This window comes from Triticum urartu, chromosome 1, assembly GCF_003073215.2.
Source record: "Triticum urartu cultivar G1812 chromosome 1, Tu2.1, whole genome shotgun sequence".
In the NCBI taxonomy this organism is placed as follows: Eukaryota; Viridiplantae; Streptophyta; class Magnoliopsida; order Poales; family Poaceae; genus Triticum; species Triticum urartu.
Genome location: NC_053022.1, coordinates 128676747 through 128748835, shown reverse-complemented (window position 1 = coordinate 128748835; position 72089 = coordinate 128676747). Strand labels below are relative to the sequence as shown.

Below are 72089 nucleotides of genomic sequence, written 5' to 3'. Positions count from 1 at the left end.
CAATCACGCTTTTCATTGAAGGAACTATCAAGTATGGGTGCAATAGCAACGATCTCATGTTTAACATAAGGAACTATAGCAAATTCATCTTCATAAATATTGGCATCATGGCCACAAGAATAGCAAGCATCATGTTCATCAAGGGATATTCCAATCAAATCATCAGAATCATAATTATCTATAGATTCATGCATATCATTATTTTCAACGGTCATTCTTTCAATAAATTCTTTGGCATACACATTATGAGCATAGTTTTCATAGCAATATTTAAGTATGTCAAAATTTCCAGATTCGTAGAGAGTAATATCATACTTTTCAATCAAAGAAGCAACTTCATAAGCACCCTTAAAAGAAACAAATTCTTCAATTTGTTCGATATCGTAGTAACTATAAACACCCTTTGCATAAGAGGATAATATTTCATTCTCATTAAACTCACATAGGTAGGGGAGGTGTTTTTTAGGGTTCTTAGAGCAACAAGTAAAATCGCAAATTTCACAAAGATTCCAAATATAACACAGCAATCTGTTTATTTGATCCCATAAGAGTCTCCCTTTTCAGACAAACGGTGACGCACAAAATGAGCATGCTCATCTAAAGATTTCCCATGAACCAGGCTAGTTGGGGTTTAAGCATGAGCGCATAAGGATCAAAGATGATCCAAGTAGAACACTTTAAGTGGATCCATATCAATAGATTTTTAGCAAGCAAAGATGCAAGCAAATGGAAGGCACATGGAAACACAAACAAAGATACATACAAGAAGAAGGCGAAGAAAAGGCAAAGGTTTTCGAAAATTGTTTTAGAAGTGGGGCAGAGGAAAACGAGAGGAAAATGGCAAATAATTGAATGCGAGGGATAAGAGTTTGTGATGGGTACTTGGTATGTCTTGACTTGTGTGTAGATCTCCTCGGCAACGGCGCCAGAAATCCTTCTTGCTACCTCTTGAGCACTGCGTTGGTTTTCCCTTGAAGAGGAAAGGGTGATGCAGCAAAGTAGAGTAAGTATTTTCCTCAGTTTTTGAGAACCAAGGTATCAATCTAGTAGGAGACTACACGCAAGTCCCTCGTACCTGCACAAACAAATAAGAACCTCGCAACCAACGCGGTATAGGGGTTGTCGATCCCTTCACGGTCACTTACGAGAGTGAGATCCGATAGAGATAATAAGATAAATAAATATTTTTGGTATTTTTATGATATAGATTGAAAGTAAAGATTGCAAAATAAAATAGATTGGAAACTTATATGATAAAAGATAGACCCGGGGGCCATAGGTTTCACTAGTGGCTTCTCTCAAGAGAGCATAAGTATTACGGCGGGTGAACGAATTACTGTCGAGCAATTGATAGAAAAGTGCATAATTATGAGAATATCTAGGCATGATCATGTATATAGGCATCACGTTCGCGACAAGTAGACCGAAACGATTCTGCATCTACTACTATTACTCCACACATCGATCGCTATCCAGCATGCATCTAGAGTATTAAGTTCATAAGAATATAGTAACACATTAGGCAAGATGACATGATGTAGAGGGATAAACTCAAGCAATATGATATAAACCCCATCCTTTTATCCTCGATGGCAACAATACAATACGTGCCTTGCTGCCCATGTAGTCACTAGGAAAGGACACCGCAAGATTGAACCCAAAGCTAAGCACTTCTCCCATTGCAAGAAAGATCAATCTAGTAGGCCAAACCAAACTGATAATTCGAAGAGACTTGCATAGATAACCAATCATACTTAAAATATTTTAGAGAAGAATAAAATATTGTTCATAGATAAACTTGATCATAAACCCACAATTCATCGGATCTCGACAAACACACCGCAAAAAGAGTTACATCGAATAGATATCCAAGAAGATCAAGGAGAACTTTGTATTGAGATCCAAAGAGAGAGAAGAAGCCATCTAGCTAATAACTATGGACCCGAAGGTCTGTGGTAAACTACTCACACATCATCGGAGAGTCTATGGTGTTGATGTAGAAGCCCTCCGTGATCGATTCCCCCTCCAGCAGAGCTCCGGAAAAGGCCCCAAGATGGGATCTCTTGGGTACAGAAGGTTGCGGCGGCGGAAATAGGGTTTTGTGGTGCTCCTGGATGTTTTCGGGGTATATGAACATATATAGGAGGAAGAAGTAGGTTGGTGGAGCCACGAGGGGCCCACGAGGGTGGGGGCTCGCCCAGGGGGGCAGGCGCGCCTCCCTACCTCGTGGCGTCCTCGTTGATTTCTTGACGTCCACTCCAAGTCCTCTGGATCATGTTTGTTCCAAAAATAACTCTCCTGAAGGTTTCATTCCGTTTGGATTCTGTTTGATATTCCTTTTCTGCGAAACACTGAAATAGGAAAAAAAATAGCAATTTGCACTTGGCCTTGGGTTAGTAGGTTAGTCCCAAAAATAATATATAAGTGTATAAATAAGCCCATTAACTTCCAAAAACAGATAATATAATAGCATGGAACAATCAAAAATTATAGATATGTTGGAGACTTATCACCCCTCTCGTAGTTATTTGCTCCAATATTCTTCATATATTCCAAAACAATTCTCCGTAAATTTTCAGCTCATTTGGAGATGTGCAGAATAGGTAACTCTGACGTAGCTTTTCCACGTCCAGAATTCTAGCTACCGGTATTCTCCCTCTTTGTGTAAACCTTACATATTATGAGAGAAAAGGCACTAGAATTACTCCCAAAAGTATTATTATGCATAAAAACATTATAAATAGTAGTAGGAAAACATGATGAAAAATTGTCGTATCATCAGGCGGTTATGGTCTTGGAAAAGAACTGTCACTTTCTCCCCCTTAAGAAGAAGCTCGGGCAGCTTAAGCATTATTGCATTGACATGGGCAAACTGGATAACACCAAAGACCCAAGATCTGATAACACCAAAGACCCTGGATCTGATGATGAGAAATCCAACAAGGGCGAGAAGAATGGTAATGGTAAGGGTCAGCAGCAGAATATGGCAGGGCATAATGGCAACAGCCAGGGCAACGGTGGTAAGCGTAGACACCCCAATGGCGGGTAAGATCTAGTAGCTAACACCAACACTAGGTACAAGAACCGGCGCCGCAATAGTAATGCTAATCCGCCCTTAGGTTGTGCAAAGCCTTTTAATCTTAAGGCGGCGCTTAATGACCCGTGCCCGAAACATAGTCTTCCCAACAATCCATCCACTCATGCCTGGAAGGATTGTTGGGTTATGCGAGAGTTCAGGAATTAAAGCCTCAGTCAGAATCATGGCAATAATAATGGGCCGCCCTACGGGTCAGGATCCGGCTATCAGGGGTCCGGCTTTGGTGGGGGCGACTCAAATTCGGGCTATCAACATCAAGGTAACCATGGTGGTCATAATTAATGATACGTCTCCAACGGATCTATAATTTTTTGTTATTCCAGGATATTATATTATCTGTTTTGGATGTTTTATATGAATTAATATGCTATTTTATACTCCCTTAGTTCCAAATTACTTCTCATGGTTTTAGTTCAAATTTGAACGAAAACCACGACGAGTAATTTGGAACGGAGGGAGTATTATTTTTGGGACTAACCTATTAACCTAGAGCCCATTGCCAGTTTAGGTTCTTTCCTTGTTTTTGAGTTTCGCAGAAAAGGAATACCAAATGGAGTCCAAACGGAATGAAACCTTTGTGATGATTTTTCTCGGACCAGAAGACACCCAGGAGACTTGGAGATCAAGTCAGAAGAGCCACGAGGCGGCCACAAGGAGGGAGGGCGCGCCCAGGGGGTAGGGTGCGCCCCCACCCTTGTGGGCCCCCTGTGACTCCCCTAACCTAATTCCTTCGCCTATATATTCACATATATTCCCAAACCACCAGAAGCAGCCACGAAAACAGTTTTTCACCGCCGCAACCTTATGTACTTGTGAGATCCCATCTAGGGACCTTATGCGGCACCCTGTCGGAGGGGGATTCAATCACGGAGGGCTTCTACATCAACTCTATTGCCCTTCTGATGAAGCGTTAGTAGTTTACCTCAGAGCTACAGGTCCATAGCTAGTAGCTAGATGGCTTCTTCTCTCTCTCTTTGATTCTCAATACCATGTTCTCCTCGATGTTATTGGACATCTATCCGATGTAATATTCTTTTGCGGTGTGTTTGCCGAGATCCGATGAATTGTGGATTTATGATCAACTTATCTATGAATATTATTTGAATCTTCTCTGAATTTTTATATGCATGATTTGGTATCTTTGTAATTCTCTTCGAACTATCAGTTTAGTTTGGCCAACTAGATTGGTTTTCTTGCAATGGGAGAAGTGCTTAGCTTTGGGTTCAATCTTGCGGTGTCCTTTCCCAATGACAGTAGGGGCAGCAAGGCGCGTATTGTATTGTTTCCATCGAGGATAAAAAGATGGGGTTGTCATCATATTGCTTGAGTTAATTCCTCTACATCATGTCATCTTACTTAATGCGTTACTCTATTCTTCATGAACTTAGTACTCTAGATGCAGGCAGGAGTCGGTCGATGTGTGGAGTAATAGTAGTAGATGCAGAATCGTTTTGGTCTACTTGACACAAACGTGATGCCTATATTCATGATCATTGCCTTAGATATCATCATAACTTTGCGCTTTTCTATCAATTGCTCGGCAGTAATTTGTTCACCCACCGTATTAGTTGCTATCATGAGAGAAGCCTCTAGTGAAACCTATGGCCCCCAGGTCTATTTTCCATCATATAAGTTTCTATTTTCCATCATATTAGTTTCCAATATACTATTTTGCAATCTTTTACTTTCCGATCTATAAACCAAAAATACCAAAAATATGCACTTTACTGTTTATTTAACTCTATCAGTTCTCACTTTTGCAAGTAACCGTGAAGGGATTGACAACCCCTTTATCGCGTTGGGTGCAAATTGTTTGATTGTTTGTCCAGGTATTAGGTGATTTGTGCGTTGTATCCTACTAGATTGATACCTTGGTTGTCAAACTGAGGGAAATACTTATCTCTACTTTGCTGCATCACCCTTTCCTCTTCAAGGGAAAAACCAATGCAAACTCAAGAAGTAGCAGGAATGTTTTTGGCACCGTTGCTGGGGAGATCTACGCCAAGTCAAGACATACCAAGTACGCATCAGAAACTCTCATCTCTTGCATTACATTATTCGCCATTCACCTCTCGTTTTCCTCTCCCCCACTTCTAAAATGATTTTCGAAAAGATTTGCCTTTTCTTTGCCCCTCTTCCATTCATCTTCTCCGTTCGCTTTTGACTTGCTTGTTTGCTAGATTGGGTTGTTGCCATAATCTCTGAAATTTGGGATGTTATCGCTAAAAAAGATAGTAGTAATGATGGGGGAAACTTTGATGCTTTTGCTAATACTAATCCTCATGAAGAATCTACTATTTTACACACTAAAAAACTTCGCATAGGTAGCGGCAATATTATTGGAAAAGGGGTTATTCAAGATTTCTTTACTTGTGCCGGTGCGCTTCCCTCTGTAGGTGGATCTATTCTCCATAAAACTTGTAGTCTTGTGGATGCTATATCTTTGCTCGTGGTTGAACTTGAAATACAATTTTTTTCATATACATCCATCCATCCAAAGGATTTTTCTAGAGTTTTCTAATATTGAGCATTCTTCTGTTAAGCGCGCCACCACTATATTTCTAGCCCATGAGTTTAGATTTATTATGAAGCTAGTGAAATTTTCGCGCATTATAAGGTAGATGGTGGTCTTCCTCCCATAGAGGGGGGTCTCTTTAACCAAGAGGACATAATGCGTTTACGATCTCTAGATCATGTTGCTTACACTGAAAATTTAAGAAAGCGGGTCCCTACCGATGTTTTAGTTGATAAGATTTCTGCACTTAATGATAACTTTTCTACACAAAACAATGGATTGGGTTTCTCTCTTGGACACAAGCTCATGAATTTTTGCCAAAAGAACACTTACAATGATGAGTTGGTCATACAATATGATGGAACAAAGGAGGAACCAATTCCTCCCGAGCTTGATCTTGGGGATCCTTATCCCATTAAATTTAGCCCTTTTGATTACTTTTGCTTACCACAAATAAAACTTGCTACTGAACGAAGGGAGTATGAGATGAGCTTTAGAGATTTGCCTTATCATTACTATGATTATACCTAGATCCATTCTTGTTTTTATGCCTAGCTAGGGGCGTTAAATAATAGTGCTTGTTGGGAGGCAACCCAAATTTATTTTTGTACTTGCTTATTAGGTCCTGTTTTGCAATAAATAATTCATCTAGCCTCTGGTTAGATGTGGTTTTGTGTTTTAATTAGTGTTTGTGACAAGTAAGACCTTTAGGATGGCTTACGGTGATAGTTGATTTGATCTCGCTAAAAAATAGAAACTTTTGCGCTCAGGAAAATAATTCTCATTTTTAGCAGAAGCACGATAAAATACTGATTCCTTTTGCATAAGATTAATAAAAAAAATCTTAGGTTGTCCTAAGTTTTCAGAATTTTTGTAGTTATAGAAGTATTCGAGAGTTACATATTACTACACACTGTTCTATTTTTGACAGATTCTGTTTTCTTTCTGTTGTTTGCTTATTTTGATGAATCTATGGGTAGTATCGGGGGGTATGAACCATGGAAAAGTTGGAATACAGTAGATATTACACCAATATAAATAAATAATGAGTTCATAACAGTACCAAAAGTGGTGATTTATTTTCTTATACTAACGGGGCTTATGAGATTTTCTGTTGAGTTTTGTGTTGTGAAGTTTTCAAGTTTTGGGTAAGGATTTGATGGACTATGGAATAAGGAGAAAGCTTGAGGATTCCCAAGGCACCCCAAGGTAATATTCAAGGACAACCAAGAGCCTAAGCTTGGGGATGCCCTGGAAGGCATCCCCTCTTTCATCTTCGTCTATCGGTAAATTTACTTGAGGCTATATTTTTTATTCACCACATGATATGTGTTTTGCTTGGAGCGTCTTGTATGATATGAGTCTTTGCTTTTTAGTTTGCCCCAATCATCCTTGTTGTACACACCTTTTGAGAGGTACACACATGAATCGTAATTTATTAGAATACTCTATGTGCTTCACTTATATCTTTTGAGCTAGGCAATTTTGCTCTAGTGCTTTACTTATATCTTTTTAGAGGACGACGGTGGCTTTATTTTGTAGAGATTATTGAACTCTCATGCTTCACGTATATTATTTTGAGAGTTTACAAACAGCATGGTAATTTGCTTTGGTTATCAATTCAGTCCTAATATGATAGGCATCCAAGAGGGATATAATAAAAACTTTCATATAAAGTGCATTGAATACTATGAGAAGTTTGATTCCTTATGGTTGTTTTGAGATATAAAGATGGTGATATTAGTGTCATGCTAGTGAGTAATTGTGAATTTGAGAAATACTTGTGTTAAGGTTTGTGAGTTCCATAGCATGCATGTATGGTGAACCGTTATGTAACGAAGTTGGAGCATGAGATATTTTTTGATTGTCTTCCTTATGAGTGGCGGTCGGGGACGAGCAATGGTCTTTTCCTACCAATCTACCCCCTAGGAGCATGCACGTAGTACTTTTTTTCTATGACTAATAGATTTTTGCAATAAGTATGTGAGTTCTTTATGACTAACGTTGAGTCCATGGATGATATGCACTCTCACCCTTCCACCATTGCTAGCCTCTCAAGTACCGCACAAATTTAGCCGGTACCTTAAACCCACCATATACCTTCCTCAAAACAGCCACCATACCTACCTATTATGGCATTTCCATAGCCATTCCGAGATATATTGCCATGCATTCTATTTATTATGACACGTTCCATCATTGTCGTATTGCTTTGCATGATCATGTATTTGACATCGTATTTGTGGCAAAGCAACCCTTCATCATTTTTTATACATGTCACTCTTGAGTCATTGCACATCCCTGTGGACCGCCGGAGGCATTCATATAGAGTCATATTCTTTTCTAGTATCGAGTTGTAAGTAAATAAAAGTGTGATGATCTTCATTATTAGAGCATTGTCCTACGAGAGTAAAAAAATAAAAGTGGCCAAAGAAGCCAACAAAAAAAGAGTCCAAAAGAAGCCTAACAAAAAAGAGAGAGAAAAGGAGAGAAGGGGCAATATTACTATCCTTATTCCACACTTGTGCTTCAAAGTAGAACCATGATCTTCATGATAGAGAGTCCCCTATGTTGTCACTTTCATTTGCTAGTGGGAATTTTTCATTATAGAACTTGTCTTGTATATTCCAATGATGAGCTTCCTCAAATGCCCTAGGTCTTCATGAGCAAGCAAGTTGGATGCACACCCACTTAGTTTTCTTTCTGAGCTTTCATACACGTATAGGTCTAGTTCATCCGTTGCATGGCAATCCCTACTCACTCACATTGATATCTATTGATGGTCATCTCCATAGCCCATTGATACGCCTAGTTGATGTGAGACTATCTCCATCTTTTTGTCTTCTCGACAACTGTCGGCGTCATGGGAACGGGGGTCCCCAGGCTTGCCTGCCTGCGGCCCGCGGCGTGGCTAAGCTAGCAGGCCGTATTGCCCACCTTCATCAACAAGCCATCCAAGACCCTCGCGAGGGGCCAAGCCTCGCGAGGGGAACGACCCAAGACCTCCTCTGGAGTGGCCTAGTCAGGCAGGCTCACGAGGAGCGGAGATATCAAGGCGAGGAGAACCTCACGAGGCTCTCGTGACGTGATCCATGATGATCAACACCAGGCAGGTGCCAGGCGGGCGCCAGCGCGCACATCATCCTTGTTTCCTCTTTGGTGCTAAGGGAACCAGCGCAGGTAAACAGTACCGAGGCATCAGGCAAAGGTTGCCATTTTGTTGCAACAAGACCAAGACCAGAAGGACATCAAGATGGAGGTCATCATGGAGCCCAAGACGACATCACCACCAGAGCCTTTGGCAGGCGAAGACCACTTTTGTCAGGATAGCTTGTACTAGCTGTCCCCCTTAAAATTTGCCCGCCATTGTTGGCTCCCTTCCCGCTCAAGATTTGGGAAGAGGACCAAGGCCTCTATAAGTAGAACTAGCCACCACCATAGGCAGGGGACGACGAGATCTTAGATCACTCTCACCCACACAAGTTAGCCAAGCACAAGAACACCTCAACCTCAGGAGGCTGTTCTTCCCATTGTATTGTTCATAATCAGCCCAAGAGGCAATCCACCACCACCACACTGGAGTAGGGTATTACACCACAATGGTGACCCGAACCAGTATAAATCTTGTGTCCGCGCGTGGTGTGAGTTCATCGAGTTCGTCCGCGAGATATTAGCTAGCTAGGGCGTGGATTGGTGGAAGGAAAAGACTTCGCATGCACCCCAGTGTTCGAACCTTAAGGGTTTGCCGGAACCCCACATTCGACAGTTGGTGCGCCAGGTAGGGGTGCGCTATAGCTTCCCCTCTGTCGATCTGCGCTCCGTCGCCACCGCGCTTAACCCACATGGCAGGCGCCCTGCTGCCAACTCCGACGGTCAGCGTTGACAACGGGGTCAGGGGGCTCCAAGCCCTGGCCCCCGCCCTGCGGCAGGTGCAGTGGTCGCCCAAGTTCTGGCCGGAGATGCCGCCGCGCTATGACGGTGCGGCGGACCTGTCAACTTTCCTGCTGGCGTACGAAGAGGCCGTCCTCAAAGCCGGGGGTGACGACAAGGTCATGGCCAACTGGCTTCCCGTGGCCCTCGCCGGCGAGCCACGTGCCTGGCTGCTCAACCTTCCCGGACCCACGGTGGCATCTTGGGAGGAGCTCCACGACCTCTTCACTGCTCGCTACGCGGTGCCGGTGCACCACGCAGTCGCGGCCCTGCTGGGCGGCTCTCAAGCACCGCCATCAGACTGCCACGCCAAGCCATTCCTTCGTCAGATCAGGGCCACCACCAGGCGCCCAGGGGCTCCGCCGGGCTGGGTTGCGCCAGAGGCCGGCCTTACCTTCGGCTCAGAAGACCACCCGACTCCACCGTCGGCTCCGGAATGCTCCCGATGCTCTGCACCCCCACCATCTGCAACATGTCCGTCACCAAGACCCTCATCGATGGTGGTGCTGGCCTCAACTTGCTCTCCATGGAAGCCTTTAGCCTTCTCCACGTGCCACTCGAGCGGCTCGGCCTCAGTAAGCCCTTCTCGGGAGTGGGTGGTGGAGCTGCCCACTCCCTGGGACAGATCCGCCTCCCTGTCACCTATGGCACACGCGACAACTACCGCGCCGAGCTGGTGGACTTCGACATCGCTCGCATCGGTCTCCCGTACAATGCCATCCTTGGGTACCCGGCTCTCGCTCAGTTCATGGCGGTGACTCACCCGGCTTACAACCTCATGAAGATGCCAGGGAGCAGGGGCATCCTCATCATCAAGGGGGATACTAAGGAGGCCGTAATGGCACTCAGGCTCGCCTCTAAGACCACGGCAGCAGCACAACCCGCCGACTCCGGCGCCCCCATGGCCGGGGAGGCCGCGCCCACCAAGAAGAAGCGGTTGTTCACCTAGGACAAGGAGGAAACCAAGCAGGTGTCAATCAGTGAGGACGGGTCTTCAGGAGCCACCTTTACCATAGGAGTCGGCCTTGACCCAGAACAAGAAGAAGCCCTGGTGAGGTTCTTGCCCGCGAACAAGGAGATATTCGCGTGGGAGCCCAATCAGCTGGTAGGGGTCCCGAGGGAGGTGATCCAGCATCATCTAAGGATATGCCCCAACATCCGCCTCGTGAAGCAGCGAGCAAGGCGACAGTCCACTGAGAAGCAGTCCTTCATCGTCCAAGAGACATGCAAGCTGGAAGCGGCAGGTGCCATCCGAGAGGTCCGATACCCCGAATGGCTGGCGAACCCTGTCGTGGTGCCGAAAAAAGGTGGGAAGGAACGGATGTGCGTCGACTTAACTAATCTTAACAAAGCCTGCCCTCAAGACCCGTTCCCACTCCCGCGCATCGACCAGATCGTTGACTCCACTGCCGAGTGTGACCTGTTGTGCTTCCTGGATGCGTTCTCAGGGTATCATCAAATCAAGATGGCGGTGGAAGATGTGGAGAAGACGGCCTTCCTGACACCATGTGGGGTGTACTGCTACACATGCATGCCCTTCGGGCTGTGCAACGCGGGCACGACCTTTTAGTGATTGATGCACATCACTCTGGGGCGACAGCTCGGGAGGAACGCAGAGTGTTACATTGATGACATAGTGGTCAAGTCTCACGAGGCAAGGACATTGATTCAAGACTTAGAGGAGACCTTCGAGAGCCTGCGCCAAGTGAAATTAAGGCTCAACCCGGAGAAGTGCGTGTTCGGTGTCCCCTCCGGCAAGCTGCTGGGATTCCTCGTATCTCATAGGGGGATCGAGGCGAACTGGAGAAGGTCAAGGCTATCGAGGACATGAGCCCGCCATAGACCCTCAAAGAGATGCAGAAGCTGGCAGGGCGGGTGACCACGTTAGGGCGTTTCATCTCCAAACTGGGAGAGCGCGCCTTACCATTCTTCAAGCTCATGAAGAGGAAGGGCCCGTTCGAGTGGAACCCGGAGGCCGACCGGGCCTTCCAAGACCTCAAGAAATACCTTACTAGCCCCCCTAGTGATGGTGGCACCACGGCCTCTCGAGCCTCTGGTACTCTACCTTGCTGCCACCCCGTACTCCGCCAGCGCGGCGTTGGTGGCGGTTCGGGAGGAGCACCAAGCCAATGGCACGCCCCGCCAGGCCAAGGCTGAAGCAGCGCGGGGTCAGGAAGGCGCATCAAAGGCATCAGCGGTGGAAGGCCAAGCTCGGCAGGGTGATGTCACAGAAGCTCCTGAGGATAGTCGGGTCTCAGGGACCCTTCCACCTCAGGATATGCCCCGATCTCCATAGGACCGAGCCTCGACAGCGTGCCAGCCCTCGTCGAACACCCGGTGTACTTTGTTAGCACCGTACTACAGGACGCAAGAGCGCGCTACCCCATGCCCCAGAAACTCCTGCTCGCCCTCCTGGTGGCCTCCCGCAAGCTGTGACACTACTTCCAGGGCCACCCCATCAAGGTCGTCTCAGCCTACCCACTTGAAAGAATACTTAGGAGCCCTAACTCAGCCGAAAGGGTTGTAGAGTGGAACATCAAGTTGCAAGCGTTCCAGTTGGAGTTCAGCACTACCAGGGTCATCAAGGGGGCCGCACTTGCTGACTTTGTGGCCGAATGGACGGATGCCCCGACACTTGAGGAAGGAGAAGACCGGTCCACCTCCCCAGGAAGTGAGGCTCCGGACGGTTGGATCATGTATTTCAATGGCGCCTTCGCACACCAGGGCGTGGGGGCTGGAGCAGTGCTCATCTCGCCCACCCAGGACAAGCTCTACTACGCCGTGCAACTCTGCTTTCAGCACGGCGAGAAGGTCTCCAACAACATCGCAGAATACGAAGGCCTCATAGCCGACCTGAAGGTTGCAGCGGCCCTAGGGGTGAAGCGCCTCACCGTCAGAGGTGACTCACAACTCCTCGTCAACTTCTCCAACAAGGTGTATGAGCCGAAGGACGAGCATATGGAGGCATACCTCGCGGAGGTGCGCTAGATGGAGAAACAGTTCTCGGTCCTGGAGCTGTAGCACGTGCCCCGAGGCACCAACAAGGAAGCCGACGACATCGCCAAGAGAGCATCCAAGCGGCAAACTCAGGAGCCAGGTGTCTTTGAGGACCGGCTCTTCGAGCCATCAGCTGTGCCACCTCTCTCAAGCATGACTCAGCCTTGGGAGGAGCTCCCCCAGCCTCCGGCCGCGGGAGCCCCGACATGTGGACCGACCTCCGGAGCTCGGCTGCTCTTGGCGCTCGAGCCCCAGGAGGAATGCTGGACAAAGGAATTCAAGGAGTACTTGACGCATGGGACGTTGCCACAAAAGGAAGAGGAGGTGGAGCGCATGGCCCGACAAGCCACGTCATACTGTATCCAAGACGGCGAGTTATATAGGAAGCGACCGAACGATGTCACACTGCGCTGCATATCTAGCGACCAAGGAAGGGAGTTGCTGATTGACATACAGGGCGGGGACTGCGGATACCACTCATCGTCACAGACCCTCGTCAGCAAGGTGTTCCATAGTGGATTCTACTGGCCTACAGCACTCAACGACGCAGCCGAGCTGGTGAAGTCTTGCGAAGCTTGCCAATTCCACGCCAAACAAATCCATCAACCAGCTCAGCACCTTCAAACTATCCCGCTCACATGGCCGTTCGCGGTCTGGGGGCTGGATATCCTAGGCCCGTTCGCTCGGGCGCCAGGGGGCTACCGTTACATCTACGTCGCCATCGATAAGTTCACCAAGTGGGCGGAAGTGGAAGCCGTCCGTACCATCCCAGCCGGCTCTGCTGTCAAGTTCATCAAGGGCCTCATGAGCCGCTTCGGGGTCCCCAACCGCATCATCATAGATAACGGTTCGCAGTTTACTAGCAACCTCTTCAAAACCTATTGTGCTAACCTTGGAACGCAGATCTGCTATGCTTCGGTGGCCCACCCCAGGAGCAACGGTCAGGCCGAACGTGCTAACGTGGACGTCCTGAGGGGCCTCAAGACCAGGACCTTCAAGAAGAAGCTGTAGGCCTGCGGCAGGGGCTGGCACGACGAGTTCCAGTCCATACCGTGGTCCATCCGGACCACCGCCACCAAGCCAATGGGAGAGACTCCATTCTTCCTCGTCTACGGAGCCGAAGCGGTCTTCCATCACGAGGTCATGCATCGCTCCGCACGGGTCCTGGCGTTCGACGAAACGCAGCAGGACGCCATGCGGGGGATGGACCTCGGGTTGGTGGAGGAACGTCGCCACGAAGCTGCGCTGCGGGCGGCGAGGTACGAGCAAGCACTGCGGCGATACCACTGCCGCAACATCGGCTCCAGGACACTCGAGATGGGAGACCTAGTCCTGAGGCGGGTCCTCTCCAGGGAAGGGCTTCATAAGCTTTCACCAATGTGGGAGGGCCCGTTCAAGGTCGTCCACCTCTCCGGGCCTGGCGCAGTGCGCCTGGAGACACAAGACAGAGTACCAGTCCAAAACGCCTGGAACATCCAACACCTCCGGAAGTTTTACCCATAAAGCAAGGCCCAGAGCCTGTGAAGCAAGGCCCAGAGCCTGTGAAGAAAGGCTAAGAGCCTGTGAAGAAGGCTCGGTGCCTGTGAAGAATCGCCGCCCATGACACTCTCACGTAATAATGAGTTGGGGCTGTACATGCCCCGGAGTCTCAGGGGTTAAGGTCTCAGGCCCTGGGGCTCCCGCCCACGCCTAGTGGCAGCACTTAGCTCTGCGCTGGTGAGAAGACTTGAAGACTAGATTAGGTGCCGGACGCGGCTTTTCATTTGCTTTCCGTATTTGGCTTCCTTTTCCTTAATCGAAATTTGCTTTTGGCATTCCTTGCTGAGTTAACTCCCTCACCTCTCGCTGCGTTTTTTCCGGCTTGGGTTAGCTCGTGTCCTCTCTCTCGCATGCCTCACGAGGGGGCTGGGAAGGTGCCCTCGCGAGCATTTTCTCCCTTCTCTGCCTTCTCGTGAGCCACCCTTGTTCGAGCCCAAAAGCTGGCGTGCCACTCCTAGTCCGTGCCCCTCGGGTACCGCGATACAAGGCGCCAGGTCGGGGCCAGGGAGAATGGTAAATCTTTTAACACACTTCCTAATGAGCTTTTGCAGTTCCCGAGCAAATGCAGGCCACCAAGGCAAGATGGACGCGAGGAAATGAGCACCTCGTGAGGAAGAGGGTGCCCCGGATATACCAGGTTAAGTTATCTTTGCACGAAGTGACGACACAACACACACGGTGCCACAACTGAGGAACCATAGTTTGATACACGCCCCTGGGCTCAAATTGGTTACATTCTTGATGCAGGAAAAAGAGTAAAACAAAAGCAGCATTGCGGCAATCTGCGGAGGAAGACCCCTAGCGGCACCCCGAGCCTAGCTGGATCCTTCTTCGCGCTTCACGGAGGCGCGGCGACGAGATGACCCACTGTCGCCTTCAAAGCGGGCGCGGCGGTGCGGTGGCTGTTCATGGCCACTGCTGCTGGAGCTGTCACCGGAGGAAGAGCCGCCATAGCTGGACAAGATATAGCCGCCCCCAAGGGCAGGCTCGCCCTCATCCTCGTCACAACCGTCCCCGAGATCAAGCACCTCCCCACCATTGTTCGCCTCGGGGCAGCACTCGGCGCGGCGACCATCTTCCCCAAACACCCTCATGGAGAGGGTTGATTCACCGTCGTACTTGAAGTGGAGGGCGCACCGCAAGCCCAAGCCGCACGCGCGGGCGAACGTCTGCCAACCGCGGGCCAGGGCTACGCTGCCCGCGGTGGAAGTCGCGACCGCAACCCAAGAGGCCTTGCTACAGCAACCATCCGCCTGCAGCCAGAGTCCACCTGGACCAAAGGCCGGCAGCTCGTCGACGAAGAAGCGCGGAAGTTGGAGCCAGTTGCCGGCCGGATTCTCCGACCAGACGACAAACACCGGTGACACCTCCACCGTGTGGAAACGCGGACGGGGGGGGGCACCAAAGCACACCTCCCCTCGTCAACTGGATCACCATGGCTGGGGCAACCCCCTCCGCGTGCTGTGGCGCCGCTCTGGCAATGGGCAGCGCCAAGGGACGTGGCGTGCTTGCGCGGATGGCCACGTCCGCGCTTGGGCGCCGGCGAGCCGGGCCCCTCGCGAGGGGCCTTTACCTTCTCAGCGGCGGATAACTTCCTTCGTGGCTCCATTGGTGGCACAAAGAGCAGTGGATCGAGGAAGAAGACGGGGGCAAGGCAGGAAGAGATGGGCAACGGGGGCTCCGCCCCCCTCCCCTTTTATAGCAAGAGAAGGCCAACCAGCACCTCCCACGATCGCAGGTAATGATGGTTTTCCTTGGATGTCGCAGGGACTCGTCAAGTCGTGTAGTTGCCAAGGCAGCACGGGGAAGTGGAGTTACCGCGTCCAATCAACCGCCACGCGTCAACCGAGGCTGCAGGCTTTTGGGCTCGTGGTGCTCCATACTTGACCCTTGGCTTCGCCGCGAAGCCAAGCCCGAGCGCACCTTGGGCCCGGGGGCTACTGTCGGCGTCCTGGGAATGGGGGTCCCTAGGCTTGCCTGCCTGCGGCCCGCGGCGTGGCTAAGCTAGCAGGCCGTACGGCCCACCTTCATCAACAAGGCATCAAAGACCCTCGCGAGGGGCCAGGCCTCGCGAGGGGAATGACACAAGACCTCCTTTGGAGCGGCCTAGTCAGGCAGGCTCACGAGGAGCAGAGATATCAAGGCGAGGCGAACCTCACGAGGCTCTCGTGATGTGAGCCATGACGATCAACACCAGGCGGGCGCCAGGCGAGCGCTAGCGTGCACAGCGTCCTTGTTTACTCTTTGGTGCTAAGGGAACCAGCGCAGGCGAGGAGTACCATGGCATCAGGCAAAGGTTGCCATTTTGGTGCAACAAGACCAAGACCAGAAGGACAGCAAGACGGAGGTCATCATGGAGCCCAAGACGGCGTCACCACCAGAGCCTTTGGCAGGCGAAGACTGCTTTTGTCAGGATAGCTTGTACTAGTTGTCCCCCTTAAAATTTGCCTGCCATTGTTGGCTCCCTTCCCGCTCAAGATTTGGGAAGAGGACCGGGGCCTCTATAAGTAGAACAAGCCACCACCTTAGACAGGGGACGACGAGATCTTAGATCACTCTCACCCACACAAGTTAGCCAAGCACAAGAACACCTTAACCTCAGGAGGCTGTTATTCCCATCGTATTGTTCATCATCAGCCCAAGAGGCAATCCACCACCACCACACTGGAGTAGGGTATTACACCACAATGGTGGCCCGAACCAGTATAAATCTTGTGTCTTTCCGTGTTGTGAGTTCGTCGAGTTCGTCTGCGAGATCTTAGCGAGCTAGGGCGTAGATCGGTGGAAGGAAAAGACTTTGCGCGCACCCTAGTGTTTGAACCTTAAGGGTTTGCCGGAACCCCACATCCGACAACAACCACCATATTCTATTCCACCTGTAGTGCTATGTCCATGGATCACGCTCATGTATTGCGTGAAAATTGAAAAGGTTTGAGAACACCAAAAGTATGAAACAATTGCTTGGCTTGTGATCGGGGTTGTGCATGAATTGAATATTTTCTGTGATGAAGATGGAGCATTGCCAGACTATATGATTTTGTAGGGATAAGCTTTCCTTCACCATGTTATTTTGAGAAGACATAGCCTTGGCAGTATGCTTGAAGTATTATTGCTTTTATGTCAATATTAAACTTTTGTTTTGAATCTTATGGATCTGAACATTCATGCCACAATAAAGAAAAAATACATGGATAAATACGTTAGGTAGCATTCCACATCAAAAATTCTGTTTTTATAATTTACCTACTCGAGGACGAGCAGGAATTAAGCTTGGGGATTCTTGATACATCTCCAACGTATCTATAATTTTTGATTTTTCCATGCTATTATATTATCTGTTTTGCACGTTTTATATGCATTAATATGCTATTTTGTATTGTTTTGGGACTAACCTATTAACCTAGAGCCCGGTGCCAGTTTTTGTTTTTTCCTTGTTTTTTAGTTTCGCAGAAAAGGAATACCAAATTGAGTCCAAACGGAATGAAACCTTCGCGATGATTTTTCTTGGACCAGAAGACACCCAGTAGACTTGGAGATCAAGTCGGAAGAGCCATGAGGCGGCCACAAGGACAGAAGGCGCGCCGAGGGGGGTAGGGCGCACCCCCCACCCTTGTGGGCCCCCCGTGACTCCCCTGACCTAATTCCTTCGCCTATATATTCACATATATTCCCAAACTACCAGAAGCATCCATGAAAACACTTTTCCACCGCCACAACCTTCTGTACCCATGAGATCCCATCTAGGGACCTTTTTCGGCGCCCTGCCGCTGGGGTATTCAATCACAGAGGGCTTCTACATCAACTCTATTTCCCTTCCGATGAAGCGTGAGTAGTTTACCTCAGACCTACGGGTTCATAGCTAGTAGCTAGATGGCTTCTCCTCTCTCTTTGATTCTCAATACCATGTTCTCCTCGATGTTATTGGAGATCTATCCGATGTAATATTCTTTTGCGGTGTGTTTGCCGAGATCCGATGAATTGTGGATTTATGATCAGCTTATCTATGAATATTATTTGAATCTTCTCTGAATTCTTATATGCATGATTTGGTATCTTTGTAATTCTCTTCGAACTATCGGTTTAGTTTGGCCAACTAGATTGGTTTTCTTGCAATGGGAGAAGTGCTCAGCATTGGGTTCAATCTTGCGGTGTCCTTTCCTAGTGACAGTAGAGGCAGCAAGGCGCGTATTGTATTGTTTCCATCGAGGATAAAAAGATGGGTTTTCATCATATTGCTTGAGTTAATTCCTCTACATCATGTCATCTTACTTAATGCGTTACTCTGTTCTTCATGAACTTAATACTCTAGATGCAGGCAGGAGTCAGTCGATGTGTGGAGTAATAGTAGTAGATGCAGAATCGTTTTGGTCTACTTGACACAGACGTGATGCCTATATTCATGATCATTGCCTTAGATATCATCATAACTTTGTGCTTTTCTATCAATTGCTCGGCAGTAATTTGTTCACCCACCGTATTAGTTGCTATCATGAGAGAAGCCTCTAGTGAAACCTATGCCCCCGGGTCTATTTTCCATCATATAAGTTTCTATTTTCCATCATATTAGTTTCCAATATACTATTTTGCAATCTTTTACTTTACGATCTATAAACCAAAAATACCAAAAATATTCACTTTACTGTTTATCTAACTCTATCAAATCTCACTTTTGCATGTAACTATGAAGGGATTGACAACCCCTTTATCGCGTTGGGTGCAAATTGTTTGATTGTTTGTCCAGGTATTAGGTGATTAGTGTGTTGTATCCTACTGGATTGATACCTTGGTTCTCAAACCGAGGGAAATACTTATCTCTACTTTGCTGCATGACCCTTTCCTCTTAAAGGGAAAAACCAATGCAAGCTCAAGAAGTAGCAATCAATAGTCTGGTCAGGGTAACCAGCGGCAAGGTAATTAGTCAGGGTATCAGAGTAATCCAATACAGCTTAACGGGGGTTAGTATCACGTCTTTACTACAAGCTCGTGTAAGCGTGACAGGAAGGTTCATAAGCGACTGGTCAACACTGTTGAGCCGGCAATACCTCCGTACTTACGATGGTCGGAGCATACGATCACATGGAGTTGGGAAGATCACCCGCCCCGGGTTGATAATCTGGGTCATCTGGCATTAGTAGTCGCCCCTCGGGTAGGTGGCTATAATTTCTCCAAAGTGCTGATGGACAATGGTTGTAGTAGCATCAATATTCTGTATTATGATATGTTTCACCGGATGAATTTAACTAACAAGGATCTTAAGCCGTCTTCCACGGTCTTCCATGGTCTGGTGCCTGGTAAGTCAGCGTATCCTGTAGGAAAACTTTCCCTGGAAGTAGCCTTTGGTGATGACTAGGATTACATAGCAGAGACATTGTGGCTTGAAGTGGTCAAAATCAAGAGTCCACATCATGCTTTATTCGGACGTCCGACTTATGCTAAGTTTATGGCTCGCCCTTGTTATGTCTATTTACAGCTCAATATGCCAGGGCGCAAAGGGACGATTACGGTCCATGGTGATCGGAAAGTCGCCTTGGAATGTGAGGAAGGAGATGCAACTTACGCAGAGTCAACTTGTGCTACTGAGGAGCTTAAGTTCTACAAAGATAATGCTGACCTGACTGATATGACCACTTTGGAAAAGCCAACTACTGAGTAGGACCCTCTGTTGAAGTTTAAGTCGGCTAATGATACCAAGCAAGTGGATTTCATTCCTGGTGAATCATCTTAGTAGTCCACAATGGGGGCTAACATGGATCCCAAATAGGAAAGCACGCTCATCGAGTTCATCCCTGAGAATCAGGACACATTTGCATGGAAACCTTCTGACATGCCGGGTGTACCGAGAGAATTCACTAAGCACACTCTTAATGTGGATCCTAAGTTTAAGCCAGTCAAACAGTTCCTTCGTTGTTTCAATGAAGAGCGATGTAAGGCTATTGGAGAAGAAGTAGCCCGGCTCTTAGCGGCTGGGTTTATCGTAGAGGTTTTTCACCCGGAGTGGTTGGCTAACCCTGTGCTTGTACGCAAGAAGAACGACACATGGCATATGTGTGTTGATTACACAGATCTCAACAAAGCTTGTCTGGTTGATCCGTTTGCTCTCCCCCGTATCGACCAGATCATTAATGCAACGGCAGGTTGTGAGATTTTATGCTTCCGGGATGCTTATTCTAGTTATCATTAGGTCAAGATGGCATTTAAAGGCCAAGAGAAGAAGGCTTTCATCACACCTTTTGGAGCTTTTTGCTATGTTTCTATGCCTTTTGGGATCAAGAGTGCTCAGGTGACTTATCAGCATTCTGTTCAGAATTGTTTTCACAGTCAGATTGGGTGCAACGTTCATGCTTATCTGGATGATATTGTGGTTAAGTCTAGGAAGAAGGAGACTCTCCTCAATGATTTGAAAGAAACTTTTGATAATCTCCTGGTCTACAAAATGATGCTTAACCTGGCCAAGTGTGTCTTTGGTGTGCCTACAGGTAAATTGCTAGGATTCCTGGTTTCAGAACGGGGAATCGAAGCTAACCCAGAGAAGATTAAGGCCATCACTTCGCTTTCTAAGCCGGTATGTGTCAATGACGTCCAGTGTTTGGCGGGTCACATTGTGGCTTTAAGTTGGTTCATAAGTCATCTGGGAGAGAAGGTAATTCCTTTATATTAGATGATGAAAAGGAGAGATCACTTTGTCTGCAGTGATGCTACCAATGAGGCATTTGAGGCACTCAAGAAAAAATTAGCTGAGCCGCTCATCCTTGCCGCTCTCATTGAAAAAGAGCCTTTGCTCCTGTACGTGGCGGCTAATAATAAGGTAGTCAACATAGCAATTGTTGCGGAGCGCAAGGAGGCGGGTAAGGAGTACCCAGTTCAGCAACTGGCTTATTATGTCAGTGAGGTATTAACTGAGTCCAAGGAATGATATCCACATTGGCAGAAGCTGGTGTTTGGGGTGTTCAAGGCAAGTCACAAGTTGAAGCATTAGTTTCTTAGTCATCCTATTACTGTGGTTAGCTCTGCTCCTTTTGGTGATATTATTCCAAACAGAGAAGCCACAAGCCGTGTTGCTAAGTGGGCAATTGAACTTGGACCTCATAATTTGAAATATGTGCCAAGAATAGCAATCAAGTCTCAAGCTTTGGTGGACTTCATAATGATTGGACAGAGTTGCAGACACATGAGGAGAAGCCTGACAACACATATTGGACAATCCACTTTGATGGATCCAGGCAGTTGGAAGGCTCGGGGGATGGAGTTATTCTAATGTCCCCATGAGGTGAAAAATTTAGTTATGTTTTAAGATTAATGTTTCCTTGTACTATTAATGACTTTAAGCCGGGTCAGGTGCCTGGGCGACTCAGATCTTGTGGTGTAGCAAGTCTCCGGCAAGTGGGAATCTAAAGACCCGCTCATGGCGGCTTATCGCCGGGCGGTTGAAAATATTGCTGGTCACTTTAAGGGTTATCAGATAGATCACCTTGATCGATGGAAAAATGAGGCGGCTGATGCACTGTCCCGACTTGGATCTCAACGTAAGTCGGTGCCCCCTAATATATTCCTCGACGTGTTACACAATCCTTTGGTCAAGTTACTGTCTGAGGAAGACATTGCTGTCCCTGACCCGGAGGCACAGTTGGTGGTGACTCTTCATGCTATTCCTGACTGGACGTTGTCTTATCTGGCTTATATGACTCGGGGCGAGTTACCCGAGGATGAAACTTTGACGTGACAGATCACCAGGAGGTCTAAGTCTATGACTATTATCAACAACATGTTACACCGATGTAGTGTGACAGGCGTGTTCCAACACTGTGTTTCTCCGAAGGAGGGCCATGAACTTTTACGAGAGATTCATGAAGGCGATTGTGGTCATCATGCCGACTCAAAATCCTTGGTGGCTAAAGCTTTTCGTCATGGGTTTTACTAGTTAACGGCTCATGCTGATGCAGAGGATATTGTTAGCAATTGTGATGGGTGTAAGAGATTCTCCATACAAGCTCATGTGCCGGCTCAGGAATTGAGGATGATCCCAATAACTTGGTCGTTTGTGGTCTGGGGGCTTGATATGGTTGGATTGTTCAAGAGATCTAAGGGATAAGAAGACCCACCTTCTGGTGGCGGTTGACAAGTTTACCAAGTGGGTTGAGGCGGAGCCAGTTAGCAATTGTGATGCGGTGACTACAGTTCAGTTTGTTAAAAAGCTGATCTTCCATTTTGGTTATCCCCATAGTATCATCACTGATAATGCATAGCACTAATCTGTATAAGGGTGCTATGAAAGAGTTATGTCAAAGAGAGCATACCACGTCTTGATGTTTCCTCAGTGGCTCATCCATAGTCTAATGGTCAAGCAGAACGGGATAACCAAGAAATTTTGAGAGGCATTAAGCCCCGGCTTATGGTTCCTTTGGAGCGAACGCCGGGTTGTTGGGTTGAAGAGCTCCCTCCAGTCCTTTGGAGTATCAGAGCCACCCCTAATAGATCAGCAGGCTATACACCTTTCTTCATGGTTTATGGCGCAGAGCCGGTTCTCCCAAGCGATATCCATCATGACTCACCCAGGGTGGCGGCTGATGTGGAAGCTGATAATGAGACGACACGCCAGAACGCACTTGATTCTTTGGATGAAGAGCATGATCTTGCGGTGGCTCGTTCAGCAATCTATCAGCAAGACCTACGTTGCTATCACAGTTGTAGGGTTCGAGGCCGGACTTTTCAAGTGGGAGACTTAGTGCTCCATTTGATTCAAGATTAGACATGGACGCATAAGCTTTCACCACCTTGGGAAGGACCTTTTGTGGTCTGCAAAAACCTCAACAACGGGTCCTACTGCATCATTGACATACGAGAGAACAAAGATTCCCGCACATCTGAGAAGGAGACCAACAGGCCGTGGAACATTGCTCATGTTCGGCCTTACTACACTTGAGTCCTTGGCTCTCATCATTGTATATACCTTCATGGATGTACTTACCTTTTTATGATCAGTACAATAAAGCCGGCATCCCCAAGTTTCGGGGCCTTTGTCGTTTCATCTCAATTTTTTTGAGCAAGAGTCATTATGGATTAGTCATAAGGTCATTTGGGGGGCTTCCTGCTCAATGAGCATAGCTTTTATAACCCTCTTGATCGGCTTTCATGCCATATTTTAGGTCATTTGGGGGCTTCCTACTCTATGAGCATAGCTTTTATAACCCTCTTGATCGGCTTTCATGCCATATTCTAGGTCATTTGGGGGCTTCCCGCTCTATGAGCATAGCTTTTATAACCCTCTTGATCGGCTTCCATGCCATATTCTAGGTCATTTGGGGGCTTCCTACTCTATGAGCATAGCTTTTATAACCCTCTTGATCGGTTTTCATGCCATAGGTCGCTTGGGGGCATCCTGCTCTATGAGCATAGCTTTTATAACCCACTTGACCGACTTTCATGCCATAACTGGGTTGAACCTGCCTGTTTGCAACTTGCTACTCCACTAGGTGACCCGCCGTACTCTTGATAGTCAATCTTTTAAATAATACCCTGAACTCGCCAAGGTTACAACGGCGGCTTATGTCACGTGAGAGCCGGCTTACAGTGAGCTAGGATAAACTCACTTGTCTGCTTTAGTCTCTCCGCTATGTGCCCCGTTCGTACTCTTAATAGTCAATCTTTTCAATAAGACCCTGAACTAGTTAAAGTTTGAAAGAAAGATTTATGTCACGTGAGAGCCGGCTTATGAGATGATAGGCTTTCATGCCAAGCTTCTTTGAAGCAAACAACTGAGTTTTTCAAAAACCAATATGTTTTGGTCATGCCCTAGAAGCCAGCTTAACATATATTTAAGTCATACATACTCTATGTTTCTGTTTTGCAGAAGTTTTTGCATATGAAAATTTTCTGGGTCATATATGATCCGGGTTATATTGCTCTACATTGGGCTTACCGAGGCTATAAGCTGCCACAGTGATCTTTTTAAAGACTGGATATGCCTATAAGTCGCCCTGGATTGCTGGGTTATTTAACTCGCCCTGGATTGTGACTATAAGTCGCCAGTACAAGACACTGTTGGATCTTTTACAGATTATATATCAAGCTTTCAAGAAATTTTGGCAAATTTGAAAGGCCAAATGTGCATATATAAGGCAAGATTAAAAAGATTACGTTGTTGAAGCATAGTTGGCAAAACATGGACGAAGGGATGGCAGAGCAGATAACTGTTTTTCAACTACCTATTACAAAGCTACAGTTGAGCCCAAAAGTTTTCTGATCAAGTGTTTCTGGAGTTACATCACTCCGTTGAGCCGGCCTCAGCGCCGTCCAGGTTCTGTCCTGGCGGGTTATTGTCATCATGGCGCCTTGAGGTAGAGGTCTCTGGGTCATCCCGTGCCGGCTCTTCATCGTCTACCATCTGGAGATCAGTCGATGTCCAGTTGATGCCAGTTAACGCTTCAAAGGTCACCTCAGTGTTAAGAATAAGGTAAGGGTCAATATCAGGAGCGAAGATATGCTTACGCCTTTGAGGGATCAAGTCCACAATATCATGCATTGGCATCTTAATACGAGTGTTGTCTCTGTCGTAAGCCGGCTGATAGTTGGTCAAATCCAGCTCCTGTGCAAGTTTACACGCCAAGGGCCGCATCTCTCGGACGCATCTATTGAAATCAGCCTCTTCAAAGATAGACCCATCATCATTGAACTCCGGACACCCGGCAGGCATCTCTTCCAGGTCTAACTCTGATTGCCAACTTCCTTCAACTTCAAAAGCATGTTTTGACCAAGGCTTGCACTTCTTGCACCTGTTCAGTACTTTGCACATGAGTTAACAGGTGGGTTAGAAATCACATATTATGAGTCACCAGGCAGGTTAAAGCACTTTAAAGCAGATGATGCGATGCACGTTAAACTTACCAAAGATGGTGGCTGTCATTTCAGAGATATGTTGTTTTAAGCCGGATAACTCTTCAGTCACCGGTTTAAGCTGAGCTTCAACATCTTCTGCTCTCTTCAGAAGATTGGCCTTCTCAGTTTCCAAGGCGGCTCTTTCTTCATCAAATTTGGCCTTGATCTTCTCAACATTTGCAAAGATGATTTTAGGCTTAATTCAGCGTTGGCGCATTCACTTTACTGCGTCTCCAGGTTTTTCTTCAACTCGGCGATGTTTGACTCGCTCACACTCAAAGCTTCCTGCCAAGGGTGACATGCAATGTTAAGATGGTTAAGTTCATATTCAACAATGGTATTTAAGTCCCAAGCACATTGCAAGCAATATACTTGGCACTTGGGGGCTAATGTAGGTCATTTCAATTTATATTATGGACCCATCTCAAGATAAGCCGGCCTTGGGGGCTGCATATTTGGTTCTCACAAGTGATTATAAGACCCGGTTCATCTTATCAAAATAAGTCGGCCCTTGGGGCTACATATTTGGTTCTTGGAAGTGATTACAAGACCCGGCTCGTTTTATCAAGATAAGCCGGCCCTTGGGGGCTATACTTTTGGAATTTTTCACAAGTCTCGAGCATACTCAATATTATTCCTATACTTAAGACTTGGGGGATAGTATGAACATATATATATGCAAGGCTAAAGAGGAGTTTGATATATTCATACCTCATATTTCTGCTTCCTCAAATGGACTAACCAGGCTTCCATGTCCTGGCTTGTGTGAAGGCGGCTTAAATAGCCTGCATATACCTCACCTGTGTTGAATGAGGAGTAGCTCTCCGGATCCAATTTGGCCTTGCCTTTCTCCAATGAAGCTGATTCATCTTTGGTGCTAAGCTTGGCTAGCATCATGGAGGCTCCTGGCACTACATAAGCTGTCCCAGTAATAGTAATATCATCAGAGTTCTTAGGAGGGATTTCTTCAGTTGATTGGGCAGGAGAAGTAGGCTTAGGACTTGGCGGGTCATGGCTAGGCGCCAGGTTAACATTGGTGTCCATGGGTTCAAGAGTTGCAGCGTCCGTTTGTGGAGGCGGGTCATTTTGCTGGCTGGCAGGGTCTTCAGGGTCTTGGATTGGGCCCTCAAGGGTTTCCAGTAGTTGCTTCTCTAGCTCAGAAGCTTGGGAGCCTTGGAAGAACCATCCACTTTCTGCTTCTTGCTAGTCTTGGCCTTGGCCCTGTGATAAAAGTATACAAGCTTATGAGTATATGGCAATAAGTTTTTATCAACAAATGAAAACACTTACCTGTGGACAACAACGAAAGCGGGAAGCTGTGTTCCAGTTGAGTCTTCGGATGATGGAGGCATTCCCTGATAGTTTGAATCAGAAGGATTAAGAGGTTGATGCATGAGACTAGATTGTGGAAGTTATATAGTCGGGCTATGAGGCACCTCATTGCGGCATTTTCGTGGAGCTGGTGTGTTGGATAAGTCGGCCACGAGATCTTCAGTGTTGCCACTCCGGGTCAGATGCCTAGACTCGTGATGCTGCTTCTTCAAAAGAAAGTTGGGGTCCAAATGAGCAAGAGGGTGGAAACTCTTATTTTTCGGATAACCCGCCGTGTTTTCTTTCTTGGCAAAGGTTCTGAGTCAGAGGAGATGGGAATTACCACTTCTATGTTGGCCTGGCTTGTTTCCACTTCTTCCTAAGAGGAATCAACATCAATAAGTTGCATAAAAAGAAGACCAAGGGAGTCAAGTTCTACCTCCGACTCATCTAGCTCGAGAAGCTCTTGTGTTGTTTGTTTTTTACGGCGACCCATGCCACAAGACTTCGTTTCTTTTGTATTTTTGGTGGGCGGGGTGGCAATCAACTTCTTCTTCCAGAAATAAGAGTCAGCCTATATACATATATGCGCAATAGTGTAAAGGAAATGAAGTACGGGAGATAGATAAACAAGATGAAGATTTATTCAGAACACTTACAGGAGGAGCCGGGTTAAGAGTCAGAAAGGATTCAATCCCACTTTACTGTAGTTTTCTAGAGACTCCCCAAGCGGTGTCTTAACTGTGTCATTGATTTCTTTATCAGTTAAACGTGTTTGATTGTAACGCTGTGAGTCCTTCATATCACCAGTGTATTGACATATTAAGCCGTTGCGTCGGCTCAGTGATAAAATCCTTCATGCGACCCAGCAGCGGGTCAAATCAACTCCAGTTATGTCGTTGGCTATTAAAGCCCTTATCTTTGAAAATGTGCGGGCATACTGGGTGCGTTCCGCGGCAGTCAGCCGACCCGGAAGCTCGCTGTTGGTGTTGAGCCGGTAGGGGCGATAACCCAACAAGGGATTTTCTCCAGCTGGAGAGGTGTCCCTGCAATAAAACTAGGTATAGTTCTAGTCCTTGGGGTGGCTAGGTAGTGTAGCTGAGGGGAAGGTTACATCTCTTCGCCTTTGGATGGAAACACCTCCAAGCTCTAAACTGGGCCCTTCAGTCATTTCAGTTTGGCGGTTGATATAAAATAAATCCTTGAAAAGGTCAAAAGTGGGCTCCACTTGAAGGTACACTTCACAGAATACTTGAAAGTGACATAGATTGGAGATGGAATTGGGTCTAATGTATTAGGGATGAAGGTTGTAAAAATGCAAGTCGTCCAGGAAGAATTTTGACCTGGGTGGTGAAAATCCACGAAGGAGGTGATCTGAGAAAATGACAACTTCACCCTCTGTAGGTTGAGGAGTAGTTTTAGGATCGGGAACCTGCCAGTGGATAACCTCTTTAGCTGGCAAGACCCCCATATCCACATACTCGTTTAACATAAGATATGAGACTCTGGAAGCAACCTTGTCGCAAGAAGTGGGAGTCTTAGTCATGATCGACCGGGTTAAAAAGCTATGACCAAGGAATAAAGGTATGGCAGGTTAAAATTGTAATGGTAAGCTGCCCAAGTAATTACATGACATTTCAGCAATAATGAGCTAGTTATGGTTAAAAGACTACAAATTGTGGTGAGCCATTAAGAAATTATAAGCCGCCCTGGCCATGGAGTGAAGTAACTATCAGGTTATGAGAATATCGCGGGTTAAGCTATGAAAGTATAAGCTGACAACATGTTGGCGGGTAAATTGAAAGAAGCAGTTTTGGGGCCTCTTGGCGGTTTACAAATTCAGTGTTAAGCCGCCCAAAAGGTGAAAGGCGGGTCAATTGTCTGTGGATCCAAGATTGCTGAAATTTTGCTAAGTATGGGACAAACAACTTTCACAAGTTTGCAGCTATGTTCACTTATCTACAAATAATACAAAAAGGTGAGTAATTGCTAAACCTAGAGCGCAGCAGTGGAAGAACTAGCAAGCTATGTATTGATTCGAAAAAGGAAGGGATCTATTCTAGATACAAGAGGAAAGCCAAACTACTACCGTGTCACTCTCATAGCATTTTTAGATTGAAATACGGGTTTTATACACAAGCGGGATGAACTCAAAAGAACACCGATGAACTCTATGAAAATGGATGAACTAATGTGGATCTGAGAGAGAAGGATGATACCTGAAGGCATTGAAGGAGAGAGGATGCTACTTCTTGGGCTTTCCTTGGTTTTTCCCTTGATGAGGAAAGGGTGATGCAGCACCGTAGAGGTAAGTATTTCCCTCAGTTAAGAACCAAGGTATCAATCCAGTAGGAGAAGAACGCGCAAATCACCAATACCTGCACAAACAATCAAACACTTGCACCCAACGCGATAAAGGCGTGTCAATCCCTTCACGGTCACTTGCAAAGGTGAGATATGAGAGAGATAAATAAAATTAAACAAAAGATAACTAAATATTTTTGCCTTTTTTGGTTTATAGATCTGAAAATAAAAGATTGCAAAAATAGTAGATTGGCAACTAATATGATGGAAAATAGACCCGTGGGCCATAGGTTTCACTAGAGGCTTCTCCCTTGAAGGCAAATAATACAGTGGGTGAACAAATTACAGTCAAGCAATTGATAGAAAAGCGCAAAGTTATGACGATATCCAAGACAATGATTATGTAATTGATCAGAAGTAATATAGCAGGGTTTTTGCGCCCAAACTACGGATGTCGAGTTATCCACAGGGATCTAGAACTTCGATGCACACATTCGAAACATTCAGAACAACTGAACAGATGAATCAAACTGTAGTGACAATAAGCAGCCACTAGAACAAGGTAAAACAAAATAATATGCAGCAAAGGTAAAGGGTTCAGAAATAAGACTGTCTGTTTTTAGTGATTTTCTTGTAATCAATCAGACAAGTAACACTAGCACATGGAAGATAGTTCAGACATCACACACAACTCATGTGACCAAATAAAGTGACAACAGCTCACAAGAGAATAACTACTAACTTAATATCCAGCAAAGGGTCACGACAATTCAGAAAGGATACATGAGGGTTCAGCAAAGATGCACATGTTACAGAGTAAATTTCAGACCCAATAGTGCATATATTCAGAGAACAGGAACAAGAGAAGAGAGAGGTTCAAGCTGTAGATGTTGCAGGCAAAGAAGAGTAGCAGTAGAGGATCCTTGGGGTAGAACTACAGCGTGGTGAAGAAGTCTTGGTGAAGATCAGCAGGGGAGGACCCGGCCTTGAGAAGTAATTGTGGCGGCCTTCGAAGGAGGTAAGCCAACCACCCAGAGTAGAGCACCACCAGGGTCCGGCGTCCCACTGTTGGTGTCGAGGAGATGCCGCAGCGACGGTCGTCGGAGTTGGAGCAGAGCAGCACGAACATCAGTGATGAAGAGAAGAAACAGAGGTTGAAGGTCAGGAAGGAGAGGCCTCGCGGTGGATCAATCACGCCGCAAGCCTCCCGAAAACCTCGATCTAGTTCTCCCTCTCGTTCCCCTCGATCCCTGTTTTCTGCGTTGCTGTAGATCTGGTGGTTGGTAAGCACCCTGGAGGGCAGCGAGGAGGAGGAGAGAAAAAGGCAGCCGGCCCTGGTGGTTTTCTTTCCTTCAACCCCCTCTACTCCTCTGCTCTCTCGTGGCCTCGCACGTAGGATCAGACATGTGTTTGGATGGTCGCGCCAGACCAGCTCTCACGCGCATGAGCAGACATCTCTTCTTCTCTGTCTGACTAGGTGCGCAAGTCCCTGGTTCTTTTCAGCTCGCCCCTTCTAGTTCTATCTTTTCGCACAAGATGATCCCTAGCTTGAAGGTTGTATACACTTTCAATGAAGTTTGGGTGCCTAAATGCACCAGTCCTGCAAGATATGAATAAGTGTTGTAAAAATATCATAATAGGAATATTTCTATAAGAATGAATACTTTATAAGTAAAAACTGTGGTCATAGGTTTGATTTGTTATGCAAAAAGGCTTGAAATACTATATGAATGAATGTGCTATCAATTTCCCCCACACCCAGATCTTTGGTTTCCCTCAAGTAAAGGAAAATGATGGTGACACAAACCACACTGCCTAGTAAAGATGCACTTTTGGATAGATAGTAATTCCGACAATACTAGAACTAGGAAATTGTACTCTACTAAAGCTAAATTGCGATAAGCAATAATTTATAACACACTGTAATGTTCCAAGTCAATGGTCTTGAGTGAAAGTGAATCCTATTAATCAAGAGCTAGCTGTGTCTTCAGCCCTAAGATAAGCTGGGACCCCAAAATCAATTAGAAAAACAAGTTACTTATTGAATTTAAAGCACAAGTGATGATATTATATCAGTCTCATCAAAGGAACATACCACCGAAACCTAGAACATGGTATACACCTGGCTCAGCCAATTATTAGATTTTTTTTGTTATTGTCTCCCCAAAGGAACATACCACCGATCCAGAGTACATGGTATACACCTGGTTCGACAATTATAGCATTTTTATATAAAATTTTACAGTCCAATCTACCAGATTTCACAAGCCACCGATCCAGGGAACATGACATGGTACTGTAGGTCGATCGGACTTAAATTACTATAAACATATTATATATTTATTTGAAAATTACTTAGCTTAAGTAAAATAGGAGTAATTGAAAGAGAAATCCATAGCTAATGGCACTAATTTTCACAGACTATAGATCCAGAGATCATAGTTACTACTTAAGTGCCACTAGTTACTTAGCTTAACTTGGGACAGTCAGACACAGCACGTCAATTCATCAGTAGGTTTCACTTAGACTCAAGGCATTCCCATTGAACATTTACACGGAGGTATAAAATATTCATTATGACAATTTACCATAAGAAGAATACAACTTCAAAGTTTTAGTATTAAGAGAATTGACAATCTTCTTGGGGTGAATCCTACTTTGAAGTGATGAGTAATGTGTCACAATGCAGAAAAAGAAAGATTTTCAATGCGGTTAAATGCCACATCTCATACTGAATTTTCTAAAGGTTGCTTCAAGTGGAACAGAATCACCTGGTGTTTGTATAATCTTCTCCCCTAGTTTCTTCTCTCCACTCTTCTTTGTTTGTGTTCCCTGTTTGTGCTCCCCTTGCCTTTATTCGCTGAAAAAGAAAGACATAGACAGATAAAAACTTTTCTATGAAAACTAAATAAGGAAAAGAACTTATTAAGCATTCATATTGCCTCCTGAAAAGTGCTTGTTTTAGGTCTTTAGCTCGACCATGTCTCTTCAGTGGGGTCAGGGTCCTGCAGGGATTGATACCACCTCTTGGCTCCCCTCGCCTTCTTGAATTTCCTTCTCCAGGTCTTGATCTTCGCTTGCATTCTCGTCTTCAGAAATCAGAGGTGTGTCTCCAGGGATGTAAGGCTTTAGTCTTTGACCATTTACAAGGAAGAGACCTCCAGAAGAACTTTGCACTTGGATAGCACCACTTTTCAGAATCTTCTTCACCTTGCAAGGGCCATACCATCTTGACTTGAATTTACAGGGAAATAAATGAAACCTAGTACCGTAGACCAATACCAACTGTCCAAGATGAAATTCTTTCCTCAATATATGCTTGTCATGCCAGATCTTGGTCTTTTCTTTGTAGATTCTTGCACTCTCGTAAGAGTCAGCTCTCAGTTCTTCCATTTCACAGAGTTGAAGTTTTCTATGTTTTCCTGCTGTATCAAGGTCCATACTGAGTTTCCTTAGTGCCCATTGAGCTTTATGTTCAAGTTCAACGGGTAGATGGCATGCTTTTCCATATATTAACCTAAATGGTGACATTCCAATTGGTCTTTTATAAGCTGTCTTATATGCCCACAGTGTGTCTGTGTAACGCCCCGAGGCCGATGTGCCAGGTGTCTTCCTGTTATTCGCTGTTGTTGCCATGTCATTTGCTTGCGTGTTGCATCTTATCATGTCATCATGTGCATTGCATCATCATGTTTTAAAACTTGCATTCGTCCGGGTTCTCCGATTTCTCTCCATTGTCCGTTCTGAGCCCAACCACACTTGCACGCGCCCGCGACATGTCCGAAATAGTATTTTATAAGTGGCTGGGAAATGTTCTCGGAATGGGATGAGAGTTGACTTGTGGTCTTATTATAGTGTAGATCGACCGCCTGTCAAGTTTCATCGCATTCGGAGATCGTTTGATGCCCCAACGGATAACTATAGCGACAATATAGCTGGTCTATCGTCGGACGTTTTCGGTCTCCGGAAACCATCGCCGGGCCTCTCTCTTTTCTTTTCTCTCAGCTCAAGACCGTCTGCAAAGTCCACTACCTACCGCCAGGCCTAGCCTAACCTCTCTCGTCAGCCCGCGGCCCTCCTCGCGCGCGCGTCCGAAACTGTCCCGGACCCGACCCGGACAGTCGTCACCGTTGGGTCCGGATCATCCCCAAACATCTACAAAATATCACCGTTTTATCATTTGGACTCCCTACCTATTCTTTTTCTCTCGACCATCCGATTTTGATCGGAGGGACAAGGTAGCCCCTTCCCAAATCCATCTGCTATAAATATCAGTCCAAAACCCTAGATTTTAGGAGAGTTGTCCCATCTTCCAAATCCTCCTAGTCACCGCCGCCAGTTCTCTCCACCTCGGGATTGCTCCCGATCCAAACCCACCAATCACCCCTAGTCTCCAGATCCGCCACCACCAACCTTCTCCTAGTCTTCCAAGCTAGCCACCTGGTGCTCAGCGCCGCCTCCCTCTTCTGCTCGAGCATGTTTGCTCGAGGAGGAGCCCCCGCTCACTCCTGGATCGACCCAACCGCCGCGCGGGTGACCCGCCGACGACCATCCCGGCCAGCCAGGCCACCAGAGGGCCACCTCACCCTCGTCGGTCCTCTCTTCTTTCTCCCTCCTTTTCTTTCTTCGCGGTCTCCCTCCTCTCATCTCTCGAGCTCTGTCGCTATTTGAGCAGGACCACCGCCGCCCGTCTTCGTCGCCACCACAGGAGCATGCCCTGCCATGGCCACCTCGTTTGGGAGCAAGCTCGCCGACGTCCTCCTCTTCCTAGCGCCGCCCCATCCCCGTGAGCCTGTTGTGCGCCTGCCCGAGGCCCCGAGCAGGAGAGCTCGGCCTCGCCTCCTCGCGTCGTCGCTCTGCTCCGAGCGTAGACCGCGCAGCCGACACTGCCCATCCATGGACAGCCACCCAGCAGCTCCACATCGACCTCTCCGCCCGGACCCGCTTCCTCTGCTTCGCCCCAAGCCGGCGTCCGTCGTCCTCGGTTTCACGCTGCCACCGCCGAGGAGAAGCCCGCGCCTACAGCCCATCCAGCTCGCTGCTCATCCCCGTTGACCGCATCGCCCGCCGGAGTCGCCGCCTCGCCAAGCTCCGTCGTCATGCCGGTGGTCTTCGCGTCGAGGAGCCGGAGTTCAGCCCCCTGCCCCGCATCACGCCCCGGCATCTTCAGCCTCGTGCCATCCAAGCCGGCGTCGTTGCTTGCCTCCTCTGGTGCGCCGCTCCGCCTCAAGACGTGTCCTCGCTGGACCTCACGAGCGCCGCCGCACCTCGACGCCAGCACGTCTCCACGGCCGAATTTCGACCGGTCGAAACCCTCCCTTGCTTCACCCGATCCTGCGCCCGCGAAGTCTCTGCATCGAGCGCCAAGTTCTGCCTCCTGCTCCGCTTCGCCCCTGTCTAAAGCCGATTGAATTGGTGCCAGCGCGTTGACCGCGTCGCTGCCCAAGCCGCCTGCCGTTTTCGCCGAGGCCGCGTCAGGCCCAGCCAACGCCCGCCGGCCTGCCTCTTCCACCGTCTGGGCTTGGCCCATGGTGAGAGAGCCGCAGTGCCCCTTTGTCTTTCTTTTGTTGGGCCTGCTCCAGTTTTAGTTTTGGCCCGTGTAGGTTTTTTTCCCAGTTCTGCGAATTTAGTATTTAACCAGGGATTTACAGATTTGCAGAATAACCCTTGCACTTCTTGCATATAAAAACTCATCAACTGTGCATCATATTAAAATGAATTATATATAAAAAATGCTTAGAATTATGTGTAGGTTAATTATATGCCACTTTCATCCATGTTTAAAATGTCTCAAATGATGTTTGTTTAAATTTGCTCCTATGCGATGTTAAAATGATTTATTCCATAACTAATTAACCGTACCTCGGTTTCTAATAATCTTTATATGTAAATGGGGTAGAAAAATGCCTAGTTTAACATGGTGACCTTTCTTTGCATGTTTAACAACCCTAAAATTGTGTTTAGGGCAGAACAGTACCAAACCTAAGCAATGCATATGAGGATTTTCCAGAATTGTTGTTCGTTGCTTCCGGCCTCATTTAAACTTGACCAGGTAGGTAGTTTTACTTTGCTTTTCCCTCTTGCCATGTTTAACAACATTTAATATTGTTGGGTACATAAACGAGATCGAACTAAATAACTTGTCGTGGTGTTTCGTCAATATGCAACTCGTTGCATATTGAGCTCCACTTAATTTGTAGTATTGCTTGTGCACTTTGCCATGCCATGCCTCATTAATCCGGACATGCATCATATTTAGTTGTGCATCATGCCATGTTTATGTGGTGGTTGTTTACTATGTTGTGTGCTTCTTTCCGGTGTTGCTTCTTCGGGTTGGTTCCGATAATGTCGCGTTTGTGAGGACCCATTCGACTACGTCCGTTTGTCTTCTTCATGGACTCGTTTCTTCTTCCTTGCGGGATTTCAGGCAAGATGACCATACCCTCGAAATCACTTCTATCTCTGCTTGCTAGTTGCTCGCTCTTTTGCTATGCCTATGCTGCGATACCTCCCACTTGCTTATCATGCCTCCCATATTGTTAAACCAAGCCTCTAACCCACCTTGTCCTAGCAAACCGTTGTCTGGCTATGTTACCGCTTTGATCAGCCCCTCTTATAGCGTTGTTAGTTGCAGGTGAAGATTAGAGTTTGTTCCATGTTTGGAACATGGATATTATGTTGGGATATCACAATATATCTTATCTAATTAATGCATCTATATACTTGGTAAAGGGTGGAAGGTGCGACCTTATGCCTGGTGTTTTGTTCCACTCTTGCCGCCCTAGTTTCCGTCATATCGGTGTTATGTTCCCAGATTTTGCGTTCCTTACGCGGTTGGGTTACAATGGGAACCCCTTGACAGTTCGCCTTGAATAAAACTCCTCCAGCAATGCCCAACATTGGTTTTACCATTCGCCACCTAGCCTTTTCTTTTCCCTTGGGAGTCACGCTCCTGAGGGTCATCATTATTTTACCCCCCCAGGCCAGTGCTCCTCTGAGTGTTGGTCCAAACTAGAGCCCTGTGCAGCACCCCCTCGGGGAAACTCGAGGTTTGGTTTTAGTTGTATGGAGAGCTCATCTGAGTGTGCCCTGAGAACGAGATATGTGCAGCTCCTATCGGGATTTGTCAGCACATTTGAGCGGTGTTGCTGGTCTTGTTTTACGATTGTCGAAATGTCTTGTAACCGAGATTCCGAGTCTGATCGGGTCTTCCCGCTAGAAGAAATATCCTTCGTTGACCGTGAGAGCTTGTGATGGGCTAAGTTGGGACACCCCTGCAGGGGTTTGAACTTTCGAAAGCCGTGCCCGCGGTTATGGGCAGATGAGAATTTGTTAATATCCGGTTGTAGAAAACCTGAAGTTGACCTTAATTAAAATACATCAACCGCGTGTGTAACCGTGATGGTCTCTTCTCGGCGGGGTCCGGGAAGTGAACACGGGGTTGGAGTTATGCTTGACGTAGGTTGCTCTAGGATCACTTCTTGATCACAGATTCTCGACCGTGCTTTTGCCTTCTCTTCTCGCTCTCATTTGCATATGTTAGCCACCATATATGCTAGTCGCTTGCAGCAGCTCCACCTCATACCTTTTTACCTTACCCATAAGCTTAAATAGTCTTGATCGCGAGGGTGTGAGATTGCTGAGTCCCCGTGACTCACATATACTTCCAAAACCAGTTTGCAGGTGCCGATGATACCGTGCAGGTGACACAACCAAGCTCAAGGAGGAGCTCGTTGAAGATCTTATCCTTTGTGTCATTTCCGTTTCCAGTTGATCAGTAGTGGAGCCCAGTTGGGGTCGATCGGGGATCTGTGTAGCATTTGGGGTAGTCTTATTTTAATTTGGTTCCGTAGTCGGACCTTGGTTGTATCTGGTTGTTGTAATGCTATATTCTTGTAATTGTGTGAAGTGGCGATTGTCAGCCAACTATGTATTTTTTTCCCCTTATGTATTACATGGGCCGTGTGAAGATTACCTCACTTGCGACATTGCTTTCAATGCGGTTATGCCTCTAAGTCATGCTTCGACACGTGGGAGATATGGCCGCATCGAGGGCATTACAAGTTGGTAATCAGAGCCTTCCCCGACCTTAGAAGCCCCCTGCTTGATCGAATCGCTGGCGTTATTGAGTCTAGAAATGTTTCGAGTCATTTAGGAATTATATATATCAGAGAGTTAGGACTTCTTTTTACTCCTCAGTCCCTTCGTCGCTCTGGTGAGGCATCCCGACGTAGAGTTTTGACTCTTCTCTTCTCAAATTTCACTAAAGAAAAATTTAGGATCACACGGGTATCTTGGAATCGTTCTGATGGTTTTGTGACGAGAACATTGTTCTTGGTGCCTCCTGTCATTTAGGGGTTGTGGCAGTGTCCCGGGGAGTTGAGCTGTGAGGTGTTGTGGTCACAATTTTATCGTTGCAGTTCTAGAATACCTGAGTTTAGTTTCGCCGACATCGAAAATCTCTTTTATGCAGTTGTTGGTGAGATAACCTCGACGCCACCTGTCGGATTTCGGGTTTCGGCAGACCCTTGAGGTTCGAACACTGGGGTGCGTGCGGAGATTTCGCCCCCTACCTACCTGCACCCCTCCGCCATGCTAGGATCTAAACTAAGGAAAGAACAACACAAGAGACACATGGTTTATACTGGTTCGGGCCACCGTTGTGGTCTAATACCCTACTCCAGTGTGTGGTGTGGTGGATTGCCTCTTGGGCTGATGATGATGAACAATACAAGGGAGAACAGCCTCGCGAGGGTCTGTTCTTGGCTGGGGCGATGAACTGCTCGGTGGAGTTCAGTCACCTTTTTCTCTCTCTCTCTCTACTTTCCTCCAACTGACCGACCCTGATTTCGACCCCAGTTTGTTTCTGGGTTGGCTGATTCTCGATCCTCCCTACCCTGGGGGTGGCTAGTCCTATTTATAGAGGCCCTGGTCCTCTCCCCAAATATTGAGCGGGAAGGGAGCCAACAATGGCGGGCTAATTTGAAGGGGGACAGCAAGTATCAGCTATCCTGACAAAAGCAGTCTTCGCCTGTGCAAAGCTCTGGTGATGACGCCGTCTTGGGCTCCATGGTGACCTCCATCTCGTAGTCCTCCTGGTCTTGGTCTCGTTGCACCGAAATGGCAACCTTTTCCTGATGCCTCGGTACTCCGCGGCTGCGCTTGCCCCCTTTGCACCAAAGAGGGAAGGAGGACGCTGCGCGGGCTGGCACCCGCCTGGTGCCCTGAGTCGTCATGGCTTGCGTCACGGGCACATCGTGAGGTACCCCTCCTTGATCTCTCCGCCTCCTCGTGAGCCAGCCTGACGAGGCCGTGCCTGAGGAAGCTCCGCGTCGTCCGCCCCGCAAGGCTTGGCCCCTCGCGAGGGTCTTGGGTTTGTGTTGGTGAAGACGGGCCATGCTGGGCCCCCCTTTGAGCCACGCCGCAGGCCGCAGGCAGGCAAGTCTGGGGACCCCCGTTCCCAGAACGCCGACAGTAGCCCCCGGGCCCAAGGCGCACCCGGGCTTGGCCGTGCAGGGAGGCGGAAGGGCAAGAGCAAAGCGCCGCGGGCCCTAACAGCCTGCGGCCTTGGGCGCCGCATGGCGGTTGACTGGACGTGGGCGCCTCCACTTCCCCACGACGCCTCGGCAACTGCACGGATGGGACAAGTCCTGCATGCAAAAACATGTCATGATTACCTGCGATCGTGGAGGCCGGCGGTTGGCCTTCGCCGGCCATAAGTATGGAAGGGCGCGCGCCCTTCCAGTCCACCCCTCCTTGCTTCTCCTTCTTCCCGATCCTTGCTCCGTCTTGCCGTGATGGCTTCGATCCACCGGTTCTCGACGGCAGAGAAGGGAAAGGCTCCCCGAGAGGGGCCAGACCCTCTCCCCCCAAAGAAACGGCTCATCCCCCATGGCCCGGACGAAGGGGCCCTTCAGGTGGTTCCGAGGCCTTGGGGCGAGCGGGCGCCTCCGGGGTTCCCACTTCCATTGTACGCCCACATCGAGGGCCCCGAAGGAGTTGTGGCTGACTGCCACGGGCGGCGCCGCCGTCGGCGGCGCCGGGTCACTAAGGTGTGGGTCGTCCCCCTGGGGTCCACAGCGAGGGCTCCTTCCAAGAGTTCGTGCTCCACGTCGCCATTCCTCTTCAGTCTTGGATCCGCCTTCCTTCCTTCTTCGCCTCCATCATCCCACAGGGGGAGCCCCTGGAGCTCTGGCTGTAGCACACCGGCAGCAGCACCCTCGCGACCGAGGTAGAGGTCGCGGTCGTCGCCCCGGGTGAGGTCTACATGACCCGGGGCTGGAGGGAGATCGCCCGAGTTTGCAGGACAAGGGGAGTCTTCGCGATCCACTTGGACTATGATGGTGCTTCGGTGATGCTCTTCAAGGTCTTCGATGCGAGCGGGCGCCGGCTGGAGTGCTGCCCCGGGGAAGGTGGCCAGGGCCCTGCTGTGATGAGGACTGGGCATGCCACCCACTCCCTTGGAGGCTCCTCAGGCGGTGGAGGCGGTGGAGGCGTCGGAGGTTCCAGCGACTCCGGGGAGCTCTTCGCGACTCCGGAGACGAGCGACGACAGCTACGAGCACCCGAGCCGGCGCCGCTCCTGGAGCAGGGTGGGCTCGTCAGGCCGTCGCCGACTCTGATCTGGATGGGGTTGGCATCGGCGCTTGACGGCCCACTGTTGATGATGGCGTCTTTTGCAGGGACGTGCGTAGTTTGTGTCCCTTTAGGATCCGTTCCCTGTGAGGAATCAAAAACGCGTCCCGTAGGGACTTGTAAGGTGCCTGTGATCTTGTCTTGTATATATAACCCTTGTCGTAGAATTGCGCGAGTTGCTCATTCCATCTTAGCTCAGTCCTCCCTTTTGAACCTCACGAGGGCTTGGTGCTCTGCGCCGACAGGTCCCAGTCCCAAGGCGGCTTCAGCCGTCGCTGGTATGCCAGGTCGCGATGCCGTGGTCAAGGCCAGGAGGTGAGCGACCCGGAGTCCGGTAAGAGCCCCTGAGTCGCGATGCTCAGAAGGTCCCCTTTGGCGCCCAAGCAGCCATCGTTCGGTGAGAAAGGAGAGCGGCTTCACTAACATGGGATAGCATTAGGTGCGGGGATGGCGCCACGGTAGCTGGCACTTCCGGGCGATGACTTATCTCGAGGATAAGGGGCCGCTCCCTGGTGTGTCGCCGGGTCCGTGCATCGGCAGGCGCGAGGTTGCTTGGCGACGTCCTCGTGTATCTCTCCCCTCTCGCTTTTGCTCCCCTTTATGCTCTACGTCCTCGGGTCCCGGCCCTCGAGCGAGTCTCAGCCGTCTCTGGTATGCCAGGTCGCGATGCCGTGGTCAAGGCCAGAGGGTGAGGGCTGGAGAGCCAGTAGGAGCCCCGAGTCGCGATGCTCAGGCACCCCCCCCTTTAACGTGCAAGCGGTTCGCACGGACGAGAGCGAAGGAGACACCGCAAGGGCCTCGCCTGACGCAGCTCCTTCGGAAGGTCCTGCAGGTCCATCATAGAAGAAGCAAAGGGTTGCCATGACAATTGACGGTCAGCCGTGGGTTGCTTCCGAGGGGTAGTGAGGCGCTGAAGGCTTGATGAGGTGACGCTATGCGGGGCTGCCGCAGCCAGAGCTCAGCCATCCAGGTTTGTCGGCATTGCAGGGACGGACCCATGCGCAAGCGTCATGCCATTTGGGAGCAGCTTCGTTAGTTGGCGTCAGCTGAGCAGGCAACTGGGTAAAACACATTAGCCGCGAAGGAGTGGATTCGTTCAAAGAGATGTTGGGAACGCGGACATCACTGGGTCAGGCCCGAGCGACTTGGGGGGGTCATGCAGCCCGAGGGGCGCCCCCAACAAGGTAAGCTAACAACATGGAATAAAGGGATACACGCCGCAAGGACGGACCCACACGGCCTGGGAATAATGCAGCCCTGGGGGCGCTCCCAGCTGGAAGTAAAACTCGAAAGATGTCACCTGATGATGTTGAGGATGAAGGGGTGTTGGTGTAGCAGGCTCGGTGGGCTGCGGGAGCCGATCCTCACGAGCCCCCAGGCCCAGGGGCCTCGGGAGGCTCCGGAGGCGCTGGCGGCTCCTCGCGGGTCATCTCCATCTCTGCCAGGGCTGCGGGATGCCTGGCCTCTCGTGCCTCTGTGATGCCCCTCATGAGGCGCTGGTATGCGTCAGCCGCGTTCGGCAAGCCGTAAGGCATGCGAACGTAGCTGTGGGGTGGACCTCCGCAGCGCCCCACTCGCGAGGGCTAGAGGCGCTCCAGAGAGGCGACCCGGTTGAGCCCTGGTATGTCGATGCAGACGCGCAGCCCACCATCCTCGCCTGTATGGGGGGCCACTGCTGGCAAGCGGCGGCCGCCTTTCATGACTCTTGCCTCCTGTAGCTCCTGAATGGCCTTGCTGACAAACTCCTGAGGATCTGGATCTCCTTGCCTTGCTCCTTCTCGAGGGAAACGTGCTTCAAAACATGCCTCCATGTGGTGCCCAAGCGCCTCCCTCATGACCCTAGCCAGGTCGGTGGCCCTCCAGGGGAGAGCCCCCAAGCCCTGCCTGAGGAGGGCGCCGGGCACGCTTTCCTATGCGATGGAGGGAGGCTCCCCCTGGGAAGGCGCGGGCCCAGAGGGGCCTGCCTCCTGAGTGGTCGGGCCGGACGATGTCTTCTTCTTCTTGGGGGTGGTCTCGGGAGGCCTCCTGCTTCCACGATCCGGGTCTTCCAGTGACGCGGCCTGAAAGGCTCGTTCCAGGGAACACACCGCGTCCTTCTCTTCACAGGGCACCGTGATGACTCCGCCACTTCCTGGCATCTTGAGGACGTTGTAGTCGTGGTGAGTTACGGCCATGAACTTGGCCAGCGCTGGGTACCCAAGGATGGCGTTGTATGGCAGGCGAATGTGAGCAACGTCGAAGTCGATGAGCTCGGTGCGGTAGTTGTCGCGTGCCCCAAAGGTGACAGGGAGGCGGACCTGCTCAATCGGGACCGTGGAGCCGTCAGTGATACCGGAGAATGGCTTGGTTGGCTGAAGCTGGCTGTAGGGCACTTGGAGGTTGTTGAACGTCTCCACGGACAGGACGTTCAGCCCTGCCCTCCATCGATGAGGGTCTTGGTGACCACCACGTTGCTGATAATTGGAGAACAAAGCATCGGGAGGACTCCGGCTGTAGCCGCACACTTGAGCTGATCTGCTGAGCTGAACGTGATGGCACATGCCGACCACCTGAGGGGGCGCGTGGCTTCGGGCCTGGGGAGGACTGCATTCACCTCGCAAGCCAACTGCTTGAAGATGCACTGAGAGGCTGGGGCTTGTGCTCCGCCCAAGATGCAGGCGATCGCGCGTGGCTCCTGGAAGCCCCCAGCCTCCTCGTCCTGGTGGCGGTCCTCGTTTCTCCTTGGCTGCGGCGGCAGCGGTGGGAGGCCTACGTTGCCTTGGGCTGATCCCTCCAGTCTCCCTCGCGAGGCTGATCCCTCCATCCTCTCTCGTGAGGCGGGTCTTGCCAGCGATCCTCGCGAGGTTGGTCGCGCCACCCTTGGCGCGGCCCACGGTCTTCGCAGCGTCCTGCGTTTCTTCCTCCTCCTCGGCCGTAGCCCCGGTCACTGCGGTCGGGGCGACGGCCGATCCTTCCTTCTCGCACGGCTCGGAGTTCTTGACATTCGTTGGTGTTGTGGGTGTGGAGGTCGTGGTACACACAGTACCGGCTGCCCTTGGAGGGTTCGGGCTGATCTCTGCCCCGCTTGGTGTCTGGTTCTGCCGCGAGCACGGCAGCCCCCTTGCGCTTCACGTCCTTGGCCTTGGGCTTCTTCGCTTCTGGGTCCGCGGCAGGCAGCTCGAGGAGGGAGAGACGCCCTTCCTCAGCCCTGGCGCACTTGTTTACCAAGTTGAACAGCTCCAAGGAAGTGCACAGGTCTTCATGCATCGCCAGCTCCTCCTTCATCTTGACGTCGCGCACGCCGTCGGAGAAGGCCGAGATGATGGCCTCCTTAGTCACCTTGGGAATCTTGAGGCGTGCGTTGTTGAAGCGCTGGATGTACTTCTGCAGGGTTTCCCTGGGCTGTTGCTTGATGCGGCGCATGTCGGTCACGGCGGGTGGCCGGTCGCGAGTGCCTTGGAAGTTGGCGATGAAGCGGGTGCGCATCTCCTCCCAGGAGGAGATTGTGCCTGGAGCCAGGTTCAGGAGCCAGGTGCGGGCCCCGTCCTTGAGTGCCATGGGGAACCAGTTCGCCATGATCTTCTCGTCTTCGTTGGCAGCTTCGATGCCTAGCTCGTAGAGCTGGAGGAACTCTGCAGGGTCAGCCGTGCTGTCGTAGCGAGGAGGCAGGTCTGGCTTGAACTTGCCGGGCCACGCTACGCTGCGTAGTTCGGTGGTGAAGGCGCGGCAGCCTGCTGTGGCCACGGGAGGCCTTGGGTGACGGAGAGCCTGGTCTTGCATGTCCCCACGCGCTGCAGCTGGGAGCAGCGCGGGGTCTTGATGTGCGGGAGCAGGAGCATGGTCGCGACGTGTTGGAGCAGGGAGCGCCCGGGCAGCTTCTTGCGGGCGAGGGACTTCCTGGCAGCTCTGCTCTTGCCGCGCTGGCGCCTGACGGAGCGGGTTCCGCCCAGGGGCCACGCATCTTGGGGCCATGGCGTCTTCTTGAGGAGGAGGCGGCCGGGGCGCTGCCGGAGCCTCGTCGCCCACGCGGGGCGGGGTGCGGTGCAGTGGAACGGACGACGCAGGAGAGCCCCCTGCGGCACGAACGAGCTCGGCAACGCGGTCGAGCCATTCTTCGTAGACGGGACGGTAGCGCAGGAGCTCGTTTGTGGCAATGAGTGCAGCTCGAGCCTCCATGGGCGCGCGGAGCGCGCGGGACGAAGAACCAGCTGGGGTGAGCGAGGGAGTTGCGGTGCGGCCGTCTTGCCGCATGGACGGATGCTGGGACGATGCTTGCTGCCCATCCCCCGCCGGGCCGGTGGCGGCGTTGACGGCAGGTGACGGGGAACAGCGTGGATGCCCGCCGACAGGGGCCGTCTGGGCGACGCGGGAAGCGAGTGCGGCCCGGCGCTCGGCGCGGGCCCGACGAGCGTCAGACATGGGCGTGATGGTCGGAGGAGAACGGGCGGTGGAAGACGAATTCCGGCGCACCCCTACCTGGCGCGCCAAATGTCGGATTTCGGGTTCCGGTAGACCCTTGAGGTTCGAACACTAGGGTGCGCGCGGAGATTTCGCCCCCTACCTACCTGCACCCCTCCGCCATTCTAGGATCTAAACTAAGGAAAGAACAACACAAGAGACACATGGTTTATACTGGTTCGGGCCACCGTTGTGGTGTAATACCCTACTCCAGTGTGTGGTGTGGTGGATTGCCTCTTGGGTTGATGATGATGAACAATACAAGGGAGAACAGCCTCGCGAGGGTCTGTTCTTGGCTGGGGCGATGAACTGCTCGGTGGAGTTCAGTCACCTTTTTCTCTCTCTCTGCTTTCCTCCAACTGACCGACCCTGATTTCGACCCCAGCTTGTTTCTGGGTTGGCTGATTCTCGATCCTCCCTACCCTGGGGGTGGCTAGTCCTATTTATAGAGGCCCTGGTCCTCTCCCCAAATATTGAGCGGGAAGGGAGCCAACAATGGCGGGCTAATTTGAAGGGGGACAGCAAGTATCAGCTATCCTGACAAAAGCAGTCTTCGCCTGTGCAAAGCTCTGGTGATGACGCCGTCTTGGGCTCCATGGTGACCTCCGTCTCGTAGTCCTCCTGGTCTTGGTCTCGTTGCACCGAAATGGCAACCTTTGCCTGATGCCTCGGTACTCCGCGACTGCGCTTGCCCCCTTTGCACCAAAGAGGGAAGGAGGACGCTGCGCGGGCTGGCACCCGCCTGGCGCCCTGAGTCGTCATGGCTTGCGTCACGGGCACCTCGTGAGGTACCCCGCCTTGATCTCTCTGCCTCCTCATGAGCCAGCATGACGAGGCCGTGCCTGAGGAAGCTCCACGTCGTCCGCCCCGCGAGGCTTGGCCCCTCACGAGGGTCTTGGGTTTGTGTTGGTGAAGACAGGCCGTGCTGGGCCCCCCTTTGAGCCACGCCACAGGCCGCAGGCAGGCAAGTCTGGGGACCCCCGTTCCCAGAACGCCGACACCACCCAGTACTAGGGCGGGAGTTTGGGAGTATTGCCATAACTTGTATAACAGATGCTTTTCGAAGGTTGAGGTAGATGATTTCCGAAGGTTTCTTGGTTATGTGTTGAAGGATGGATACAGCTGGATGTAGGATTTGCTAGTTTTGGGTGAGATATTATGCTTCCCCTATATCCCCAACACCTGATTGCATAACCGGAAAATTTCGGGAGTTTATAAGTGGGAAATCAAGTAGCTCTTAGGATATCTTTCCGACATATGTATGATATGAAATTGGGGTTCGACGTCTAGTGGTCCGCCTATTCATGGTTGGTTTTACAGTGGTCTTGTTGTGTCTTAAAGAGTCCTTGGCTTTGCCGACTTGGGGACGCTTCGTATGTCATGTGCACTGCCTTGTACATGATGGTGCTCTACGATCGAGCCCGTGTAGGCCCCACCACGAAAACTTCAGATGAAATCTCTATCATATGTTTGTTCCGGCTTATTCTGCAAGCCAATCCTTTGTTTTGTTTTGAGTTGTGGTATTCGAGTTGCTTCGAAGTAAAATGTTGATTCCATCCCTTGTCTAAGTGGTGTTCTCATATTCCTATGGGAATACTAATCCTTTTGAATCATCGAGTTTGTCATGTTAATTCTTTTTCAACTGGCGTGTCTCTCTTCAAGTGGATCCAATCTTGTCAACATTCGCAAGATCTATTATCAGTTCTTCTCAACGGTGTTTGTTTCATCCGTCCCAAGTTGTCTTTGTTTTCCCCACCCTCCCAACCCTTTTTCCTTCAAGGATTCGGATTTCTTATTCAACTATCATGTTATTGATGTGAAGCCTCTCCATTCTTTTCCGTCAATATTCTTATCCGGTGAATATCAGGAAAATAGTAGCGGAATGTCAAGTTCATCATTATTCATTCTCTTTTCTTCTCCCATGGACCAATTCAAGCTTTTGGTGTTGATCATATCCCTTTTTCCTCGTTAAAAATACCTCCTCTTGCTGGTGCTCCTCATATTCATTCATTTCTCGCTATTCTATTGTTCCGGAGAGCTAAAGATATCTCGAAGATTCATGTTTCCACTCTACATTCGTTCAAGATCTTTCGAGGATGTTCTCTCATTCAAGTATTTTAATTCAACCGGTGCAATCTATCTTCCAAGCGACCTTTTCAACGGTGTTTCTTTGAGTGGCCCCTAACCCACAGGTCTTTTTCCAGGATCTTACCTGACTCCTCTTATTTTACCGGAGCTATTCTCAAATCTTTTAAAGTTTGACGTAAGAATAAATTATCATCAGTCAAATGTCTTCTCCAAGATCTGTCAAATCTTTTCATCGTTGGCTCAACCTCTTCGTTTTTGATTCTTCCAAAATGTCTAAATAATTCATGGTGGTGTTTCTCGTCGTCATTCTTGGATTTTGAAGACCGAAGAAGATTCTTCTTTCAATCTTGCTCCATTCTCTTCAAGATTCGTCATTCGAGCTTGTTGCCATCCTCTCATAATTATTTTTGATTGTCAGAATTCTTTTTCACCCATCCGGAGTAATTCAGGAGTCTTCTCGGTTTGATTCTCTGAAGGCCATCATTTCGGGATTATTCATTCCAGTTTTCAGCTAACATTCTCCTAATCTTACCGGTCCATCACTCAAGTGTTCTCTAATCAGTTCATATTTTATTCGTTCATTTGTATCTAAATCCCCTCAAGTATCCTCATTTGTTCTCTAATTCTTACCGGTGGCTCGTTCAAGATTTCTCTTCCTTTGTTTTTGTATCGATTCATTCATTCTTTCATCCTACCGGTGGTTCGTCGAAGACCTTCTCAAATTTATGCAATATCTATATTAATCCTTTCTACGAGAATAAGTAGTATGCCAAATCCGTTGCTTGTCATCAATTAAATTGGTGAAAGATAAGCATAATGTAATTCTTATTTTTGTTTCATCGAGTAAACTCAATTCCGTATTCCGGAGGCTCATCAAGTTCTCGGTTTTCAATTGTGTCATATTTTTCTTTCCTGGAGTTCCAAGCTCTCTCAATTATGTCATCACGGAGATCCATCTAAATCATTACAAGGTTTCACCTTATGTTTTCAACTTCTCTTTCCTTTCGTTTGATCATTCTTTACCAGAGTTCTTCATGGAGGCTCTACATGATGGTTCAGCAAGGAGTTAATTCATTCTCGAAGTGTTCATCGAGATTCTTTTCAGAGGAGCTCAAACATTCTTCATCTTGCTATCTGGAGTGAAATTCTTTCTTCCGTGTCATTGGAGGTGGTATTATGTCATTCTTGATAATTTGAGTTCATGTTTCATGATTCACAGGTTGTTAAGAATGAGATATTTTAAATCCATCAACCTCTTCGTTGGATTTATCTTGGGTTATATTTCACCTAAAGCCTTCCCTAAGGATTGTTGCTATCTGTGGTGCTCATAAATGACCCAAGTTCTTCTTTTATCCTAGCGGTGAAATAAGTTTCTCGTCTCCTCGTTCATATCAATCCAATTCTTTTTCCCGTGAGTGGCAGGGGGGCACCTCATAATTTGAGATGTTTTCCATAAGCCCACAACAAGCATAATCTTTTCGTTGTTGGTTTTCCAAGAACTCCGTTTAACTTTCTTGGAAGGGTGATCTTCAAGCTCTTTTGTGGCAGAAGTTGGCATTTTCTTCTCCATTCTCCTATTTCAATTATTTATCGTCTATTCTTTTGTTCCGGAGGCAGTACGTTGTGATTTCGTCAAGTATCTCCTCTTCTTACCAAGTTCTTATTCAATTCCTTTTCTTTTCAATCGGAGTGCTGCCCGAAGTTGTTCTCCCTTGTTCCTCTTTTCTAACAGAGTGTTTTCAGCTTTGTCATCTCCATTGTATTCTTTTCCCGAATGGCTTAACCTTTTCAAGGTTCTTTGGTCTCACTCGTTTGTCAAAGAAGCAACTTAATTTTACCTCTTCTCTTTCTCTTCCGTTTGCCCTCCGGTACCATTCTAGATCTCGGGACAAGATCCTCTCGTAGTGGTGGAGTGTTGTAACGCCCCGAGGCCGATGTGCCAGGTGTCTTCCTGTTATTCGCTGTTGTTGCCATGTCATTTGCTTGCGTGTTGCATCTTATCATGTCATCATGTGCATTGCATCATCATGTTTTAAAACTTGCATTCGTCCGGGTTCTCTGAGTTCTCTCCGTTGTCCGTTATGTGCCCAACAACACTTGCACGCGCCCGCGGCATGTCCGAAATAGTATTTTATAAGTGGCTGGAAAATGTTCTCAGAATGGGATGAGAGTTGACGTGTGGTCTTATTATAGTGTAGATAGACCGCCTGTCAAGTTTCATCGCATTCGGAGATCGTTTGATGCCCCAACGGATAACTATAGCGGCAGTATAGCCGGTCTATCGTCGGACGTTTTCGGTCTCTGGAAAACGTCGCCGGGCCTCTCTCTTTTCTTTTCTCTCAGCTCGAGACCGTCTGCAAAGTCCACTACCTACCGCCAGGCCTAACCTAACCTCTCTCGTCAGCCCGCGGCCCTCCTCGCGCGCGCGTCCGAAACTTTCCCGGACCAGACCCGGACAGTCGTCACCGTTGGGTCCGGATCATCCCCAAACATCTACAAAATACCACCGTTTTATTATTTGGACTCCCTACCTATTCTTTTTCTCTCGAACATCCGATTTCGATCGGAGAGACAAGGTAGCCCCTTCCCAAATCCATCTGCTATAAATATCAGTCCAAATAGATTTTAGGAGAGTTGTCCCATCTTCCAAATCCTCCTAGTCGCCGCCGCCAGTCCTCTCCGCCTCGGGATTGCTCCCGATCCAAACCCACCAATCACCCCCAGTTTCCAGATCCGCCGCCACCAACCTTCTCCTAGTCTTCCGAGCTAGTCACCTGGTGCTTAGCGCCGCCTCCCTCTTCTGCTCGAGCACGTTTGCTCGAGGAGGAGCCCCCGCTCACTCCTGTATCGACCCAACCGCCGCGCCGGTGACCCGCCGACGACCATCCCGGCCAGGCAGGCCACCAGAGGGCCACCTCACCCTCGTCGGTCCTCTCTTCTTTCTCCCTCCTTTTCTTTCTTCGCGGTCCCCCTCCTCTCATCTCTCGGCCCCTGTTGCTATTTGAGCAGGAGCACCGCCGCCCATCTTCATCGCCACCATAGGAGCATGCCCCGCCATGGCCACCTCGTTCGGGAGCAAGCTCGCCGGCGTCCTCCTCTTCCTAGCGCCGCCCCATCCCAGTGAGCCCGTTGTGCGCCTGCCCGAGGCCCCGAGCAGGAGAGCTCGGCCTCGCCTCCTCGCGTCGTCGCTCTGCTCCGAGCGTAGACCGCGCAGCCGACACTGCCCGTCCATGGACAGCCACCCAGCAGCTCCACATCGACCTCTCGACCCGGACCCGCTTCCTCTGCTTCGCCCCAAGCCGGCGTCCATTGTCCTCGGTTTCACGCTGCCACCGCCAAGGAGAAGCCCGCGCCTGCAGCCCGTTGACCGCATCGCCCGCCGGAGTTGCCGCCTCGCCAAGCTCCGTTGTCATGCCGGTGGTCTTCGCGTCGAGGAGCCGGAGTTCAGCCCCTGCCCCGCATCGCGCCCCGCCATCTTCAGCCTCGTGCCGTCCAAGCCGGCGTCGTTGCTTGCCTCCTCTGGTGCCCCGCTCCGCCTCAAGACGTGTCCTCGCCGGACCTCGCGAGCGCCGCCGCACCTCGACGCCAACACGTCTCCACAGCCGGATTCCGACCGGCCGAAACCTCCCCTTGCTTCACCCGATCCTGCGCCCGCGAAGTCTCTGCATCGAGCGCCAAGTTCTGCCTCCTGCTCCGCTTCGCCCCTGTCTAAAGCCGATTGAATTGGTGCCAGTGCGTTGACCGCGTCGGTGCCCAAGCCGCCAGCCGTTTCCGCCGAGGCCGTGTCAGGCCCAGCCAACACCCACCGGCCTGCCTCTTCCACCGTCTGGGCTTGGCCCATGGTGAGAGAGCCCCAGTGCCCCTTTGTCTTTCTTTTGTTGGGACTGCTCCAGTTTTAGTTTCGGCCCGTGTAGGGTTTTTTCCCAGTTCTGCAAATTTAGCATTTAACCAGGGATTTACAGATTTGCAGAAAAACCCTTGCACTTCTTGCATATAAAAACTCATCAACCGTGCATCATACTAAAATGAATTATATATGAAAAATGCTTAGAATTATGTGTAGGTTAATTATATGCCACTTTCATCCATGTTTAAAATGTCTAAAATGATGTTTGTTTAAATTTGCTCCTATGCGATGTTAAAATGATTTATTCCATAACTAATTAACCGTAGCTCGGTTTCTAATAATCTTTATATGTAAATGGGGTAGAAAAATGCCTAGTTTAACATGGTGACCTTTCTTTGCATGTTTAACAACCCTAAAATTGTGTTTAGGGCAGAACAGTACCAAACCTAAGCAATGCATATGAGGATTTTCTGGAATTGTTGTTCGTTGCTTCCGGCCTCATTTAAACTTGACTAGATAGGTAGTTTTACTTTGCTTCTCCCTCTTTCCATGTTTAACAATATTTAATATTGTTGGGTACATAAACGAGATCGAACTAAATAACTTGTCGTGGTGTTTCGTCAATATGCAACTCGTTGCATATTGAGCACCACTTAATTTGTAGGATTGCTTGCGCACTTTGCCATGCCAAGCCTCATTAATCCGGACATGCATAATATTTGGTTGTGCATCATGCCATGTTTATGTGGTGGTTGTTTACTATGTTGTGTGCTTCTTTCTGGTGTTGCTTCTTCGGGTTGGTTCCGATAATGTCGCGTTTGTGAGGACCCATTCGACTACGTACGTTTGTCTTCTTCATGGACTCGTTTTTTCTTCCTTGCGGGATTTCAGGCAAGATGACCATACCCTCGAAATCACTTCTATCTTTGCTTGCTAGTTGCTCGCTCTTTTGCTATGCCTATGCTGCGATACCTACCACTTGCTTATCATGCCTCCCATATTGTTAAACCAAGCCTCTAACCCACCTTGTCCTAGCAAACCATTGTCTGGCTATGTTACCGCTTTGATCAGCCCCTCTTATAGCGTTGTTAGTTGCAGGTGAAGATTAGAGTTTGTTCCATGTTTCGAACATGGATATTATGTTGGGATATCACAATATATCTTATCTAATTAATGCATCTATATACTTGGTAAAGGGTGGAAGGCGCGACCTTATGCCTGGTGTTTTGTTCCACTCTTGCCGCCCTAGTTTCCGTCATATCGGTGTTATGTTCCCAGATTTTGCGTTCCTTACGCGGTTGGGTTACAATGGGAACCCCTTGACAGTTCGCCTTGAATAAAACTCCTCCAGCAATGCCCAACATTGGTTTTACCATTCGCCACCTAGCCTTTTCTTTTCCCTTGGGAGTCGCGCTCCTGAGGGTCATCATTATTTTACCCCCCGGGCCAGTGCTCCTCTGAGTGTTGGTCCAAACTAGAGCCCTGTGCAGCGCCCCCTCGGGGAAACTCGAGGTTTTGTTTTAGTTGTATGGGGAGCTCATCTGAGTGTGCCCTGAGAACGAGATATGTGCAGCTCCTATCGGGATTTGTCGGCACATTCGGGCGGTGTTGCTGGTCTTGTTTTACCATTGTTGAAATGTCTTGTAACCGGGATTCCGAGTCTGATCGGGTCTTCCCACTAGAAGGATTATCCTTCGTTGACCATGAGAGCTTGTGATGGGATAAGTTGGGACACCCCTGCAGGGATTTGAACTTTTGAAAGCCGTGCCCGCGGTTATGGGCAGATGGGAATTTGTGAATGTCCGGTTGTAGAAAACCTGAAGTTGACCTTAATTAAAATACATCAACCGTGTGTATAACCGTGATGGTCTCTTCTTGGCAGGATCCGGGAAGACGGTGTTGGAGTTATGCTTGACGTAGGTTGCTCTAGGATCACTTCTTGATCATAGATTCTCGACCGTGCTTTTGCCTTCTCTTCTCGCTCTCATTTGCGTATGTTAGCCACCATATATGCTAGTCGCTTGCTGCAGCTCCACCTCATACCTTTTTACCTTACCCATAAGCTTAAATAGTCTTGATCGCGAGGGTGTGAGATTGCTGAGTCCCCGTGACTCACATATACTTCCAAAACCAGTTTGCAGGTGCCGATGATACCGTGCAGGTGACACAACCAAGCTCAAGGAGGAGCTCGTTGAAGATCTTATCCTTTGTGTCATTTCCGTTTCTAGTTGATCAGTAGTGGAGCCCAGTTGGGGTCGATCGGGGATCTGTGTAGCATTTGGGGTAGTCTTCTTTTATTTTGGTTCCGTAGTAGGACCTTGATTGTATCTGGTTGTTGTAATGCTATATTCTTGTAATTGTGTGAAGTGGCGATTGTCAGCCAACTATGTATCTTTTTCCCTTATGTATTACATTGGTCGTGTGAATATTACCTCACTTGCGACATTGCTTTCAATGCGGTTATGCCTCTAAGTCATGCTTCGACATGTGGGAGATATAGCCGCATCGAGGGTGTTACAGTCTGGTAATTTCAGTACCCAATCAGACCTTGACTTTGATACTACCTTCTCGAGGATAGCCTTTATTTCTCTATTAGACAGCTCCACTTGTCTGTTTGCTTGTGGGTGATATGGAGTTGTAATTCTGTGATTACGAACTCCATATTTTGCTAAGAGAGATTCTAGTTGGGAGTTGTTGAAATGTGTTCCTCCATCACTGATAACAATCCGTGGCACACCAAATCTTGGAAAGATCACTTGCTTGAATAAATTGCAAACTGACTTGGAATCAGCATTGACGGTTGGCACAACCTCAACCATTTTGACACATCGTCCACTGCCACCAATATGTATTTGTACCCTTTTGATGATGGCAAGGGTCCAACATAATCAATTCCCCAAACATCAAAGAGCTCTACTTAAATAATTCCTTTTTGGGGCATCTCTTGCCTTTTTGAAATCTTTCCAGTTCTCTAACAAGGATCACAAGCTTCAATATAGGAATGTACATCCTTGAATAAAGTTGGCCAATAAAATCCTGCTTGCAAAATTTTTGCTTGAGTCTTTCGAGTACTTGCATGACCTCCATAAGGGGATGAATGGCAATGATAGATCACACTTTTAGTTTCACTTTCCGGCAAGGATCTTTGAACAATACCATTACCACAATGCTTGAATAAGTAAGGTTCATCCCAAAACAAGTGCTTCATATCTGATAGGAATTTCTTCTTCTTCTTTTGATAACCAAAATCTGTAGGAACTTTGTTACAAACTAGATAATTAACTATATCTTCATACCATGGTGTATAGTTTTGTATACTAGTCACTTGCATAAGATTCCTCCCTGGTGAAACATCATTGATAGGTAAGGAGTCTACTACATTGTTTTGCAATCTCGACAAGTGATCTGCCACAACATTTTCAGCTCCTTTCTTGTCCTTGATTTCCACATCAAATTCTTGAAGCAAGAGTATCCATCTAATTAATCTTGGCTTGGCTTCTTTCTTGCCGAGTAAATATCTTGTTGCAGCGTGGTCTATGTAAACTACACAATGAGATCCCACAAGATATTGCCTGAATTTGTCAGAGGCATACACTACTGCCAACAACTCCTTTTCGGTGGTTGTGTAATTAGCTTGAGCATCATCAAGTGTTTTGCTAGCATAGTATATTACATGCAAATCTTTTCCTTTTCTTTGTCTAAGTACTGCACCTACAGCAAAGTCGCTTGCATCACACATTATCTCAAATGGTAATTCCCAGTCAGGGGGTTGGACTACTGGAGCAGTGACCAATGCTTCCTTCAGCAAGTTGAAGGATTTTTCACATTCTACATCAAAGTTGAACTTGACATCATTGTTTAGGAGATTAGTGAGGGGTTTGGCTATCTTGGAGAAATCCTTTATGAATCTTCTATAGAACCTAGCATGTCCCAAAAAGATCCTCACTCCCTTCAGATTTACAGGTGGTGGAAGTTTTGATATTACTTCAACTTTTTCTTGATCAACCTCAATTCCTCTTTTAGATACCAAATGTACCAAAATAATTCCTTCCCTAACGAGAAACTGACACTTCTCCGAGTTTAGGACTAGATTGTGTTCTGAACACCTCTGAAGAACTGCTGCTAGATTATTCAAGCAATCTTCATAACTTTTTCCAACGACTGTAATATCATCTATGAACACCTCCACTTTGATTCCTATCATATCAGAGAATATAGAGAGTATAAACCATTGAGAAGTTGGGGGTGCATTACAAAGTCCATAAGCTAGTCTTTTGTAAGCAAATGTTCCGTATGGGCAAGTGAAAGTTGTTTTATCTTGATCATCCAGGTGAATTGGGATTTGCAAGAATCCTGAATACCCATCTAAGCAGCAGAAATATTCATGCCCAGCAAGCCTTTCCAGCATTTGGTCAATAAAGGTAAAGGAAAATGGTCCTTCCTTGTTACTTCATTTAACTTTCTGAAGTCATTGACCATTCTCCACCCTGTGACAGTCCTACTAGGAATTGTTTGCCCTTGTTCATTTTCAATAACAGTTATTCCTCCCTTTTTGGGCACCATGTGAATGGGGCTCACCCACTCGTTGTTCGAAATTGGGTATATGATATCAGTAGAGAGCAATTTAAGAATCTCCTTTTTGACAACCTCTTGCAAATGGGGATTTAACCTTCTTTGACTTTCTCTAATTTGCACACTACTTTCTTTCAAGTAAATCCTATGAGAGTAGACAGCAGGATTTATCCCTTTCATATCATCAATCAAATATCCAATAACATCCTTGTACTTTTGCAAAACTACTTGAAGCCCTTTTATTTGCATTTCCATCAACTTGTCGTTTACGATAATTGTCCACTGGTTTTCATTGTCTAAGCATGCATACTTCAAACTTTCTGGAAGTAGTTTCATTTCTATTTGCCTTGGTTGCATCTTCTCTAATGGTCTTGCACTACTTTCCAACATGCTCACAGGTCTGATTTCCTCATATCTAATTTCACTATTGTCCTCCTCAACTACTTCACAACAATTACTTCCATACCTCTCTTCATAACCTTCTTCCACACATTTCTGTAATGTATCAATTTTGTAGCAGTGTTTTTCTCTTTGCGGAACATGTGTTGCATGCTTCATGTCAAACTCCACCTTTTCATTTCCAAACCTCAAGCTCAATTTAGCTTCTTGGACATCAATAAGTGCACCAGCTGTGGCCAAAAATGGTCTTCCAAGAATCACAACCTCACTCTTGTCCTCCATATCTAGCACTACAAAGTCAACCGGATAAGCAAACTTCCCAAATTTGATTGGAACATCCTCAAGAATTCCAACATGTCTCCTATATGTTCTGTCGGCTAACTGAAGAGTTTTGGATGTTGGATTTAATTCTCCCAAGAACATCCTTTTGCTAACTGAATGTGGTAACACACTAACACTTGATCCCAAGTCACACAGAGCACTGTAAGTTTTGTTTCCAATCACACATGGTACACAAATACTTCCTGGATCATCCAATTTTTCAGGCATGGAATTCTGAATTATTAAACTGTATTCCTTTGATAGAGTTACAACTTCTGGCTCAGACATGCTTCTTTTCTTTGTTAATAATTCCTTGAAATATTTAGCATACATCGGAACATGCAAGACAGCTTCAAGAATAGGAATAGTAATCTGAACTCCTTTCATAGTTCCCAAAAATTTGGCAAATTGCTTGTCATCTTTGGGTTTGCTGAACCTCTCAGGAAAGGGAATGTTATTGGTTGTTATTGCTTCCTCTAGCAAAGGCTCAGCTCTTGTTTGAAAACCAGGAAATTCGACTTCAGTTTCAATTCGGTAATCAACTTCTTTCTCCTTTTTTTTCTCTGATGATGTTGAATGTGGAGTTCCAGATGAACTTGGCCTCATAGCAGGAGGCACATATGTCTTCGGAATATGAAGTAATGGTCCTATCATAACTCCACTCCTTGCAGTCACTGCATCAACTGAAGATATTGCCCCACAGTGAGCTTTCGGGTTTGGAATTGGTTGAGTAGGCAGCCTTGCTTCATTTTCTCCCACCATACTATCCATTTTGCTCACAAGCATCTTAACAGAATCTTTTAAGCCATTAACTTCATTTGTCATCTTGTTCATCAATTCCAACTGCATCTTCATGATTTCCTCCATTCCATTTGACTGAACATTTTGTTGTTCATTCTGCCTCGGCATTTGAAATTGACTTGGATGATTTGGTGGTCGATTTCCTTGTATTGTCGATCCACTTGCATATGACTGATTGTTCTTGTACGACAAGTTTGGATGGTTCCTCCAAGAAGGATTGTAGCTATTTGAGAATGGACCTTGACTTTGGGCATAAATTACTTCTGAAACCGATGATCCGATTGCTGAATAGAAGGTACATTATGTTGAAGGATGACCTGCTTGGCCACATACATCATACATTTGAGGCACACTTACTGAAGCTACAGATGTACCGATGCAATTTGACATGATACTATCCATCTTCTTTTTCAAGATGTCAATCTGAGTCGCCATGCTATCATTTGCAGACACATTATACACACCAGGATGTGGTGGTGCTATTGCTCTTTCACTTGACCATTGGAAATGATGAGACGCCATACTTCCAATCAATGCAAATGCTTCATCAAGGGTTTTGTTCATGATTCCTCCTCTAGTAGCAGAATTGACAAAAGCTCTGGTCTGAGTGGACAGTCCTTTGTAAAAGGTTTGTAACACCAACCATCTTTCGAAACCATGATGAGGACACATTCTGATTAAAGAGTTGAATCTTGGCCATGCGTCATACAAACTTTCTCCCTCATATTGAGTAAACCTTGTTAACTTGTCCCTGTATTCAGAAGTTTTTGTTGGTGGAAAGTATCTCTCAAGAAATGTCTGCAATAAAGTCTCCCAAGTATCCTTGAGATGTTTAGGCAATGAGTGAAGCCATACTCTTGCTCCATCTCTGAAGGAAAATGGGAATAGTGATAATCTGATAGCACTCGGTGAAACTCCATTTTGCTTGAGGGTGTTACAATACTCCAAGAAAGTCCTTATATGCTCATGTGGGTCTTCTAAAGCTGTTCCACCAAATCTGGACTGTTGTACCATGTTAATCAGAGTAGGCTTCAATTCAAAATTGTTTGCCTAAATAATTGGTTGCACCATTTCTCCTAGTATCCCATGATCTCTTGGGATCCACAAGTCCCTGAGCAAAGGTACTGGATCAGGCATCTTTTGTTCTTCTTGATCTTGCAAAGTTTCGGCAACTTGAAGCCATGTTTGATTCTCTCTTCTACTTCTCAATAAAGTCCTTTCAATTTCTGGATCAAATGGCTCTAGTGAACTTTCTTCAGATTGTAACATAAGGCAATTTCCTGTAAAGTTCCTGAAATTGACACATGCTAGTTTTCTCAAAACTGCAGCCAATGTTAGGCAATGGTTATATGCCAACAATACTACGGAATCGACCTAAAATAAATCCTGATCTGCTTCTACTAATGTGATAATGAAATTTAGATCCCCGGCAACGGCGCCAAAATTGATCAGAAGTAATATAGCAGGGTTTTTGCGCCCAAACTATGGATGTCGTTTTCTCCACAGGGATCTAGAACTTCGAAGCACACATTCGAAACATTCAGAACAACTGAACAGATGAATCAAACTGTAGTGACAACAAGCAGCCACTGGACAAGGTAAAACAAAATAATATGCAGCAAAGGTAAAGGGTTCATAAATAGGACTGTCACTTTTTAGTGATTTTCTTGTAATCAATCAGACAAGTAACACTAGCACATGGAAGATAGTTCAGACATCACACACAACTCATGCGACCAAATAAAGTGACAGCAGCTCACAGGAGAATAACTACTAACTTAATATCCAGCAAAGGGTCACAACAATTCAGCAAGGATACATGAGGGTTCAGCAAAGGTGCATAGGTAACAGAGTAAATTTCAGACCCAATAGTGCATATATTTAGAGAACATGAACAAGAGAAGAGGGAGGTTCAGGGCCTATGGGTCTTGATGATCTTCGATTTGAAGCTGTAGATGTTGCAGGCAAAGAAGAGTAGCAGCAGAGGATCCTTGGGGGTAGAACTACAACATGGTGAAGAAATCTTGGTGAAGATCAGCAGCGGAGGACCCGGCCTTGAGAAGTAATTGTGGAGGCCTTCGCAGGAGGTCAGCCGACCACACGGAGTAGAGCACCACCAGGGGTCCAGCGTCCCACTATTGGTGTCGAGGACATGCTGTAGCGACGGTCGTCGGAGTTGGAGCAGAGCAACGCGAACGTCGGTGATGAAGAGAAGCAGCAGAGGTTGAAGGTCAGGAAGGAGAGGCCTCGCGGTGGATTAGTCACACCGCAATCCTCCCGAAACCCTCAATTTGGTTCTCCCTCTCGTTCCCCTCAATCCCCTATTTTCTGCGTTGCTGTAGATCCGGTGGTTGGTGAGCACCCTGGAGGGCAGCGAGGAGGAGTAGAGGAAAAGGCAGTCGGCCCAGGTGGTTTTCTTTCCTTCGACCCCTCTACTCCTCTGCTCTCTTGTGGCCTTGCGCGTGGGATCAGACATGCGTCTGGCTGGTCGCGCAAGACTAGCTCTCATGCGCACGAGCAAACATCTCTTCTTCTTTGTCTGACTAGGTGCGCAAGTCCTTGGTTCTTTTCAGTTCGCCCCTTCTAGTTCTATTTTTTGCACAAGATGATCCCTAGCTTGAAGGTTGTAAACACTGTCGATGTAGTTTGGGTACCTAAACGCACCAGTCCTGCAATGAATAACTGTTGTAAAAATATCATAATAGGAATATTTCTATAAGAATGAATACTTTATAAGTAAAAACTGTGGTCATAGGTTTGATTTGTTATGCAAAAAGTCTTGAAATACTATATGAATGAATGTGCTATCAGTAATATAGTCATCACGTCCATGTCAAGTAGACCGACTCCTGCCTGCGTCTACTACTATTACTCCACATATCGACCGACTCCTACCTGCATCTAGAGTATTAAGTTCATAAAGAATAGTGTAAGGCTTTAAGTAAGATGACATGATGTAGAGGAATAAACTCAAGCAATATGATGTAAACCCCATCCTTTTATCTTTGATGGCAACAATACAATACGTGCCTTGCTACCACTACTTTGTCAAATGAGTGAGGACACCGCAAGATTGAACCCAAAGCTAAGCACCTCTCCCTTTGCAAGAAAAACCAATCTAGTTGGCCAAAGCAAACCGATAATTCGAAGAGAAATACAAAGATATCAAACCATGCATATAAGAATTCAGAGAAGATTCAAATAATATTCATAGATAAGCTGGTCCACAATTCATCGGATCTTGACAAACACACCACAAAAGAAGATTACATCGGATAGATCTCCAAGAACATCGAGGAGAACATGGTACTGAGAATCAAAGGGAGAGAAGAAGCCATCTAGCTACTAGCTATGGACCCGTAGGTCTGTGGTAAACTACTCACGCTTCATCAGAAGGGCAATAGGGTTGATGTAGATGCCCTCCGTGATCGAATCCCCCTCCGGAAGGACGCTAAAAACGGCCCCAAGATGGGATCTCACGGTAACAAAAGGTTGCGGCGGTGGAAAAGTGTTTTCATGGATGCTTCTGGTGGTTCTGGAATATATGTGAATATATAGGAGGAAGATCTAGTTTAGGGGGTCACCGAGGGGGCCACAAGGTAGGGGGCGTGCCCTAGCACCTGGGCGCGCTCTCCACCCTTGCCGCTGCCTCATGGCTCTTATGACTTGCACTCCAAGTCTCTTGGGTTTCTTCTGGTCCAAGAAAAATCATCACGGAAGTTTTATTCCGTACGGACTCCCTTTGATATTCCTTTTCCGTGAAGCTTAAAAACAAGGAAAAAACATAAACTGGCACTAGGCTCTAGGTTAATAGGTTAGTCCCAAAAACAATATAAAATAGCATATTAATGCATATAAAACATCCAAAATAGATAATATAATAGCATGGAATAATAAATAATTATAGATACGTTGGAGACGTATCAAGCATCCCAAAGCTTAATGATTGCTCATCCTCGAGTAGGTAAATGATAAAAGCAGAATTTTTGATGTGGAATGCTACCTAACATATTTATCCATGTAATTCTTATTTATTTTGGCATGAATGTTCAGATCCATAAGATTCAAAACACAAATTTAATATTGACATAAAAATGATAATACTTCAAGCATATTAATAAAGCAATCATGATTTCTCAAAATAACATAGCCAAAGAAAGTTATCCCTACAAAATCATATAGTCTGGTTGTGCTCCATCTTCATCACACAAAGTATTCAAATCATGCACAACCCCAATGACAAGCCAAACAATTGTTTCATACTTTTGATGTTCTCAAACCTTTTCAACTTTCATGCAATACATGAGCGTGAGCCATGGATATAGCACTATAGGTGGAATAGAATATGGTGGTTGTGGAGAAGACAAAAAGATGGAGATAGTCTCACATCAATTAGGCGTATCAACGGGCTTTGGAGATGCCCATCAATATATATCAATGTGAGTGAGTAGGGATTGCCATGCAACGGATGCACTAGTGCTATAAGTTCATGGAAGCTCAAAAAGGAAGTAAGTGGGTGTGCATCCAACTTGCTTGCTCACGAAGACCTAGGGAAATTTGTGGAAGCCCATCGTTGGAATATACAAGCCTAGTTCTATAATGAAAAATTCCCACTAGTATATGAAAGTGACAACATAGGAGACTCTCTATCATGAAGATCATGGTGCTACTTTGAAGCAAAAGTGTGTAAAAGGGATAGTAACATTGCCCCTTCTCTCTTTCCTCTCATTTTTTGGTGGGCTTCTTTGGCCTCTTTTATTTTTTGTAAAGTCCAGAGACTCATCCCGACTTGTGGGGGAATCATAGCTTCCATCATCCTTCCCTCACATGGCACAATGCCCTATTATGATCATCACACTTTTATTTACTTACAATTTGATACTAGAACAAAATATGACTCTATATGAATGCCTCCGGCGGTGTACTGGGATGTGCAATGACTCAAGAGCGACATGTATAAAAAATGATGAATGGTGGCTTTGCCACAAATACGATGTCAACTACATGATCATGCAAAGCAATATGACAATGATGAAGCGTGTCATAATAAATGGAACGGTGGAAGTTGCATGGCAATATATCTCGGAATGGCTATGGAAATGCCATAATATGTAGGTATCGTCACTATTTTGAGGAAGGTATATGGTGGGTGTATAGTACCGGCAAAAATCGTGCGGTACTTAAGAGGCTAGCAATGGTGGAAGGGTGAGAGTGTGTATAATCCATGGACTCAACATTAGTCATAAAGAACTCACATACTTATTGCAAAAATCTATTAGTCATCGAAACAAAGTACTGCGCGCATGCTCCTAGGGGGATAGATTGGTTGGAAAAGACCATTGCTCGTCCCCGACTACCACTCATAAGACAATCAATAAATAAATAATGCTCCGACTTCATCACATAACGGTTCACATATGTGCATGCTACGGGAATCACAAACTTTAACACAAGTATTTCTACAATCCACAATTACTCAGTAGCATGACTCCAATATCACCATCCTCATATCTCAAAACAATCATAAAGAATCAAACTTCTCATAGTATTCAATGCACTTTATATGAAAGTTTTATCCCTCTTGGATGTCTATCATATTAGGACTATATTCATAACCAAAGGAAATTACCATGCTATTTTGAGAGACTCTCAAAATAATATAAGTGAAGCATGACACCGTCGTGCTCTAAAAAGATATAAGTGAAGCACTAGAGCAAAATTGCATAGCTCAAAATATATAAGTGAAGCACATAGAGTATTCTAATAAATCACAAAACATGTGTGTCCCTCTCAAAAGGTGTGTAGAGGAAGGGTGATTGTGGCAAACTAAAAAGAATAGACTCATATCATATAAGACGCTCCAAGCAAAACACATATCATGTGGTGAATAAAAATATAGCCTCAAGTAAAGTTACCGATAGACGAAGACGAAAGAGGGGATGCCTTCCAGGCCAACCCCAAGCTTAGGCTCTTGGTTGTCCTTGAATATTACCTTGGGGTGCCTTGGGAATCCCCAAGCTTAGTCTCTTGCCACTCCTTATTCCATAGTCCATCAAATCTTTACCCAAAAATTGAAAATTTCATAACACAAAACTCAACAGAAAATCTCGTGAGATCCGTTAGTATAAGAAAATAAATCACCACTTATGGTACTATTGTGAACTCATTATTTATTTATATTGGTGTAATAGCTACTGTATTCCAACTTCTCCATGGTTCATACCCCCCGATACTACCCATAGATTTTTCAAAATAAGCAAAAACACATAGAAAATAGAATCTGTCAAAAATAGAACAGTCTGTAGTAATCTATAACTCTCGAACACTTCTGTAACTCCAAAAAATTCTGAAAAATAGGAAAACAGAGGCAATTTTTATATTGAACTTATACAAAAAGAATCAGAATTTTATCGTGCTTCTGGTAAAAATGAGTATTATTTTCCCTAGCGCAAAAGTTCTTGTTTTTCAGGAAGATCGAACCAACTATAACAGTAAGCCATCCCAAAGGTCTTACTTGTCACAAACACTAATTAAAACACAAAAACACATATAACCAGAGGCTATATGAATTATTTATTGAAAACAGCAAGGAAACTATTGGGTTGTCTCCCAACAAGCGCTTTTCTTTAAAGCCTTTTAGCTAGGCATTGATAATTTCGATGATGCTCACATGAAAGACAGCAATTGAAACACAAAGAGAGCATCATGTAGTATGTGAAAAACACATCTAAGTCTAAAATACTTCCTATGCATAGGCATCTTATAAGCAAACAAATTATCAAGGCAAGAAAAAACTAGCATATGCAAGGAAGAAGAAAGGAACAATAGCAATCTCAACATAAGGAGAGGTAATTTAGTAACATGAAAATTTCTACAACCATATTTTCCTCTCTCATAATAATTACATGTAGGATCATAATGAAATTCAACAATATAACTATCACATAAAATATTCTCAACATGATCCACATGCATGCAAAGTTGACACTCTTACAAAATAGTGGGATTATCATCAAATAAACTCATGACCTCTCCAAGCCCACTTTTATAAAAAAAATCATGAGATTGAACACTCTCCAAATATGTGGGATTACTTTTACTTAAAGTTGACACTCTTACAAACCCACTTTCAATATTATGCAAGGATATTCATCACGAGGCTTAAATAAACTTTCAAGATCATAAGAATACTTATCCCCCCAATCATGATCATTACAATAAGTAGTGAACATAGAAAAATTAGCATCCCCAAGCTTAGGGTTTTGCAAATTATTAGCATAGTTGACATTAATAGAATTCATAATAACATCATTGCAATCCTGCTTTTTATTCAAGGATATATCATGATTCACTTCATAAAGCACTTCATCACAATTTTTAGATTCACGGATTTCAAGCAAAACTTCATAAAGATAATCTAGTGCACTCAACTCACTAGCAATTGGTTCATCATAGTTGGATCTTTTAAAAAGATTAGCAAGTGGATGAGGATCCATAAACTATTTGCTTTGGATTTTCAATAAAGACACAATTATACCAAGCAAAGTATCAAACAAACCAAGTAAGACATAAGGGCAAACGAAAAGACGAACGAAAGAAGGTGAATAAAAAGGAAAATCTTTTCGAAAATCGTTTTAGAAGTGGGGAAGAGGAAAACGTGAGGAGAATAGCGAATAATATAATGCAAGAGATGAGATTTTATGATGGGTGCTTGGTCGGCTTGAGGTAGATCTCCCCGGCAATGTTACGCAAAATTGGCAAGTTGATAGGAGACTAATCTTGACTTGGCGTAGATCTCCCCGGCAACGGCGCCAGAAATTCTTCCTGCTACTTCTTGATCTTGCGTTGGTTTTCCCTTGAAGAGGAAAGGGTGCTGAAGCATGGTACAGATAAGTATTTCCCTCAGTTAAGAACCAAGGTATCAATCTAGTAGGAGAAGAACGCGCAAATCACTAATACATGCACAAACAATCAAACACTTGCACCCCAACACGATAAAGGGGTTGTCAATCCCTTCACGGTCACTTGCAAAGTTGAGATCTGATAGAGATAAATAAAACTAAACAAAAGATATAAATATTTTTGCATTTTTGGTTTATAGATCTGAAAATAAAAGAATGCAAAAATAGTAGATCAGAAACTAATATGATGGAAAATGGACCCGTGTGCCATAGGTTTCACTAGAGGCTTCTCTCTTCAAGGCAAATAATACGGTGGGTGAACAAATTATTGTCAAGCAATTGATTGAAAAGTGCAAAGTTATGATGATATCCAAGCCAATGATTATGTAATATAGGCATCACGTCTGTGTCAAGTAGACCGACTCATGCCTACGTCTACTACTATTAGTCCACACATCGACCGACTCCTACCTACATCTAGAGTATTAAGTTCATAAAGAACAGAGTAACGCTTTAAGTAAGATGACATGATGTAGAGGAATAAACTCAAGCAATAAGATGTAAACCCCATATTTTTATCCTCGATGGCAACAATACAATACGTGCCTCTCTACCCCTACTTTGTCACTGTGTGAGGACACCGCAAGATTAAACCGAAAGCTAAGCACCTCTCCCATTGCAAGAAAAACCAATCTAGTTGACCAAATCAAACATACAATTCGAAGAGAAATGTAAAGATATAAAATCATGCATATAAGAATTCAGAGAAGATTCAAATAATATTCATAGATAAGCTGATCATAAATCCACAATTCATCAGATCTCAACAAACACACCGCAAAAGAAGATTACATCGGATAGATCTCCAAGAACATCGAGGAGAACATGGTATTGAGAATCGAAGAGAGAGAAGAAGCCATCTAGCTACTAGCTATGGACCCGTAGGTCTGTGTTAAACTACTCATGCTTCACCGGAAGGGCAATAGGGTTGACGTAGATGCCCTCCATGATCGAATCCCCCTCTGGCAGGATGCCGGAAAAGGCCCCAAGATGGGATTTGATGGGAACAAAAGGTTGCGGTGGTGGAAAAGTATTTTATTGGATGCTTTTGGTGGTTCTGGAATATATGTGAATATATAGGAGGAAGATCTAGGTCTGGGGGTCACTGAGGGGCCCACAAGGTAGGGGCGCGCCCTCCACCCTTGCCGCCACATCGTGGCTCTTCTGACTTACACTCCAAGTCTCTTGGGTTTCTTCTGGTCCAAGAAAAATCATCGTGAAAGTTTTATTCCGTTTGGACTCCGTTTGATATTCCTTTTCTGCGAAGCTCAAAAACAAGGAAAATAACAAAAACTGACACTGGGCTCTAGGTTAATAGGTTAGTCCCAAAAATAATAAAAAACATATTAATGCATATAAAACATCCAAAATAGATAATATAATAGCATGGAACTATAAAAAAATTATAGATGCGTTGGAGACGTATTAGAGGACGTGTGCCGTTGGGTTCTGGTCACAACAGGGTGATGCAGCGGTCTCGAAGGAGCAGCTGGCGAAGACCGGTTGGGTCGGCGGAGCTCCGGTCGCGGTGGTCGCTATGAGGAAGAAGAAGAGGTGGAGGCAACGGGGGTAAAAACGTGAAAAGGGGCAACCCCCATGCCTATTTGTAAGGAAAAGTTGAAACAGTGAAAATGGCAGGCCCGAAGATCAAGGAGGCATTATAATTATCACAACAAGAGAGGCGCCTCGATTATCAGAATGGTAGATTAATGCAAAGATCCGTTGTGATGTCATGAGGTTTTTCTGAATTTATGAAGATGATGTCATCTTTTTTGTATGGCACGTCATGAAGATCTATTAAAGGTTGAAGTTAGAAGAACTAAACAAGACTCGCCAGCCGGAGAGTGAATATTGACATGAACAGGTTCAAATCAATCTATGGCCTAATGTTGGGGATATAACCCCACGGTGTGACCCGCCCAAGAGGGGTCGGGTTACACTGTTGGAAAACTCATTAATGAAGCTTAGGAAAGCCCAAGAAGCCAAGATCTAAGAGCCTAGAGGAGGCTTACGAGGTGAGCCAACTGAAGCCCCAAGACCCAGAGGTGACGCATGACCCGGAGGAGTAAGCCACCCAACGGCGACTTGTTTAGCAAGGCATGGAGATTTAGAACCAAGCTCGGTTACGGAGTATGACCCAACATGGACTCTTGTAAGCCCAGGGCCTCGACCTGTATGTATAAAGGCGAGACCCTGCGGCGGGTAAACTTAAGTTACAATCTGTCGATGGCTAGGTCAAGCGATTCCGCTCCCTTGTAAACAATACTCAAGCAATAAGCAACAAAAGCATGAGTAGGCTTCTACCTCCATCGTGAGGGGCCGAACCTGGGTAAAATCGTGTCTTTTGCCGCGCACAACCCCTTCAAGATAATCATCGTAGCGATGGCTCCACACCTAAGTCCTTTTGCTAGGACATCTGCCATGTTAAACCCACGACATTGGCCCTGCTGGAGGAAATGCTGGATGTGGAGCCGTATAAGGCGTCGAAGAAGAAAGAGAAGAAGAAGATCAAGATGAGGGAGGCCCGAGAAGGCCTCCATCCAAGAGGGCATCCGGACACCAAGTCCGGGGAAACCCAAGCCCACTCTGCTCACGAGTGGGAGCAGGAAGAGGACGGGGAGGAGAGCGACACCTCCCGAAAAAGGAAGAGGGCAGGATCGGACAACGCCGAGGAGGAACGACCTCCTCAAGCCCCAAAGAAGCAACGCAGAGCCAAGGTGGTCCTGTCTGATGACAGCTCGGAATCTGCCGAGGAGTTCGAGGCTTCTGAAGAGGTTCCCCAAAGGAACCCCAGGGTCAAACCCCCTGCCCAAAGGTACGAATCTGAAGACCCTCCCAGGCATTTTCTTTATGGTTTATTACTGGTCATATGTATGTCTTTCATATTGCAGCCCGCCACGTGACCTCCCCACTGATCAGGTCTCAGAGGGGAATTCTCCGTCAGCCGAGCTAGCGAAGAGTGGGACCGTGTCACACTCTACGCCTCCTCCGGTCATCGGGGAGACTGGGGAGATGTTGTCCCAGAAGACCCCTCCCGGCCTGAACACAGAGGGCGGAGGTGATGATGTGATGGCCGAGGCTAACACCTTGGTCATCGAAGACCAGGAGGGGGGATCCCTCCTGCTGAACAAAGAGGGGGAGTTCGGTCAATCTAAGCCCTCCTTGAAGACGGTTCTGGAGCCCCCGAGGCCCCCGGAGTCGTCCATCCCGTCCTCCACTGAAGGGGGACCTGGGGCCCCGCCACCAGCGCCAACCACCACAAAGCGGTCAAGACTGGGTGGTTGGACGTGCTAGAGGAGGCTTTGATAACTCCCCCAGCATTGTGGAACACCGCGCCCTGATGGGCGTGGTTTCACGAAGTATTCGGTCCATTAACAGCAGACTGAAGGAAGCTTTTGGCGGCCTCCTAACGGGCTTCGACGTAAGCCATGTAATACCATTTTTATGAAGATATTTTCTTAAGCAAGGTCATGCAATCCGCATATATAGCAACCCCGAGCCTTGGGTGAGCTTGAAAAACTCAAATGGTGATCGAATAGTCAAAGAGTGCTTGTGATAGCAAAAGTTTAATCGTAGCCCTCGAGACTTGTCAGGATTGAAGAACCGGGTGGAGGATCAAAAATCGTTAAATTGGGAGTCTATATTATGGAAGCTATTTTGCGGACCTCATCTTTGGCGGCGGCTACCAACACCGCGGAGCTGGCCGAGGTGAATAGGAAGCTCAAGAGCTCCAATGAGGAGCTCGACCTTCTCAACAAGCGGTTCAATGAAGCTTAAGGTTAGTCCGAACTACACTTGTTAGTAGTCTAGTTTGCCTTATCAGGTGACGTATTTGAAGTTGTCCCTGAGGAAGGAGTGCTTAATTATGACTGCAACTATCGCCGCGGAGGTCGAGAACCTCAAGGTCGAGTTGAAGAAGACGAAGGAGGAGGCCGCCAAACAGAAAGCAGCGACCGGGCGAGCGGCCGCCGAACTGTCGGTGGTAAAGACCATCAGTGACAAGCACGAAGCCAAAGTGGCCGAGGTGCAGCAGGAGCTCAAGGATGCGGTCACTAAATGTGAGTACCTTGAGCAGAAAAATAAGGGTCAAGCCACCGAGCTATCCTCCATAAAGCTAGGGATCTAGGAGGAGAGGACGGAAACACGAGGCGCCTGAGAAGAACTCCACCATGTGAAGCTTATTGCAGATGGTAAGCCCTACTCACTAGAAAGTGTCTTTGGCAGTCATAGGTTCGCTTTACAGCAGGAGGCGAGGACGGAAATGCGAGGCGCCACGTGATCGGGTCATCTGCCGCACGTCGCCCCTACCGTGTCCTGGCCTGCCCTGCCAGGGCAGCCAAATGGCCGTTGTCGGTGTCAAAACCGGTCGATCTCGGGTAGGGGTCCCGAACTGTGCGTCTGAGGATTGAAGGTAACAAGAGAGAAGGGGGACATGCTGTTTACCTAGGTTCGGGCCCTCTTAATGGAGGTAAAACCCTACGTCCAGCTTGATTGTATTTGATGAGTATAGGGGTTACAAGAGTTGATCTACCTCAAGATCGTAATGGCTAAACATTAGATGTCTAGCCTATGTGATTTGTGATAGCCTCTACGGACTAAACCCTCTGGTTTATATAGACACCGGAGGGGCCTAGGGTTCTACATAGTTGGTTTAAAGAGAGGATAAACTACACATCCGGGCGTTAAGCTTGCCATCCACGCAAAGGAGAGTCCCACCCGGACACAGGGGAAGACCTTCTATCTTGTATCTTCATGGACCATCAGTCTGGCCCATGCTACACAGCTCGGACACCCGAGGACCCCATAATCTAGGACCCCCTCAGTTTCCCCCGAACTTGCCTTCAGTGACGATGTAATATTCGGCCCATTTCTTCGGCTTTGCAAGGCGGGTTCTTCATTATAATCCGGACCAATGACAATCCGGCGATAACCTCGATATCTTTTACGATTCCTCCCCTGTCGACGCTTTGATTTTCGCACGCCAGGCGAATACGAATGGTCCATGCTTTTTTGCAAATAAGCCCTTCACCATGCTCAGATGGCACCTATATAAGGAGATATGGATATCCAAATGCCATCTCACATCGCGCAGAACAAAAACGGCCAAGTCTAGCCACAAACAAAGCCTTCCATCATGGCCGGCACCCCAGGCTCCTCTTCGCGCCCCCATGGCCCTCAAGAGGGTGATTGGCAGAGTTGCTCTGTGCCTCATCTTCAACTAAGCCGGCTCCAGATGCAGGGCTACCTCCCCCTCACCGATCTAGTTCCCGTTCGAGCGGGATTATATTCAATAGGCAATGACACGATGGATGAGAACTTCCCCAACCCAAATAAGGAGGAGAGGGTGTGCTTTGTCCCATTTCTGTTGCGGGGCCTGGGATTTCCAATCCATCCCTTCCTCCGAGGGTTATTGAAATTTTACGACATCCAACTGCACAACCTCACCCTAGGTTCGATTCTGCACACCTCAGGCTTTGTTGCCCTCTGCGAGCTATTCCTAGGCATCGAGGCCCAGTTTGGATTATGGAGGAAATTCTTCTGCCTCATTCCCCGGCACCAAGGCGGTTCCATATTTGAAGTGGGTGGTGTTGAAGTATGGCATATTGCTGGATCTGGATACCCTGTAGGAACACCTAAAGAGGCATACCCGCAGTGGTCTTCGGAGTGGTTCTATATTGACGACGTTCCGTTGCCGGATCCAGTCAGGCACGGCCTCCTTGAATTTTCCAGCGCTCCTCTAAAGAAGTGCCTCAACTGGAGTCCCCAAACTCCCAAGGAAGAGGACAGTGCAGAGATAAAGAGGTTGGTCAGCAAGGTCAGGCTGCTCGCCCACTCCGAACTCTTGATAGTTGATGTCATGGCGTTTGCAATAAAGAGGTGCGTGCAGCCTCTCCAATCCATAGTAACTCCCTTATGGTGTTACAATGGAGAAAACAACACATCCTGTTACAGACGGCAGGGTCCGGACACCCCAGCCGAACTGGCTTTAATTTTGGCCGATCTATACAAGGGGGAAAAAGAAGATTTTCTCCGGTTAAACTATCGGGAGGCTTATTCCATTTACACCCCTATTGAATGGGTAAGATCTGGATCGTCTGTGCTTATTTCATTGCATTGCTGACTCTAATCGAATTTACTTTTTGTTGCCACCAACCAGTCATGGAGGAGGATAATCAAGGACGTCCGTTGTCCAGCTCCCCAGCCGGAGGATCATAATCGTGATGAAGATCCTAGCTTTTGCGAGGATCCGTATATATATATATATGGAATTCGACGATTGGGTATTCTATCAGGCGAGCTTTGACGGTTTGGAAGTGGCCATCACCGCCGACTACCCTCGCCTTTACCCATTCTGCATCATGAGTATCCAGAGGCTTCCTAAGAAGAGATCATCATCTACATCTTTACATGTTGTACTGATCCAGATTTTAACATGATTGGTGCTCCAGGGACCGTATGTCCTCGAGGACGGCCCCTACACAAGGCCGTCATTCAAAACGAAGAGGGACCGGGAGTACTACGGATACCTCACAGTCTTCCAAGAGGTATCTATGCTTTAATGCATGCCTAGGCATGAGTCTAGATTGTTAAAAGTCTCCCCTTTCTGTCTTTTAATCTTTAGGAGGAGTACGCGGCAAACGGTGGGAAAACACCCGATTAGCCAAATGTCCACTAATCCGGTGCCAGACTCGTGAGCTAGGACGGAAGCCGACACCACACTCGTTCCACCTCCTGAAGGGGATTCGGAAGACGTGTCGGTCACGAATTCCGAAGTGGAGAGCGTGATGAATCACCATTGATTAAAGGAAGCTATGCATGCTCTGGCCTTGTCCGAACAAGAATTCGCCGCACTGAGTTCGACAGATGCATGTATCCGAGCCGCTCGAGATGGCCTTGCCAGAGTTATTCAGCTGTTCTAGAGGAATATACAGGTAAAATTTGGTGCAATTTTGCATGGTCATATGCCAGTAGCCCCCGATACTTGAAACGGTGAAGCAAACCGATTTAAGGATCGAGAATTTTTGCAAGTTCAGCAAGAAAAGAACACTATGCTAGTTCAGGAGCTGAACACAAAACAGAGGCAACTGAGTGCAGTCACCGCCGAACTAGGGGAATTGAAAGAGACCGCGATGGGCGCATCTAGGGAGAGAAAACTTGAGGAGGAAAAGGACAAATAGTCCGAAGAGATTGAGAGCTTGAAGGCTCAGCTATCGGCCGCTCAGAAGGAAAATGAAATCTGGAGGGCGGCATGTTCGGTATGTCTTCCCCTCTTATTTAGGACCACCATGGGTACTCATGTTTAGTACATAATGTGGAATATCATGAATTTGTTGCGGCAGGTCTGTTAACTAGTCGACCAGAGGAGGAAGTGTCTAGGTTTCAAGGCGACATGCTAAAGGAGTTGTCCGCCGTGCATGCTCGGGCCCGGAAAGCCATGAGGAGTATGGTGAAGGCGTTATGGCCATCTGATACCCCTCCAGAAAGTATGGAGGGCATGGAAAACTTTTTCAAAGGTGCACGACGCTGGTTCGAGCTATGGAAAATGTCTGCCTTCCATGAAGGCGCACGAGAAGCCTGGGCCATGGTGAAGGAACGCTTCTCGAAACTGGATCCGAATCATATGGCCCGAGTAGGACCACAGGGACCAGATGGGAAGGAAATCCCTTTAAATTTTGTCTATGATCAAGTGATGATCGCTGCGAAATATTCGCAGGAAGACAGTAGATTAGACAACCTTATATACGGGATAGCGAAGGAATAGGTTTTTGACCTAATGTATCAATGTACATTTATGATCAACCTTTGGTTTGATCTGAACATGTGAGATGATTTTTTCATCGCGGGCTTTCGGCTTTAACCCCCGGACCAAAAATGGTTGAGTGTTTCCGAATACTTGGGACAAAATGAAGTATCTTTCCGGAAACTAGGCAACCCAGTCATTGTGCTCAAATAGACAAAAAAATTCAAGTTCGGGATGTATGTTATATTACGTATGTAAGAAACATCTTCCAAGGAAAATAGTTCCGTTAAAGGTTCCTTTCCTTGGGTCGGCATATTATGATTACACGTGCTAGGGCATGTGGTCCATAGTATGGAAAAACCGTCTCGAAGTGCTTAAAGATGGTTGCAATATGGCAACAATCTATCGTTTTAGTGCCGACCAATTATTCCCTTAAGAACGCTAGCTTTCGGCTTCACCTGTCTGAGGTACATGTCCGGATAACCCAGTTGTAACTATGATGTCTACTACACAACCTTCTTCTTGTAGATTTTGTTGGGCCTTGTCGGTGTCAAAACCGGCGGATCTCGGGTAGGGGGTCCAGAACTGTGCGTCTAAGGTCGATGGTAACAGGAGACAGGGGACACGATGTTTACCCAGGTTCGGGCCCTCTCTATGGAGGTAATACCCTACTTCCTTCTTGATTGATCTTGATGGATATGAGTATTATAAGAGTTGATCTAC

The 72089-nt window shown here is 47.3% G+C and overlaps 1 protein-coding gene, 1 long non-coding RNA gene, 1 other non-coding gene and 1 pseudogene across 3 annotated transcripts; 3 read left to right on the top strand and 1 right to left on the bottom strand.

Annotated features, from left to right (window-relative positions):
- Nucleotides 1–31515: 31515 nt before the first annotated feature.
- On the bottom strand, nt 31516–55772 carry LOC125532767 (annotated as a pseudogene).
- On the top strand, nt 32814–34210 carry LOC125551548. Its single transcript, XR_007302783.1, has 2 exons — nt 32814–33155; nt 33241–34210. It is a non-coding gene; the product is annotated as an uncharacterized LOC125551548 (long non-coding RNA).
- On the top strand, nt 48259–49649 carry LOC125551538 (keratinocyte proline-rich protein-like). The gene is made up of 2 exons (XM_048714797.1): nt 48259–48648; nt 48734–49649. Exon 2 carries the CDS (start codon nt 48781–48783, stop codon nt 49444–49446), a length of 666 nt encoding a protein of 221 aa, XP_048570754.1. The 5' UTR covers nt 48259–48648; nt 48734–48780; the 3' UTR covers nt 49447–49649.
- Nucleotides 55773–56316: 544 nt separating the features above from the next.
- On the top strand, nt 56317–56423 carry LOC125533272. The gene has a single exon (XR_007294202.1). It is a non-coding gene; the product is annotated as a small nucleolar RNA R71 (small nucleolar RNA).
- Nucleotides 56424–72089: the final 15666 nt, after the last annotated feature.

Coding starts and splice junctions, on each gene's coding strand:
- LOC125551538 (XM_048714797.1), top strand. CDS start 48,781: ATGGCCACCTCGTTCGGGAGCAAGCTCGCCGGCGTCCTCCTCTTCCTA.